At 43.7% G+C, this 52,317-nt stretch overlaps 2 protein-coding genes across 3 annotated transcripts in view; one reads left to right on the forward strand and one right to left on the reverse strand.

Moving 5' to 3' along the window:
- The first annotated feature begins 3,937 nt into the window (after positions 1 to 3,937).
- Positions 3,938 to 33,512, forward strand: CAPN9 (calpain 9). Of its 2 annotated transcripts, XM_071806327.1 has the most exons (21): positions 3,938 to 4,016; positions 4,095 to 4,323; positions 9,342 to 9,411; positions 9,873 to 9,991; positions 10,599 to 10,732; positions 11,322 to 11,490; positions 13,042 to 13,125; positions 13,379 to 13,464; positions 15,273 to 15,350; positions 19,457 to 19,617; positions 20,327 to 20,484; positions 21,130 to 21,338; positions 21,991 to 22,027; positions 23,444 to 23,524; positions 24,015 to 24,072; positions 24,618 to 24,682; positions 27,017 to 27,085; positions 28,491 to 28,569; positions 29,231 to 29,347; positions 30,331 to 30,389; positions 31,215 to 33,512. In XM_071806327.1, the coding sequence occupies exons 2-21, from the start codon at positions 4,111 to 4,113 to the stop codon at positions 31,239 to 31,241; spliced, it is 2,073 nt and encodes a 690-aa protein (XP_071662428.1). In that variant the 5' UTR covers positions 3,938 to 4,016; positions 4,095 to 4,110; the 3' UTR covers positions 31,242 to 33,512. The 2 variants fall into 2 exon arrangements, with proteins under 2 accessions (XP_071662428.1, XP_065690098.1); XM_065834026.2 differs by lacking the exon at positions 3,938 to 4,016 and having other exon boundaries at positions 4,088 to 4,323.
- A 13,014-nt stretch (positions 33,513 to 46,526) lies between these two features.
- C3H1orf198 (chromosome 3 C1orf198 homolog) overlaps positions 46,527 to 52,317 on the reverse strand; it is a 22,656-nt gene continuing 16,865 nt past the window's right edge. Inside the window, exons 3-4 of the mRNA XM_065834023.2 lie at positions 50,930 to 51,481; positions 46,527 to 49,004 (exon numbers count right to left, since the gene is read on the reverse strand). Of these exons, the coding sequence (XP_065690095.2) occupies positions 48,948 to 49,004; positions 50,930 to 51,481 (609 nt within the window). The 3' untranslated portion in view covers positions 46,527 to 48,947. The remainder of the gene's footprint in view (positions 49,005 to 50,929; positions 51,482 to 52,317) is intronic.

The following is a 52,317-nucleotide window of genomic DNA, read 5'->3' on the forward strand; positions in this document are numbered from 1 at the left end:
GAGCTTCACAGATGGTATCTCTGTCCACACAAAAACATCTACTCTTAAATCTTTGTAAATATAAAGAAGAGCTATAAAGGGAACAAGACAAAACCAGTGAGGTCTCTCAAACCAGTCCCTTAGAGAAGGTCAGATAACTGAATGCCAGCAGGCTGGCTTAGCCAGCAGGCAACAAGCACTGCAGAATGTGGGATCAGTCAGATCAAAGGCTATGGATAAACCCTCCAACATTAAACTGATGACAAGGCATGAGGTTTAATGACAACAGCATTATGAAAGATTTAATCAGGTTGCTGCCATTTGAATAACTGACTCTAAACCCTGAATGACCAAGGTCTACCTGATGTTGATGGGGAAGGAATTACGTAAGTGTGACTCAGAAAAGCACATGCCAGATACTGAACAGCGGGGGCTGAAAGTAAGAGCCATAGCATGATGCTAAGCAGGAGGTCAAGGAGAAGTGGAAATTGTAGTTTCCTACATCAGGCTTTTGGGTTCCCTTTGTGTCACCTTTTACTCCATGAACTACAGCTGGAAAGAGAGACTAAGAGTCTCCCTTAGATAAAAAGCCATTAAAACCACAGAAAACCCAATCAGACTTTCTCCTTTCTTGATGAAAACAAGAAGATCTGAGGAAGCCTGACCTGATAGCATTGATAATAGAAAAAGAAATGGCAGAAATTACTCTGCTTCTGTTCCTTTCATTGGTAAGCATGTCTGAGGCTCTGTTCTCAGCAGAGGATGCTCACCCTCTGCCAGAGCCACTGCTTCTTCAGTGCAGCACCCACCTGGACCCCTCTGTGGGTGTCACAGGATGAGCAGCATGGCTAGACAGGAGGGCGATGCCTGCAAGCAGCCACAGTTGTGCTGGTTTTCACACTCTCTGCATGCTTTGGAGACATGGCTGCAGGTAACAGATAAAACTCCTGGTGTTTCAGAAACAGGCAGTTAATGGTAGTGCCTGGAGGAAAGCAGCATTCAGCTCTAACCTGTGTTGCCAGCCTGTGCATCACTTGTGCTGCCACACTGTCACCTTGAAATCTTGCCTGATCATGCAGCTTGTAAAGAGATATCTGCAGACCACAGGGGCCTAATGGTTTCCAGAGGTGGCCTGCTGGGAATTAATTTCATTTCATCTGACATCCATCTTTCGGCCAGAGCTGCCTTCACAACCTGTCAGGCACTCATTTAGCAGAGCAAGGACAGACCTGCCTTGTCATAGTTGCTGTGAGAGGCTGGTGGGCTGGAAACCTGCTGTCCCTGAGACACTGTAATTGTGAGCATTTTATTGCTCAAGGCTGCCTTGTATCGCTTTAATGTCACAATATGTCTATTGGAACAGCGTACCAAATGAAAATGTACAGACCCTGGTGTCACAGCCTCTTATCATCTGTGTTCAACTGCTGTTCAGGGAGTATTAAAATCTGCTTTTACTCAGTGGACCAGCACCCCTGAGGAGCAAAGCTTTTCTAGGTCAGTGGTTCAAAACCTGCCTGCTGCTGTCCTGAGCTAGTAGAACCACGTTGTTCGCATCTGTCCATAATGGAGCATCACAGGACCTGTGTTTCACTTTCCTGCCACCTGTAACAGTGCCTGAGAATCTGTAGACAGCATCAAGTGGGAGAAATAACAAGAGTCATCTTAGGGGAGAAATGCACTTCTCACTGCTTTCAAAAGGGAATTTCATGGTAAAAGAGCGAAACTTCTTGAAGTCTCTTTCTTTGTAAAATACTTGAGTGGGGTAGCTACCTAAGTGATCCATATGTCTGCATGCTTCTGCCTTTACAAAACAGAGGGGCTCAGGCATGAGCACATGATTCCCAACATGTGACCAGCAAAGTTTTGCATTTCACAGAGAACTTAAACATTTTATTAACAGTTTCCGCTCATTCCTCTTTTTTCACCTTCCCTCCCTAGGCATCATCTCTCCTGACCACTTTCAGCCACATGGCTCAGATCTGAGAGAAGTGAAATTTCCCTGCAGTGTTGTGACATGAAGCAGCAGGTTGAGGAGAGGAAAGGGCTGTCCCTGCCTTCTGGGAGAAAGGCTGCAACATGAAAGCATCCGTTTTTACACAGCAGCATATTTGCATAGGAGAGAAACTGCATTAATTCCCCTACAAGCAGGGCAAGTAGCCAGGAGAGCACAGCCCACAGGTTTTTATACACAACCGAACTCCTCTGATAAGCGGGAACTCCCTGAAGCGACATATGGTTACTCTCCTTGGGCCATAGCAGGTGTGGAGGCCACGTGTCCAGGATGCTGAACATCTCCTTTCCCAGGTAGCACATTAGTCTGGTGTGGGAAAACATGCATTGGCCTGCGCAGAGATGTTTTGGATAAAGTGCATTTCTGATTTTGCCACTGGCTGAATGAGAGATATTGGGTACTTTACATCCCTGGGCTTGTGTCGGAACTTTAATACTCTTTGCCTGCCTTAGCTCCTTGGCTGTGATCCATCTCACTTGATTGTACACATAGCTGGGCATCTATGCTGAGCTAGTCCAGGAGGGTCTGTCTGCAGGCAAAAGAAAGACACAGTCATCTCTAGAGCAGTCTTATGGATGAGAACATGATAAATCACTTTCTGGAGGTGCCAATCTTCTGTACTAACTGTGGAAAAAGATGAGGTGAGTAGCTTGGATTCTGTTCCGCAGATCTACATTTTGGTCAAATTACGGCCACATTTGGAGCTCCAGGCCTGCCTCTTCTCACACTTTTGGACAGCATCCATACATTTGGACAATGGAAACTCAGTCTCAGTGGGGAGCCAGCAGACATCAACAATGGATGCAATTATCGGGAATAAACATGGGAATACGTGCTCCGAAAAAGAAAGCTTTCCTTACAGCGCTGCTGTGAAAAATAACAGAACAGAAAGAAACTAATTCTGTTTCACCTAACTGCTGTCCATAAATCACCTCTTGGCAGCAAGCTCGACTGGTCCACCAAAGGGCCAATTAAAACAAAGGGAGGCTGAGCGCTCTTCATACTCAGGGTTGTGTTTTGTATAATAGGAACTGCAATTTGTTCCAAGAAGGTGGCATCTCTTGCCTTTCCAAGCAGAAAGGGATATCCATACCTGTCTGGCTCTGAACCTTGCCGTTATTCTTTCAGAGTATCCATGGCGCATTGACTGGCGTCCTCTCCAGCATGGTGTTTTACTCTCCATTGTGAGGCATGATGTATGTAAATGCTGGGTTGCAGAAGAAGCATAGTGACAGATGAACAATGTCATGAAATCCGGAAATCAGCATCAGGTATGTATGTATTTGTTCTTAAAATTCGGTATTCAGTATTGTAATGCACACAGAACTCCTTCAGTGTGTGGTACATTAAAGTCCCTCCTCAGGGTAACATATTTTGACACTTTCCCTAGGTTTGCCCTGCTGTTTGGTACATGTTCTGCCCTGAGCCCTCCCCACCAGCTACCTCCACCCCTCCTGCGCATACCCAGCCCTTGCCCCGTGGCCAGACCACCACCACAGAGTGGCCCAGCCCCATGCCACCTCTTGGCCCTGATGTCCCTCCTGCGCATCATCTGATGGGGACAACACCTGCTTGCCAAGACGGCCCTGCCACCAGTCATGCCAGCTGCTCTCCCGCCTATGGGGCTATGGCCTTTCCCCTGGGGCTCACCATCACTGCGTGACAGAGGGCTCTGGCTGGGTGTTCCCTGCCTCCAGGTCATCCCCAGCACGGTGGAAACCGCCTGCTGGCCCATCCCTGCTGGGGAGCCGTGCCCAGCCCCACGCACACCCTCACCGCCGGGTGGCTCTGCCCTGGGGGAGGACAGGGCACCACCTGGCTGCTCCCACTTCCAGCGTAGCCAGGGCCAGCCACTCTCCTTCCCTGTTTGCTTTCAGGGTGTTTGTCTCTGCCACTGTTCAGAGCAGCTGGACTCACCCTGCAGTTCGAGGAGGTGCAGCAGAGGAGGGCTGGAGGACACCATCGCCTTCCCCACAGCACGCTCCTTGCTCCTTTCCTCCCCCTTTTCCTTTGCAAGGCACTAGAGGTATTTTTGCCCCCTCTCCTTTGCCTTCTTATTCCCCTCCCTTCTGCCACCCACCTCTCTCCTGGGATCTCTCTCTAGCAGGTGGGAGGGAGCCATGCCCCACCTGTACCAAGACTCGAAGCCGAGGGCACCGGCGCTGCCCGGGGCTGCCCGGGCCACCCAGGGCTCGGGGATGTCCTACGAGGAGCTGAAGCGGGAGTGTCTGCACAAGGGGGTTCTCTTTGAGGACCCCGATTTCCCTGCCTGCAGCTCCTCTCTCTTCTTTGGTGAGAAGCCACCTATTCCCTTCATCTGGAAGAGGCCCGGGGTGAGTATGTGTTGCGTTCTCTCGTTTCATCCTGCCAAAAGTCAGATGCTGCTGCGATTTGGGATTGCACCAAACTCATGGCATGTTCAGAGAGGCGAAGTGCGGGAGGAAACCCTTCCCACCTCCAGGGCAGTGCGAGGTTGGGATGTCGTCTACAAAGGGCTCAAGCTATGGGACGAGAGGGCTGGAAGGCTGCACCCCATTTTTCAGTTGTAGCTCATTGTATAGCCACACTTTATGCATGTATATTTAGGTACATGCATAAACAACTTGCAATCAGCCTTCTCTCTTATATTATTGCCAAACAAAAGCAATTTTAAGATGAAAATAAGAGGACATGCAAGGATTTAAGAGTAAAATACATTATAATTATGTTCTAACTACAGAAAAGTCAAGTGTTGTTAGTGTAGGAAATTAATAATTAAGGTTAAACTTTAAAAATTTAAATCTTTTAACTTCTGGAGTATGAGCCTCTTATACTTGCATACTCACTTCCATCATGAAGGTCCAAGAGATTATGAATACATGCCATGGTTACTGAGCCATTCAGTAGTAGCCAAGGGCTTGATGAGTATCTCTTAATTCATCTTGCATAACAATCATTAATAATACAGTGAGAGCCTGAAGCTTCACTAGTCACATACCCTCAGATCACAAATGCAACATTACCCCAGGCTCCTTCTCCCCATATAACTCTGTAACTAATAGCCACAGAAAATTTGTGTCTGCATTTCATTGCTTTGCTAATGACTGACATTTATTCTCTTTTGCTTCATAGTCTGAAAGCTTCTCCCTTAGTAGAAAACTTTCCTTTGGCAACTCTGATACCAAAGGGAGAAAAATAACAAAATAAGCTTAAAGAAGTGTTTAAATTTTGGCTTAACTTAATCCACAGTGACAGGCATTCAAATGCCTCAGCATCTGATAGTTAACATAGTGCCACTACAGAGCATTAAAGCTATTACTCCTGGACAATTTTCAGCTATGAAAAAACAGGAGATCCCTACACATAGTAAGTGCAGCCTCTGCAGGCACTGCTGTCTTGCCTTGCCTACCTGTGCCCCACAAGCCAGGTGGACTGTGGGGCTGTCCCCCAGCACAGGATGGAGCCATGGGGCTGAGATGCTTTTGGAGTAGTGACTCTGGAGCGGTGACTCTGGAGTGCCGTGGGGCATCAAAAATACGAGTTCTGACACCAATCAGAAATAACAGCTTTTGGCCAGCCATTAGGTGCTAGTTTGTATTTTTTTTCCATTTGGAGCTTCACAGTAGTTAGACTTCACTGTAAAAACATGACCAGTACCAGCTGAGAGCTTCTGTATCTTTGCGCACGGTACCAAGGGACAACAGAAAGTGGTGTCTCTGTTGGAGTTGTCACAATTTTCATCAGGATCTTTGTATGCTGAGCTGGAAACATTTCCAGGATGAGCAAGTTACATGAAACAGGATCTGCCTTTATGCTCCAATTCCCACCACGCAAAACGGTGAACTTCTGTGAGCTGCACAGTGAGAAATAAAGCTGAGAGGATGTGTAAGGACAGGGTTTTAGTTATGCTCTTCTCTGGCTCCTCAGCGTTTAAGCTAATCAGTTTCATCTCTGGTATCTACTAGGAACAGCAGCAAAATAGGGACATCGTTACACCATTTTAAGTTAACACATTTTACTCTGCAAGTGGGATATAGGCTTGGAGCAGGTTCGTTGCTCAGCTGGTGAAGTTGTGGTGCCGGAGAGGGTGAGCACAAGAGCACGGCTCCTCTGCAGGGTATCAGTGTTCAAACTGCTTTTCACAGTGGCTGGTTTTCACTGCCTCTCCTACCAGTGTTTTAGAGTACCTTGGATGAAGCGCAGCACAATACATGCAGGTAGTTGCAGAGACAAATAATGTTTGTCTTCAGATTCACACCCTGTTAGAGTTTAATCTTTAGTAATGAAAGTAGCAAAGGCTCTCTTATTATTTTGACATGCATATACGTGCATGTATACATATTTGTACACAGCGTGAATAAGACCCTCAGCTAGCCCTGATCTTTAAATCTCCCACTGTAATCAGTGAGCTACATGGATCTGCACCAGAAGAATATCTGGCTTTCTACAGAAATCTTAAGTATTGTAAGATTCAAAAAGATATTTAGTGATTTTGTGTAGCAATCTCTTTACATTACAAATTGAACCTTTGCAACTGTACCTTTTCAAAATTTTAGAATAATCTGAAGAATAAAAGACATTCTCATTATATTTCCCCTTTTTCCTTCCCTTCCCTCTATTCTTTCTTAATTTATATTTAAATTCAGCTGTCAGGATAAATTTAACAGCTCAGTGTGTAGGCAAGTTAGACATATAATTTGAAGAATGAAGAAAAAAAAAGGTGTTTTATCTATACCAAATGAGTCAGTAGTCTACAGGAGGAAGTAAGACAGAAATTCTCAAATTCTCCTAATATGAACAGCCACTGGCAACTGGTGTGACAGGTACTGTACGCTGGAACTAGGCAGTGAAATGCGATCACAGAGATAAGGCCACCTAAACAGCCTCACCCTCAGCCTTTCTTAGGTCTCCATGTACCCCCTTTACCAATGCAAGACAGAGTTGCAGGGGATGCAATTTGTTTTCCTTTGAGTCTAAAGAAACACAGGTTTGATGTAGCATCAGGTGAGCCATGGGTCAACTTGTTTCATCTCAGTGAGGATTGCATGTCCCTACTTACAGGCAATGTCCTTGTGCAGGAGAATTCTTCAATTACTATATGCTGTGAATGCGAGATCCATCCATGGTTTTGCCAAAAGCCCTGATACACCATGCCTGGGGGCAACAAAACTCGTGAGGGATCTGGAGCACAAGTCTGATGAGAGCTGTTTAGCCTGGAGAAAAGGAGGCTGAGGGGAGACCTTATCGCTGTCTATAACTATCTGGAAGTAGGTTGTAGCGTGGAGGGTGTTGGTCTCCCCTCTCAAGTAGCAAGTGACAGGACAAGAGGAAATGACCTCAAGTTGCACCAGGGGAGGTTTAGATTGGATATTAGGAAAAAATTCTTAATGGAAAGGGTTGTCAGGCATTGGAACAGGCTGCCCAGGGAAGTGGTGGAGTCATCAGTCCTGGAGGTGTTTAAAAGACTTATAGATGAGGTTTTTAGGGACATGGTGTAGTGCCAGCGTTAGGTTATAATTGGACTCAATGATCTTGAGGATCTCTTCCAACCAAAATGATTCTATGATTCTGTGATTCTATGATTACACCATCCAGCCTGAAAATCCCTTTAAAATTAATATTATTTTTACAACATCCACTCAAAAACTGTAGAGTGCCATTTTCTTTTGTGTAGGAGAGAATGTGGCACAAGTCCAGTCAAAATCCTTTCAAGTCTGTCTTATTGATTTTTTAAATTATGTTTTGTTTGCTTTAGACATAGGAGATGGGAGAAAATATTTTTCCACATCACTTATAGAGCTGTGTAGCAAGCAATGAGCCATGAATCTAATGTTCAGACCCATGTCAGTGGAAAGGTTTTTCATCTCATCCCTTGCTAACGCAGAGTTTCTTGGTAACAGTTAAATACAGCTTTTGCCACGAGAATTATGTTCCCTGAGAGCAGTGATGCTGAAACAAGGCGTGTTATTAAAGATCAGCTATTTTATCAACTGATGTTATCTTTATGTCTAAAGACAATGAGCTGCATTTTTTATTGCTCACACCCAGTCCCCACGAGACTGGGTGTATTTAACAAGCAGGCGGGCCAGGTAAGGAGGAGCTGCTGTTTGATTTCCCTTTGCTCCACGCACTGGGGACACAAGGTGCTGTGGTACCTCCTCCCCGGGGCACCTGTGGCTGAGGCATGACCTGGCTGCCACGTCCTCCCCAGCAAAGGCAAACAAAAAGCATGCAAATCAGTTTCCTCCTGAATATTGCCTCTGCAGGGTGAGCTTCACAGGAGCAAGTGTGGGTTCAGCGAGGACCATGTCCTGCCTCCAGTGGTGGCCGACAGCAGATGCTTCAGAAGCAGGAAGCTCAACAAAACTGCCATTATCCTGCCCTGATGGTCTCACAAAATATACGGATACGAACCAAAAGCAACACAGTTTCCTTCTAGGCAAATAGAGGCCTTAAATAATTGGATGTGTTCATCTTTTTCTCCCCTTTTTAATTTTTTTTTTTTTTTTTTTTGCAAGTTTTTGCTGCTTATGTAGGGTCTGCTTCATGCAATAAGATATCACGGCAGACTGATTAACTACAGGCATATTCCTCTACTAATATATTAGATACCCTTTTCCTACCTTTTCTATTCACTTCAATAAATTGCATTCAATTTACAATTCAAGGGAAAGAAGTGAAAAGAAGGGAAAACCTACCACATTTATCGGTTTACCACTGTCATTCTTCTGTCCAGCTGTGGTGCTAGTAATTGAACTAAAACAATTAAATGAATGCTTGAGAATTGCTTTAATGCCTCTGTGAGCACCCAGTCCTCTGACATCTGAGCACACAAGGGTGGGTAGTCCTAGCTCCTCCTGAAAACTAACTCAGTAAAACAAACAAGGCTGCAGTCTACCTTTATTGTTTGCTTACTTGAGCAGGAAATAGTCTCATGGTTGTCAGACACTGTATGTTCCAGGTATTACCTACAGACAAATAAAGGACTTAATAGTGCATTTAAAGGTAAATTGCCCATTCTATTTTTTTTCCAGCCATTGGGAAAAAGAAAACAAATGAACAACTTTAGCCAGGGTTGTCTCCTAATATAATTGAGATTCTGGAAGAGGATGTGCTAGGATATTTTAAAAATTGCCTACAGATGAATAAAGAATGCCAGACTCTAATTAGCAGCCAACTAATTATGAAAAAATGAGCATAGTTGATTTTTTAATTGCTCTACATTATAACTAATTAGCAAAGATTCCCCACCTAGTTTTCGATAATACAGTTCATGTGGCACACGCCTTGCTGCATGTCTGGGCTCAGAGTGAATGTGATACTTTCCTGGCACGTTCTTAGTAATTTCTGTGTCTCTCTCCCACTTTCCCAGGACATTGTCAAAGACCCCAAGTTTATCCTTGGAGGAGCCACAAGAACTGACATTTGCCAGGGGGACCTTGGTGAGTGATTCCCCCTGGGTGGACCCACTCATGCCTACACCGCACACGGAGCAGCAGGAACATCCCTACGTGCCAGGAGATGTTGTCCCTGCTGAACTGGCGGGAGCAGTGAAGCTGAAGGTGGTGCCCATGCTCGCCTTGCCCACAGCCACCTCTTTGGTAGCACCCTCCCATCCATGCCAGGGATCATCCTGGTGCAGTGGGATTCAAGATCAGGGCAGCATCCCCACACGAGGGTACTGTGAACCCAGGGAGCCTTTTGTCCACCAGCACCTCCAAATTGCAGCACAGTGTGCCCTTGTCAGGCAGGGGACACCCTTCCTGGAGACACATGGGCTGTCTTTTGGATTTCAAGAGGGGTGGCAGCTAACTGCCGTAATATCTCTTCTGGCCTCTACACCAGCTTCTTCTCCTCTTGAAGGGAAGAAAATTAGGTTTTTTATCTCCTTCTCAATCCACAGGTGACTGTTGGCTATTAGCAGCCATAGCTTCTCTCACACTGAATGAAAAAACACTAGCAAGAGTGGTGCCACTGGATCAAAATTTTGGGCCAGATTATGCTGGAATATTTCACTTCCAGGTAAGATGCACTCCTGACACATCATGAACACGTTTCTGAGAAGTTGGTCATTACATGTCAGGGTCTATTTTGCAGTGGGCTTGCTGGTTATTGCAGAGGAGACACTGAAAAAACAGCTTACACTGTTGTTCATGTTTTGAGGAAAAACCTAGAGGGCTATGTCAGCTTCCCACGGGCACACACATAGCCACTTCTGTTCTGTGAAGACATATAAGGCTTTAGAAATCATTTCACATTTTCCTGAGCACAAAAGTCCCACTTAGGCTGTAAGGCCTTAAAGGAGCTAGACCAGAATCTGTAATCCATGTATGTCTTAAAGGTGTCTTGAACCACATGGTGACCAATTCTGTAGCTATGTGAGTGACATTATCCAGACAAGGAGCTACAGTACAGCTCTACATTTTTAATCTTAGTCTTTTCTTAAGATATACTATGCTTCCTTCAGAGCAGCTTCTCATGGTACAGTGGGAAAGAATGATTTACACATGACTTCTAATCAAGCCTGTGATAGTCACTAACTTACAATTAGAAGTGCTGGGACAACAGAGTCCTACCTTCAGGAAATGACATGCTGTCAGCAAATTCATGCCACATCCTTTCTAAATAGTTTTGGCAGCACAACGAATGGCTGGATGTTGTGATTGATGACCGATTACCCACCTTCAATGGCCGGCTGGTTTTCCTGCACTCAGCTGAACGCAATGAATTCTGGAGTGCTTTACTAGAGAAAGCCTATGCCAAGTAAGTCTCATTGCACATACATGATTTGCTATTTGTACATACATTATTCACAATGTGTACATGCATTATTCACAACTCAAGTGAGCAGCTTCTATCCAGTATTTTTTGTTGTTTGTGGTGGGGTTTTTTGCATTTGCTGCTGCCCTGATCTAAAGACGTTATGTCCAGCTTCCAGCACATTGTTAGATACAACCCTAGCTGATAGCAACAGAGTTGGATCAAAGCCTGAATCCTGCCATTTGTGTCTCTGCTGAGACCTCAATTGATGATTCTGGCTAACTGTGTATTTTAATATAATTCAGCAGGTAGCAAGCTACTGACAGGCAGTGATATTCAGTCCTTGCCAACCTGACAACTGGCACTAAAGAAAGAAAAGCCCCAGGCTTTGAGGATACGGAGAAATTAATAAATTAAAAATGCAATTAAAAAGGAAAGCAGAATGATCCCAATATATCCTGGGTACATTCTCGGATACTTCTTTTGAGTTCAGTTCCATTGCTGCAATTTCACACATGTGTGAGAAAGTTATCGAACATGGGTATCTTCAAAGTTTTGAAAGGATGTCTCACAGTCAGCATGTGTTTTCCAGGCTGAACGGCAGCTACGAGGCTCTGAAAGGAGGCAGTACAATAGAAGCCATGGAGGATTTCACAGGGGGCGTAGGAGAAATGTATGAGGTCAAAAAGGCTCCTGACAATTTCTATGAAATCCTAGAGAAAGCTCTGAAAAGGTGCTCAATGGTGGGCTGCTCTATTGATGTAAGTAAGAAACCGGGTCTGAATTTTTCCATTTAGTTTTGTGGTTTCTGTGTTAAAAAAACCTACTTTTTAAGACTGGTTAAATGAATGACAAGTAGATGGATATGCACTTAACTCTGCAAATAACAGCTGTGAACTAATAGATATGTGAAATCAATGTAGTCCTTAGTACACTTGCTTAAAATAAGAAGATTCACCACTTGCAGCAGGTGATGGCCACTGTATTTAAGGCAAAAATGACACAAGTATGAGCACACAGTGAGAGTGAATTGATTTCCTGGCCTATTTGATCACTTAACATTAAAATTTATCATAGTTTTTGAGGACTTACTGGTTCCAGAGACTATAAAATTGATTTTTTTTCAGCACAGAATTCTGTAACACCATCTGTGGGGACCTGAGGGACTCAAAACAATTTTCAGAATCGGCGTGTTTGTAAACAAGGGCTGGGGCTCAGAGTATGTCAGGTTTATCCCTCCAGAGACTGAAACCTCCACCTTTCCCAGAGAAAATGTTGCCAGTGGGTAGCACCTGCACAGGTTACTTACACTGCTCTGCCAGTGTGTCTGACCCAGGGTGAAAGGAGCTGCCCATGTACCCTTGGCTTTCTGGTGAAAAAATGCTTGAGCTGCTCAAAAGAAAGAGTGAAAGCACTGTTGCTGTTCCTTATTCACTGTGCTCAGTGGGAAAGGTGGTTCAGGAACAAAAGTGTGCCAGGTTTCTCCAGCAGCATGAGCAGCTGGGGAAAAAGGTTTCAGAGCAAATGAAAAATCCCACCAAGAACAGAATGTTTCATTTCCCTTTCAGGCAGTTTGTAACAAAAGCAAAAGAATTGCCCAGGCTGGGGTAGAAGGTGGGAGGCTTTTGTGTGTCCTCTACTCAAGAGACTGATTGTTGAACATTTGGCCAGGCTGAAGGAGACCTGTTGTCTGAAACCCACTGCCTACCTGAGCAGGGCTTTTCCACAAGCTCTCTCTTTTACTCAAGACTGTGCCCTCAACTTTGGGTTCAGTGTTTTCTGATTTGAGCTTCCCATTCTCTCCTGATGAAGCTTTGCTGCTTGCAAAGACTAATTAAGTATTTATTAAACTAGAGAGACAATGTGATACTCAGCTGACTGATGGGACCCTTCACTGCTATCACTGCTTCATCAATGTCTTCTAACAAGAAATGAAACCATATCAACATCTGATCTCAGTCTGAGAGTACCTTTTCCCATTTGAATGGCACCCATTTCACATTTGAATAGCAGTTTAGATTGAGATCCTGTAAATGTAAATGATGATAATACAAAATCACAGGAGCAAAGAAGTTATTTCAGCCTGGAAACACCTTATTTTCCCTCTGAGTGAACAATGCTAAAAGAAAAAATCCTTTCCTCGAAGGGCACAACTGCATCATCACTGTCTGCATCAGGCAGAAATACAAGTTCCCTGTTCATAATACTGGTTACCCACTGACCTCCCACGTGATGCTTGGAAAGGACCAGGTGGCACCACTTGTGATCTCTCTCTGAAGAGAGAGATTAACATCTTTTTTCCCATATTTCAGACCAGCAGTGCTGCCGAGTCAGAAGCCAGAACCCCCTTTGGCCTTGTAAAGGGCCATGCTTACTCCGTGACTGGCATTGATGAGGTATGTTTAGCAGCACAGGCAAGAAGAGACCAGGGGAAAAGATAAGGGAGGGTCCCCCAACCTCAGGTGATGTGGGGAGTTATCCTGGGGAAGTTACCCAAATTCCCACCCATCCTTCCCTCCCATATCTCCTGTCGCAGTCCGTACCTTTTGCCCAGCTGTTACAGCAGCTTGCCCAGCCTTTGCAACCTGGAGAAGAACTGCTTCCCAGTTACTGACACTTGGTATTTCCTCTATTTTGCTTCTTCCCCAGGTGCGCTATCGAGGACAAAAAGTGCAGCTCATAAGGATAAGGAATCCTTGGGGACAGGTCGAGTGGAATGGCCCTTGGAGTGACAAGTGTGTGTTCTGTCCTATACATGCTGGCCTTGCAAAGGCCAAATCCCAGCTGCTGCTCCACAGCTTCCTGAAGCCCCACCTATTCTGCAGAACACTAAATCAAGGGTTTACACATGCGTAACAGTGTTAGTGCCATACTAGACCTCACCCTTGGTATTTTCAAAGCTACTCAATTAAGGGGGCACTGTCAAGATTATTTAGCCCCCAAAATCTAGCATTAGCAAAAATCATTCATTAATAAAAATGGACTAAGTTAATTTTAAGACACTCCCAATTGGAAAAATTATCAATTTGGTGGTTTTTAAATTTTTCTGCAAGCCTCTTGCTGTAGTACTTGTAAAACAGCACCCATTCTTTGTCCTACTTCAGATAAGCTCAAAACAAATATTGTATTACCCCATGTAGCTTATGAGTGTCTAGTTGCATTTACTCTTCTGGGTTTCTAAACATATCAGGAACGGGCAGTAACCTTGCAGGTTATATATGACTGTTAGATGAGACCCTCTTCATATTGTATACACCAAAGTTGTGGAAGGACACAAAAACACATCAGGATTGGTTTGAAAAGCAGTCTGGTTTTACTACCAAAGGAAGGTAAATGCAGTGCAAAAAATACAAAAAGAAAAAAATGTATAGTAAAAAACAACACTATGTTTCCCCCCAACCTACACGTTTAAATACGTAATTTTGCATATATGCATGGCTTCATTTTTTGTTTCACGTTCTTCTACTAAGCTTTTCTTATTCACACAGATATAGAGCCATAACATGGCTGGACCTTTACAATTGCTGAGACACACAGTCATCTGTAGGACCACTTTGAATATCCCTGTCCTTAACATGACATAGGAATAAACGAAATATTTCCATGTCACCTGGGATCCTTTGTTATCTTGAAAAAGAAAAATGTGGATAATTGGCATTTATAATGAGTGATTAAATCTAAAAAAAAATGGAGAGGTTAAGGTTAGGACAGGCATCTGGCAATTCAGGCTGCTTATTGAAAAGGCTGTCTTTGCAAATCAGAGCTCTGGTGGTGCTCTTGGGAGGTTCTCTGGAGTTCAAGATACAGAGGGACTTGCAGGTCAATACAGGAATCTGTATTAACATTTTGTGGTGGTTCCTGGAATTAAAAACCTCAACACAAGGTGTCTGCTAGTCCATGTTTATTGTGTCAGATTGGAAATGCAGTAGAGCATTTCCAGTTTTACCAAAAAGCTTTAGCAGGTTTTTGTTTGGTTATCACCTACTACAGCTGGAACTGTTAGGGTAGAATGCAAAGAAGGCAAAGACTTTACCTGGAACCCCAGTTTCTTCAGCAAATCTCTCTGTACAGGCCAAGGAGCCTGTTTGGTTCCCATTGACGCAATTTTGGAGGGCTGTCTGTCCCTAAATTACTGACAAACCTAAAAGAGGAGATGGTGCTACAGAAGAAAAACAGATTTAAGGAGGGATGTGATCTACCGAAATCTTGAGGCTTACTGGTAGGCCTATTATACCCAGCCTCAACACAAGGCAGCAATCCCAGCTCTGAGTGCAGGGAATATGTCACACAGACATGCTGTGGAGAAGCTTTGGGATCTTGGGCCCTGTCCTGCTTCCAGCTACATTAGTTGGGTCTCTCCTACCACGTGGAGTGACAGCAGGGTTCAGGAAACATCCTAAAGACATTTGTGTTTGTGTGTGCTGCTCAGATAAAACACATCTGGAATAAGAACAGCCTGCTGCTGTGTCCAACCAGTCATTCTGAGCCAGGGAAAATTAATTGCCACATACTCGTAGTAAAGCTTGTCTTTGTTCTCTTGCAGCTCTCCGGAATGGCGTTTGGTCAGCCCATCGGAGCAGAAACGCCTATCTCAGGCAGCACTGGATGATGGAGAGTTCTGGTAAGCTGCAGGATATTGCAGTGTGTGTCTCTACTCAGAAATCAAGATGCAAGTGGCCAAAATGAATGATAAAAGAGAAATCTCTGAGTGAGGAAATGTTCGGTTTCCTCCTGGGACAGTGCAGGCAAAACACTCACTTGGTTTTCTGTGGGTTTTTTTGTGTGTACACACGTCTATTTTAATAACAAAAACATTTTTAAAAGTCAGCTTAGTTAATGACATTAGCATATTTCAAATACTGTGTGTCTGCCATGAATGTAACACCCTTTAAATCCTCACCATGAGCAAAGGCAGGCTTAGCAGAAGGGAGCATTGTATTGCACTCTATCACCCATGAAATGCCTTCAGGGTTGATGCTAGGAATACACTGGAAGGGAAGGGAGCCCTGAGAAGCAATACTATGTGTTACAGAAAGTAAAAGAACACCAAGATATGTGTGAAATGATGGAAAGGTTTAAGAAAAGATCAAATTAAAAAAAAAAAAGTGGTGGAGATTGCTTTTGAAGTGTGAAGTGTTCTTCCTGCCAAATTCATGATCTCAGACAGAGCAGATGGCTGACTTGTACCTTTCCCCCCCATATCAATCCTGCTATGTGCTACTGACAATGTGTGTGGTCACATTTTCTAGGGCCAGATGCTCACATCTTTTGCACAGAGGTGAATGTAGAGTAGTATACTGTGGGGTTATTCCAGATTTTTCCTGCAAGTTAAACCAAAATTCACCTTTAGGCCTGAAAAGTGATTTGAAGTAGACAATGCAGCACGTTAGGTCACCTAAACATTTTGTCCCAAATTTTGATACCTCTGGGGGGATGTAGGTCCAGTGGCTGATCCAGTACTTTGGTATTTTTACACAGGATATTTTGAGTTATTTTGCTATTGACATTGCAAATGCATTTGGCATTTCCAGTTTTTCCAAAAAGCTTTTGTAGTTTGGGGATTTTTGTCTCTTTTTGACCTGATGACATCTGGAGCTTATGGGGTGAATGAAAAGGAGGCAAAGTCTTGACCTGGAACCCAAATTACTCAAGCAAGTCTCTCAGTGCAGAGCATGACTTAAAACCTGACTGTGTAATGAAGATACAAGTGTGCAAGTAGTCATTAAATGAGGCATGATATTAATGAAAAAGTCATCTGTCCAGCAGACCTAAGCTGATAGCTAAGTAAGTCCTCAGAAGGCAAATAAAAATGTATGAGGTTGAGCATATCCAGACAAATGTTGGCCTTCCTCATCCAGCATCTCAGCCATTCAGAGCAGAAAGAAAAGCCACTGGGTCTGAAATTTTTGCTGAAGGACTTAAGTGGACAAAAATCATACGCAGAAGATACGAAATGCTTCCAAAACCAGACAGGCAAGTTTGATACCAGCTAAACCCAGTCCATTTGATTTACTTTTCTTAATGCTTTTTGGCTAGTGTGCATTTCCCTAAGGAGTGTTTGCCCCTTTGCCCCCTCTAAGCCACACCTTGACCGTTTCCCCATCAGGCTTCATATACAGACTTTGCATGAGCAATGAATGTGATGTATCCCTGAAGACATTAACATGATCAGATGAGGGAAGAGCTGAACATAGCTGTTACCCTCCAGGTTTCAGTTTGCTCCTACTGTGGCCCTTGCTGATCTATTTTACCTGAGGAGATGGAGGCTGAGCTGTATTCCTGCTTCTGCAGCTGAGGACTTTCAACTGGTCTCTTCACCACTGCTGGTAGTGATTTGGCTTGCCTCCCTGGAAAGCTGGGGTAATCTTTATGAGGTGCTTTGAAACCTGCTGCTAGAAATAGTGAGTAGTGAAGTAGCTAGGTCCTCAAGAGTTCAAAATGTGTTCTCTGTGACACACATTATCTTCAGGCTTAGCAAATAACATAAGGTGCAATGGGGCTTTTCTCCTGTTCACCATAACTGGTTTCTACTGAAGTAGAATTAATAGTAAGTTTTACAGTCAGTCAGCTCTTTGTACATAGTTTTTAAATGCGTCTGGAAGCTGAAAAGGAGCCTAGAAAACCTCCTATGGTCTCATGAACAACTTCTGTAACTGTGCTGCAGGTTTTGGACCCAGCTTGTTCCATGTGCTGACTGCAAAAAGAGCAATGGTCATTTCTCCAAACCAGGCTCATTTCTATCAAATGAAGGAGAAGAAGAGCAAAAATAAATGTATCTGTTTATTCTCATGTATTGTGTTAAGTTTCATCCTAGGTGGAACTGGAAAGCTAGGGGAAAGGGTAGTGCAGGGAGGGAAATTAGGGCAAAAACTATGGAACAGTTAAAGCAAAGTAAGTGTCATGTCACCCTAGTCCCTTTCCTCCTAAAATCAGAGGGTCAGACTCTTCTCTTGCCTTCACCAGTACAAATCCAGGACAGCCCTAGGGCAGTCAGAACAGATGTTGGTTCTTAGGAGCCAAATCTGATCTGTAAAGTGCAACTTCTTCATCTGCATTGCAGCACATTTCCAAAGAGCCCAAAATTGCATAGTGTGGCCAGGAAACTGAGCCACTTAAAGACAGATTTTGCTATGCTGCTTCTGCTCCCATGTACTGAACATCAAAGTGAGAATTAGCAGTGCCTAGGGCTAACAGTATGTGGGAAGAGCCAACAAAGAGGAGGACAGAGCTCAGGAAAGCAAACGCTGCTGTTTCCTCACACACTAAAGCCAAGTTGTAAAATGGCCCATAGAAAGTGTAAATTAACACCACCACAGATATCTGTTTCTTATGCAGCCGAAAAATGGAGCTAGCCGTCTCCAGTGAGCTACAGGCTAGTCCTAGAGGGCTAGCTGGGTCCTGTCTGCCGCTGACACAGATAAATGTGTGGTCTCAGCTTTTACTCTCCTGACACTCCATTTTGTTGTGGCATGTCAGCCACTGGAGGAAAAAGATTCATGTTAGAGAGGAGTTCAGTTCATGTTAGAGAGGAGATAGTCATTCAGAGCAGAGGACACATCTGAATGCTAAATTGCCTTCAGGAAGGTCTAACACCTCTGCCACTTTACAGATGGAGGTTCAGCCTACTGAGGCTACCCTGAGTTTTAGGGCATTTGAACCTCCTGTCCTTGCAGTGCCCACTATCCAAGCTCCTGCCAAAAATCTTCCCTGCTCTGTTCCCTTTGCCCAGGGCTGCACACCTTGGCCAGATGGGTGCCTGGCTCTGGCTGTCCCTTCTCTTGGCTGTTTCTTCAGTCCTGAACACCAGGTTCCTTGGCCAGCAGGTCTGTTGGTATCTTTTTGCCCTTTTACTTGCTAGATAATATCACATGGTTTATCTGCCTCTCAGCATGCTGAGCAGGCTGTGTTGAACAAGCCCAGCCCAGCAAAAAAAAAAAAAAAAACACCCCTGTATTGTGGCATTTGCTTCCTTCTTCCCATCGCCATAAATATGTGTTCCCCTTGGGCATAAAATAGATATAGTTCAATCTACATGACAGAGTAGCAGGCAGCTGTGTTCATACCACCTTCAAGGGCAGATTGGAGCTGTTACTGAAGTCCAAACACATGTTTGTCCCTCATGTTTGGTGTATGTTTTTGCTAGGACAAGGTCCCAAGCACCCATAAAGGAAAGGAGGGTGAACAGCTTGAGCCCAGGCACCTTAGCAGAAGGCCAAAATATGACTTTAACTGCAGTGCGGACAGGCTAGACACACCATGGCTTGACTAATCTGTTACCATGTTTCCCCTGTAGTACTGTCATGCTAGTGTTGACCAGACAGCCGGTTTGTAGGCAGATTTGGCTCCTGCACAGATGACTGCCATCCTTTGGCTTTCCAGCAACACAGAGGTGAAACACCTCTTTCCACAGTAGGTTGTGTGCCAGCGTTACTTCTTCACACCTTATACTCAAATGCAACTAAATAAAATCAATGGAGTCATTGAGTAAAAAGCGTAAAAAATCTCAGAATTAGACCCAGATGATAGGGTTGCCTGTGGTTTATACCACAGTGAGCAAGAGCTGGTTTCTCCCCTGGTGTACATCGGCATATCTCCATGGTCACTGAAACTATGGAGATCCACACAAGCTGGAGATCTGGTCCTGGGACACTGGCAAGTAAGCACTTCTGCAGGGCATCTGTCACTGAAGTGAATGACTGACTGTTCCTTCCCATGTCTTTTACTCAGGATGAAATTTGAAGACTTCAAAGTGCATTTTGACAAGGTTGAGATCTGCAACCTGACTCCAGATGCCCTGGAAGACAGCACTGCCCACAAGTGGGAGGTGACCATCCACCAAGGAAGCTGGGTACGGGGATCCACTGCAGGAGGATGCAGGAATTTTCTAGGTAAATACATACTGCTTTGAAAATGAGAAGCAGGCACCGAAGTCCTTACCCACCCTCTCCTGTTACCCTATAGCCAGAATTGTGGGTGAAGGCCAGGCCAGCTAAGTCTTAGCTAGCAGGAACCAACCAAAGGGACAAAAGTTCATACGGTTCCACTTGAGATTTGGCAGTAAAAGAGGTGCTTTCTTTGCTCTCAAGTTCATTGGATCTGATTTACCTCTAATTTACAGTTGCACGAGCAGGACTAGCTCAAAAAAAAGTCACCTAAACTGCAGCAGTAAGGGTAAAATGAGACAAAAGGCCAGCTCAGCCAGCGTGTTTACGTGGCTCTGAAGTAGCACATGGATCTGAACTGTGTTACTCCAGACTGGCACCAGCACTATGGGATCATTGTAGCTAGGTACTTTTAACAAAATCCCATCTGACAACTTTATTTAAACCATAGTAACTTAATAAAATATCAGGCCTAAAATCTTTCCTATACCTAGTTCCATGAAGGACTTTGGGATTTGGCTTATTTTCTGCAGAGCTTAGTGGAAAGAAGCATGACCATGACAGCTAATGGAAAAACTGAATTTGAGCAAAACCTCAGCTTAAATGTCTTTTTTGTCCTTTTTTTTTCTTTCTTTTTTTTTTTTTTTTAAGTAGTTGTAGTGGTGGTATTATTATCCTGAGGCAAGAAACTCTCTGGTGTTCTTTACATTGGCAGAGACTTTCTGGACAAATCCACAAATCAAGCTGCGTTTGACAGAGAAAGACGATGGGCAAGATGACTGCACATTCATAGCAGCACTGATGCAGAAGGATCGCCGTAAACTCAAGAAGTTTGGTGCTGAAATGCTAACCATCGGCTACTCTATTTATGAGGTACTCTATTGCTTTTATAGCATGCAGCAACCACACTACCAGTAACAGCATCTTTCTCTGGTTTTGTACCCCTGCCAGTCATCACATATTTTTAAGGCCCATCCTTTTAAAATAATTTTCTCAGTTACACCAAGGCCCATCGAGAATTTTGACTTGGTTGGGTTGGAGTCCTCTCAGAGGAGGATTTAGGAGTCCCTGTGTGGCCATGGGTTCCCAGGACAGACTCCTCGGCCCCATGATTCTATCATCCTCTGCCTGGCTCCCGGGGATGGGATGTTGATCCTTTCGACCCTCTTGGGGCTCATCACACACAGAGGTGCCTGTCCATGAGTGATGCTGGGGGTGTCAAATCTGTTGTCACCACTCTGTGACACCCTATCTGGGATGGTGATATTTAATGGCAGGGAATGTTTAAGTGGGAAGGCAATGTTCCAGTGTACTCTTAGATTGCCTTCTGGGTGAGAAAGATTGCCATCAAGTGGGAGCTAGGTTGCTGCAAGCATCCAGGTAAAGGGATGAGATTCAGGGTCACAGCCAGGGGACAAACTTATGCCAAGCAAGGTTTGACTGCATGACTGGGAAAGGGGCAAGCATGGCCCCAGCACACCACAGCCAGTGCAGCACTGCTTTCATTTCCACCCTTAGAGCCCCAGCAGAGATGGACACCTCGGCAAAGACTTCTTCAGGTACCACCCCTCCAAGGCCAGGAGCAAAACCTACATTAATTTAAGGGAAGTATCCAACCGATTCAAGCTGCCACCAGGTGATTACGTTCTTATTCCGACCACATTTGAGCCGCACCAAGAGGCAGATTTCTGCCTGAGGATTTTCTCTGAGAAGAAGGCCATCACTGAGTAAGTCAGCAGTCAGTCCCAGGCCCTTCACCGCTCACCCACATGTGGGGTCAGTGGCTCCCTGGGAGGATCCGGCTGTGGGATCTCCAGCCCTATGGCAGAGCCCTAGCATAGGAATTGCCTAGTTTTTCTGGTTTGGGTTGGTTTTTTTTTCGGCATTTGACCATTTTCGCTAAACCTGACTATTTTTGGAGAGGAGTTTAGGATGTAGGGAAATAGGGCTTACCATGGGGAATCCTCTGGAAGCTTGGCAAAGAAGAGTTGCCAGCTGCCTGATAATGTCCAGTTGTCACCTGTGACTGCATCAGTGTTTGTTTCCTCTCAAAGTTTGTCCAAATGACCATTTTATATTTTAAAAGGGATATTGAGGAAAAAGTGTGCTCACAATGAATAAAGACTGAGATTAATTCTATAGCAGATAGCATGCACAGCTGTGCCCTCCCTGAGTCCTGATTAAAGTCTGTTTTAAGGGCTTATGCCAAAATTTAAACAGTGCAAAAATCGGATTGTCCGATGAATTTTACCTAAACTTAACCTGTTCAGTAAAAAATGCAGTTTTATCATTCACCTCTGGAAAATGTAATGAGCAAGTTTCCACCCCAAGCAGATGTTGAATATCTTCAGATACCAAATGAGGTTTTGTTTTCTCCAGGGATCTAGATGAAAACGTTGCCATTGATCTCCCTGAGGTAAGTCTACAGAGTTAAAACAGCAAGAGAATAGCTCAGCAGAAGCCGGTACATGCTGCTTTTGCTGTCTTTGGCTAAAACACATTCATTTCACAGGAATGTTACACAATTGCCAGCTTTGTGTATGTGACTGTAATAGTCAGTTCTGCTGAATATGGTAAAAGAGCTGTAACAATCAAAATCATAATCGTTATGCTTCTGCATCCACTTCAAGGCAGTTGGCATCAGCCAGCAGTGGAGGCAGGTATCAGCTTCCACGGGTGTGCTGAAAGATCACCTGTTAACATCAAGGAGGCACATGGCCATTCACATCTTCTAAAATTCTATTTGTTATGAAAAAATAAAAGGCAAGAGAATGTCCACATACCTACATTCATTTTTCCTACAAATATCCTTATTTTACTTATCAATATTTGCAGGATTTGGGAGAGAATGCTTGATACAAACATGTGCCTACTGAAACAATTACATTACTTTTGTTTCGGAATGGCCTGGTCTGCCTGCTGAGCGCTATTTGCAGCTGAGTCTGAGTCAGCTCCTGTTTAAGTGTATCCCTGCAAATAAGCTGTTGATTGCGGTGTGCCTTCCCATGGAAACAAGCTAAGCCAAGATCTCTTGTGTCCCTCTTTAGTAAACTCTCCTACAGGGACCAGCTAACAAGTGTGGGATCCCATTTCTGGGATCTGAGGGCCATGATCAGTAGCAAAGTATATCTGTCCACCTGCCCCAGTACCACTAAGGGGCTGCATCCAAACCTGAGCAGAAGGAAGTGAGGCAGCCATGTTTTACCTTCTGCCGGTAGAGAAAACAAACACGACTCTTTGCTTCCTATGCCATTGCCTTTTTTTTTCCCCATTTTTTTGTCACAAGAACTCCTCCCTCTTTACATGGTCACCCCAACTATGGCAGTGTCTCTACAGTGCAGCATCTCTGTGCTCAACAGTGTAGACTGAAGCCTGGAATTCACACCCCTGCAGCTGGCTGAAAGTGCTTCCAAGGCTCAGGATGGCTCTGGGTAATGTGACAAAGTGCAGCTGACTCTGGTTCTTGCTCTCAAGAGGGGCAAGAGGTCCCTGGATGATGCTGCTAGGAATTGCTCAGTGGAGCTGTGGTTGTTCAAGGACTGGGGAAGCAGAGTGGTGCAGGGGAGGTGTTTTCCAGGATGAGTGCTCTTGGTTTTGAGATAGCCAAGGCAATGTCACACTACGCCATCGCCCAGGTGAGGAAATGAGGGGTGAAAATCCCCTTGGGCAGCTATTATAGATGGTTGGTAGGCCGCCAGTCTAGCAATGTTCAGGAGCATGTGTACCCTTATTTTAAGATGTACTATGGCCCTCTGATGCACAGAGGGGCTGTGTGCAGGAGAAATGTCATGTTTTACAATTCTTATAATAACTTGTGTGGTTGATGTTGCAGCCTCCAAACCCAACACCAAGCCCACAGGAAACTGAAGAAGAAAAGCAGTTCCGGGCACTGTTTGAGCAGATTGCAGGAAAGGTGAGTTCAAAACCTTTGTGGGTCATAGCAAGATGTAGAAAGAGAGGAGACACTTCTACTCCCACACAGGGCCGGGTGAAATGAAAATGTTTGGTTTGGGGAGGGGTATACATAGATGTAGTGTGTTGTTTGGGCACCAGATGTCACCATGCATAATGTCTAGATGGAGAAAGGTGCAGTCCCTGGTGAGCAAGCAGGAGAACCAAAGATCTGAGAGAGCCTACCTAGTTCAGTGTCCAGCTGCAGTTTATTTTTCTTTGAATCAATGGTTCCTGCTTGAGATCTCCTTCAGACAACCTTACGCACAGCAGGGCTCTTCTATTTTGCCAGCCCTTTAGTTTTTAGCCTTTTCTGGGTTTTGTATGGTTCTCTTTTTCTGAGTTGCAATGAAGTACAGATGGGTGATGTTAGTGTTTTCTGAGGTTTTTGGTATGTCTGTTTACAGAAACAGCTGAGTAACAGATGCTGCCCTTTTTTTTTTTTTCTTTAGGACATGGAGGTCTCTGCAGAAGAACTTGAATATGTTCTCAATGCTGTATTAAAAAAAAGTAAGTGCTGAGAGCCTTTAAGTTAAGAACTGTAAAGAACTTCATAAAAGCTGCCATTAAATTCACTCACAGATAGAAAAATAAAGGCTATATTACGACTCCTGCCTGGTGTCCTCCAGCCAACCGAGGCAGAAGCAGGAAACCATCTCTAACCACGAGCTTGCCCTGCCTCCAGCATGAGGCCCACTCTCCATTGCACTGCTGCTCTGCTGTGGAGTAATGAGCACTGGGCTGGGACTTGACCTGGGCATAGTCCATGACACTGCTACAGACCCGTTGTACAACGGGAGACCTGTCACTCTTCATACCTCATATCCTGATTTATGAAACAAGGACAGTATTTCCTGCCATGTCTTCAGTAAATACCTCCTCTGTCTGGGCTACAGCTTCTCTATAGTGAGGACAGTCTTAATGTTCCGGTGCACAGGTCCTCCCACAATGATGACTAAGAGCCAACTATCTCTGCTTATGAAATCCTATTTTCAGCTTATAAAAGGTAGACTTGCCTAATGACTTTTTTTTTCTTATTATTGTCCTTTTTCCAGCTAAGAACATAAAATTCAAGAACTTAAGTATAATTTCATGCCGAAATATAATTTCTCTTATGGATGTATCCTTTCAAATAAATGCTTGTGGGGCTAAATGAATACTGAGTAAAATTGTCCATAGCATTGCCTATCATGGATAACAGAGAAGGATGTGGTAATGACATGGCAGAACACTACCCAAAGAAATGAAAAGAAATTACATGAAAGTTGTGAATTATGTGAATCTAGACATTTAGGGTTAGGAGCTTCAAGACAGATGATTTTCTACTGCAGACTTAGAGGAAGATGCTTTATTGCTGAGCACTTGTAAAAGTAAATCTCAAATTTACTCTCAAAGGGCCTAGAAAAGGTAACTTAAGAAAATTCTGTTGTCTGTAGGGTTAAATACATCAGAGTTGTGCATGCAAGCAATGGGTCAGAAATTAAGGATCAGCAGAGTGCTGAAAATTACTGGTATCAAAGCTGTGGGGTTTTTTCACAAACAGACAAAAATCTGGAAAATCTGGTCCTTCAGCTAGATCCTGGAACTCCAGGAAGCAGACTTGTGGGCGAGAGTTGCCTGTCCAAATTTAGGCATTTTTGGTGTAGGTGTCTACATCTAAGCTAGCTTTCCAGACTTCCTTTGTAGACAGCAAAAGGATGGTGTAATTATGCTGGTTCTGGATGTGCTTAACTGTGAGGGGTGCTAAATGACTGCTCAGACATTAGATGAGATGAATCACAGCACTGGTACTTCCCCACCAAATTGGTCATTTGCAATGTTGTGGTGCCTGTTCAGTTTGCTTAGCCCGGCTTCTCCTCAGGTAGAATTGTTTTTTGCAGCATCCTTCCCTGACAGACAATTTTGTTACACGTGAGACAAAACAGATACAGTCCTGATAAGGCAGGTATCTAATATTTCATCTATGTCTTGCTTGTTCAGCCAAGAAGTTCCTATCTTTTGCTTTTATTACTTCAGTCCATGACAGAGGTAACATCCTCTCAAATATTTCAGAAAACCAAAAGAGACAAAAATTTATCCTGCTAAAGCTATGTCCACAATGTTAAAATTCAGTGTAGATCAGTCAACTCATTGCATCTGCAATGAGAAACAGAGGACCAGCCCTGAATTTCCTCTCTTAAAAACCAAGCTTCAGTATGGAGCTGGTCCATGTTCACATCTCATCCTTACATGGTATTGGGACAGAGCCAGGGTCTGCACTCAACCCAGGAGCATGGCACCAGTCCTACGTTTACTATTTAGGATGTAACTAAATAGTTTCCATGATTTGCAATGCTTCCAAGTAAATCTACATAGTGTTGAATAAATGGGAAGACATCTCTTCATCTGCTTTGGAGGCACAAGCAATGCAGACATAATCATCCTACTCTGATCATGGTATTTGGAGCACAATGGAGGAGAAAATGATACGAATGCAAACTCGAGTCAACACTGGCCAAGTCCTCTCCATATCATATGCCACCAGTTTCCTGGCTACAGTGACCATGTGCCAGTGTGGAGGGAGAAGAGAGTTCTACATGACCTCAGGAAGAAGAACCTGGTTGAGTAAAAAGACCAACTTTTTACAGGAGTGGTAATGTCCTTGAGATCTGTGGGTGCCCTCAATAATGTCACCAGTGTAGATGCTTAAATAACAGCAGGCATTAGCTAGACCCTGCTTGGCATATTTTGACCTTTGTGAATCCTTGCTGAGCTAGTGTCCATCTGAGCAAGGGCTTTGTCCTGACAAGTAAGATGGAAAAGGGAAGGGGAATGGATGGAAAGGGCCCATTCCTTATTTAGCATTTTGGAGCAAGTGCCCCATCCTTCCAAGCGAGCTGTGCTTGAGCAACATTTGTAATTCAGTAAAATAAGTATAAAGACCCTCACACTTCAGGCAGAGGGAAGGCCAGGCACATCTAATGACTGCCTCTCAGAACTGCTACACAGACATTTTTTTCAGACCATAAGGACCAGATTTTGCCAGCCTCACCACACAACTACCATTAATTTTGGTTGAGCCATTGCAACAGAGCCTGGTCTCTATAGCACATTGGTTAACTTAGTCCTTCAAGTAGCAATTTGTTTTAATCAGGTAACTTAATTGTCTGAATCATTTATATCCCATTCACATCCAAAGCTGTTCTTGCCTCAGAACAATTTGTCTTTCTCCTGCGGAGCCTGCATTGCTCAGCTGTGTTTTTATACCACATAATGTTCCTCAAGTGTCACAGCCACAGCCACGACTGTAGCTGCTGGAGCTACCTCCACCTCCTCAGAAATCCCAGTATCAGTTTCAGCAGCACCATTGACTTCCCAGGCAATATGTTTTCTGCTTAAAGGAACAGTGCACATAAATTCAGACAGAATTTGGACCTTTGTGTAACAAATCCTTTTCCTTAATTCAGATTACCAGACCAGTGGCAACGGGAAACTGGAATTTAATGAGTTCACAGTATTCTGGGAAAAAATGAAGAAATGGATAGTAGGTGACATTATTAGTTGTATTTGTTTCTCCATTTTGTTAGCTATTTCCTGCATATTTTATTATGTATGCACAGACAAAAATGGAGACAGGAGTGTTTACAAGCCACAAAGTTAAACTCAAACCAAATGTTTTAAAAGTACGGGGGCTTGTTTTGGATGGTCAGAGACACTCTCAGTTTTCCATGATGCTAAACCATAATGGTTTTCTGGAACTAACAGAGATTTTTTTGGTAAGCAAATCAACTATGTTTGGGATAAAGAATGCAATGGGCACTAATAAGCAAGCCAATCAAAACGAAACTTAAGGAGTTTCCATTACTGCTCTTGTACAGAAGAAAGTGATGATTCATGACTAATAGGAAACAATAATTTCCTAAGTCACTGCATTTCCCTTATTGATCTCTCAGGAGTCAACTGTACTGAAGTCTGGAAAAGTGTTGATTCTAATTTTAAACATATTTCCCTGCCACTGTGCATGAATGGCAGTAAGAATAAGCAGGCTTGCAGAATCAGGCCACAGGCTGAACATTCAAATAAAGACATCATAATTGTTTCCTCATGATCATTAATAGTTTTTTTCTGAATTCATGCTTCACCCAAGCATTCAAAGTATGCAGTTCTCTGCCTCTTGTCTAGCCCATCAGAAATAGCAAACACTTTTTCTGGGTACTAATGCCACATCTCTTTTAACAAAAGGTGCATTGTTTTTTAACAAGAGGGCTTGAGAAATCCTTGTATCCTGTAGGGAGATTCGCACGTATATTTGCTGGAAAATTTTAAGCTGAATGTGACAACAGCTCTAAATAACTCATATTCCAAGGGAGAGACGTATTTGTTGTCTCATTAAAAGGATGGAATTTAATTCCAACTTAGCAATTATTTAATATATAAGTCAAAATTGAAACCATTTATACCAGTTCTCTTAGTTGTACCATGAGTGTGGCTGTTTAGATCTTTTATAGCTAGAAGCAAATGAGTGACGATCTTAACTTCATGTTAAACAAATTGTCTCTAGCCTTCAGAATTATCGAGAAAAACACAAAAAGAGATTAAAAGAGTGCCTCAGTTAAGAGGCAAAAGGCAAAGATCAACACATCTTTCCTAGATAAAATAACTTTTAAAAAAATCATGGAAGATTTTATGAAGACCAACCCACTATTTTTGAATGTTTGGGTTTGGCAGAACTTGTTTTAGTTTCACAACAATCTATTCATATGACAGAGAACTGGGACCCAGATTTGCTTCTCAGTTACAAAATCAGACTGGATCTAGACTAAAATTTTGTCAGCTTGCTTAAACACTTACGCCACGCAGTTAGAGATAATGCCTTACCTTGCTATGCCATATCTGTGCTCCCTTTCATATGCAAATACAGAACTCTCAATGTATTCCTTTCATAACAGAATATCTTTCTTCAATTTGACTTTGATAAATCGGGCTCTATGTCCTCCTATGAGCTTCGCAACGCTCTTAAAGCCGCAGGTAAGACAAGTATCGCATTTTTATCTGGGAAGCCTGTCAGGCAGAGCAGCTGTGGGTGAAGAGACCTGCAACCTGCAGGTGACCCTGAATGGGGAGGAGGACTAAACCCCAGAGAGGACCAGGACACCTAGAGGGGACACTGAGTGGACTCATTTTGCCCCAGGTCCCCCCAACCCTGCAGGGCAATCAGTCAGAGCAATCTTTACATTTCTGCTGAGCTCTGTTAAACTCAGCAGCCCTGCACATGTGCAGGGTTAGACCCTGAAGCAAACCACTTCAGAGCCCATCTCCACTTAAGGTCAGAGGAGCTGTGAGTAAGCTGTTTGTTATGAAAGCAGTCAGTGTATTTCAGCACAAATTATTTTCACTAAAGTAGCTAGTTTTGCAGAAATCCCTCCAAATTTCGAGTAGATGGAATGGTCCCTCATGCATCAAAAAGTGCATGGACCAGAAACTACAGTGAATGCAAAATTTCTTGTTCAGCATTTGTTATTCCTTGCAAGTTTGAAGAACTTTGTGGTCAGATCACTTTCTGGATGGATGTGTGCCATAGAGCATCCTCCCATTAACTGCTTTTCAAGATTAGCTAGTAGAGATTTGCAGATTTCTCCCTGGCCTAAAAGGCTGCTCACTTTTCCTTTGTGCATGTGTCTTTGGGAAGGATACCAACTCAACAACTATCTGCTGCAACTGATTGTCCTCCGATACTCTGATGAACAGTTGCAGATTGAATTTGATGATTTTCTGAACTGCTTAATTCGCTTAGAGAACGCAAGTCGTGAGTACCTTCTTCCTCTGGAATTTCTTCCCTTTTGAAAAAAAAATGTTCCATTTTTGGCTGCCATCGAGTGTATTGCATAGTATCTGAGATCAAGTGTGTACATGGCTACCAGAAAGGAGCTGTGTTTAGCATTTGCTTTTAGGATGACTCTTCTCCTGTAAAGTTAAAAATGTTCTGCTGCTAATGGAAAATTTCCCCATGTGAATAGAGCCTGCTTCAGAAACTCTGCAGCAACACAGAAGGCATGTGAAGAATGCTGGCAATGTCCATGTTATAGCTTTTCTTGTGGCTCACCCATGAGCTTAAGTTGGGATCACAGAAGTTCAAGGTTCAAATATAGCTTGTGCCTCATGCAAAGAGATTATTAGCATGCTTTTAGGCAGGTATCTCCTGTACCTTTTATGTAACTTGTCCATTTTTGGCTGAAGATATGGTTCCCTGTTCATGGAGGCACTCTAAGTCTCAGTTCATCCATGCACAGGTTCTTTCTCATGCCTGAACAGAAGCAGTAGAGAGAAGTAAAATAGCTGGATAAATGCTGAAGTGATCATTAGTGTTGCTCCAAACTTGAACTAAATTCAACTTACTGTGTGAGAAGAAAATCAACTTTCTTGAGTGATATTTTTCGTTTTGTTCTTCTTTTTACTTTCTGGTTTGACCTCTAGCAATAGAAGTATTGACCTATTGAGAGAGAAAAAATAAATAAGAAGTCAAAAGAAATGCAGATTGCTTGGCTTCCTTTCAGAGTAATATCCTGAAGTGAGACTTGCACAAAGCCTTTAAGTCAGCAAGACTTTTCCTCTTGCAAGGACTTTATTTTGTCAGAGCAGTTACAACCACTAAGCAATCCCGAGTGATTCGCCTTTGTCCCAGGCCCTCCCTCTCCTTGGCACAGCCACCCATCATAGTGGGATGAGAAGCTCTTGTGTGAATATGAATGAGGTTTATTTACAGTGCCGGTGTCGTGTTTTTCATTTCAGGAGTATTCCAAGCATTGAGTGTGAAAAGCAAGGACTTCATCAACCTGAATATAGGCGAGGTATGAGCACAGCTTCATAAACACTGATAAAATGATGGGGCTTCTCCAGAGCTTTGTCCTCTTCTATGAACCCAAGTATTTCTGCCTGACACTTCAGGTGACATCCATGTTCATGAGATTGCAGGGGGCATCTGCCATGAGTTTCAGCAGGACTGGAATTTTACAGCAAATGCACTGATTACATCTCCTCCATGCTATTTCCTTCCCTCCTTGCCCTGTGGCATATTGACAGCTTCCCATCACCCTTTCTAAATTCTCTGCCTTTTCCTTGCTTGGGTACTGGCTCTCGATGGGGGAAAGGGAGGGAAGCAGATAAGGACAGAGGGTATTTCACTCTCTTTGAATGGCCCAGAAGCTCACATCAGCCTCTCCTGTGCATGTCCATCATCTGCTTCTCACACTGTCAACACGGGCTTCTTATTTTCTTGTGCTCTCCTTGCCTCCCTGTTGCACACATGGGCTGTTTCTCATTTTACACTAACCCAAAACTTCCTGGGGTAAGGCACAATGAATCCTTCAGCAAAACAAACATGGCAGCCCGTGTGGACTGCTGGGATGCAAACGAAATCACTGCCATTATTGGCCCCTAGTGCTTGGAGACCCCTGCTTCTGTCCCTCCAAACACAGAAGTAAATGCTGGCTGAGGTGTCTCCTTAGTGACAGGACATAAGCCTGGTGAGCAAAGGTCTTTTTCCCTGCATGGAATCAATTCAGAGCAAGGCACTGCTTTTGAACATCATCTCTTTTTTCATTTGGGGGAAGGGAAGGGGAGGGGGAAGGGCCTGAAATGATTTATTGTAAAGTTGATCTTTCTTCCGATATTAGTTCATCAACCTGGCAATGAACATTTGAAGAAACCTGACATGTATACTGGGATTTCCTTGTGACATCGCTGCTGAGACTTCTTCAACAGCTGAGGTCCTCTTCACATGTAAACTTTACCAGGATCTGTCGTGCAGAGGAGGACACATGCTGTTCACCTTTTCTGGTCTCTAGCCCTGTTATGTTGATGAGTACAATAGTCAGACTACATTTTGTTTCTATTTCTGGTAAAGCCTGATACTGGATTTGTTACTGTGAGAGGCATTTGGATGGGGCACACATGCCTCAAGCAGGTTGAAATGTGTGTCCCTGAGTGACCACAGGCTTTTATGAAATAGGATTGTATTTAGTTTCAGCACAGCACAGACTACAAGGATTAAAAGTCTTTATTACTGCTTGGCTACAGATTACTCTAAGGTGCTTTTGAAAATACAAGACTGAATAAAACTTCATTCAGTTTAGAATTTATTCCCAGGGATGCTGTGTGGCTACATAACAAGTCTCCTGCCATAGCCACATGAATTGCAGTCTGGTAAACTAGGGAATGTGTGGATGAAAATTCATCCCTGAATATTTAGGACAGAGGTCCCTCGTCCAGGCTTCCTTAGAAGGGTGCTTAAGATAACATCTGACATTCATCAGACATTTAAATTAGAGAAAAATTGTTGCATCTCACCTTCCCTTAGTCATTCCTATGCTACCAACAAAATTTCTTTGCTACACACTTCGTTCTGTGGCCAAAGAATGTCTCACAAGCCAGTCTCTGCGGAGTTGCACACAACTTGTCTTTATCTTCAGAGAAGCACTCAGACTCCAAGACAGTGAGCTCTTGTGTAGGGCTGTTTTTCCCCAGGCAGTCTGAGATTATGTCCCACACCAACTCTGCTCCAGAAGAGCACTATAATAATTTTAGATGAATTAAATGTAACCATTGGTAAGGCCCTGATCGCTAGAAACATTGCTATTTTGCATCTGTAACTTACATAGTATTATTCATGTGATATGGGCAGCCAGTGCTGACTTAAAAAATAACAGTGATAGTAACCAGGGACTTAAGAGGTCTTCATAGGATTTCTTTCCATGATTATCTTCATAACTTATGTCCATTTTATAATGCATCAACTGTCTGGATTTGTTTTCTAAAACCTTGCAGCCAAACAGATGGTCCTAGAATAGCCTTGCATTCCCTACTGTCCAGGATCACTGATACAGCCGGGGTTTTGTTTGCTCGAGATTCAGATCTAATGAGCAATTCTGGAAGGAAAATTACGCTGCAGTAAAGGTGAAGTTCAAATGATGAAAAAACATGGGAAACATGATGTTTAAAATACCTACTTTATTTTTTTTCTAACTGTTATAGTCTTGTAGCTACGTAGAAAATACTCCGGAGCTAACTGGCAGCTGAGCAAAAGCTAATGGTTGCAGTATTTGATTAACCGAGGTACTCAACCCCATGAGGTGTATTGATTTTCAGATGTGCTGATTGTATGCCCCTTTGAGAGCACTGGAGGCAGCTGTCTAAATTTATGAAGGTTTGTATTAAAATCTAGACTGCCCCATAAATATTCGGCCACATACTTGAAACAAAAAATCACAGATCCTTAATTGATTTGTTGTGCGAGCTTTGATGTGGTTACGAATTTGTCATAATATATTTTCTTTCTGTAGCAATGCTCACAAGTTATGCAGAAGAGATGCCTCAATGCCTGGCATCTCCAGTGTAGCTTTCTGTTCCTCTGCATGGAGCTGGGAATATCTTGGGAGAATCAGGTTTGATATAAGAAAGTGATACATATTGGGGTGGGACCAATGGGCACAGATAAAAATCTCTTCTGCATTATAGAAAATCCACGCATTTTGGGAAAAAAAAAAAAAACACCACCACCTTGATATGTTTTTTGCCCACTCAGAGCAGTCACCTGCTGACATTATCACAAGGAATTTGAGAGCTAACATCTCTTCATAATTCAAGCCTCTTTCCTGGCCAGCCAGTCCATTGCAGAGAGCCAAGTCCAACCTTGGGGTCTGCAAAACACCCATTGCCACAGCAGAAACACATTTAAGGACAGTCAAGCACCAGAAATTGTGTACATATGACCCGGCTGGCCCATGGCCACCCAGAGTCTGTTGCAGCACAGTCCCTGTCTCACTACTGTGGTTATAAGGACTTTATGGGTGCCTGTGCTGAAAGCCTTGCTAAAATCTGGTGAAAAACAGCAACTGCTGCTAATTGTCTTATGTACTGGACCGTTTTCTTTGTGCATTACTTCAAAAGGGAAAAGTAACCTTAGAATTAAGTGCATGTGGAGATAGAGGATTATAATTCCCCTAAGGTTTTTTGGGGTCTGCCATTACACTGTTCGTGTGGGCGAGTGAGAGACATTTAACTTCACAGCCCAACTGAATATGATAGTCCTTCTCAGCACTGCACTCACCTGGTGTTTGAGGAGGAGGGCAACTCAGTGCCTAGAAGCAGAGGTTTGGGCTTGCCGGTCTTTTATTTTAATCAAGGATTTTGAATTTAAAGCTAGACCTTGCTGCCTTCTCTGACATGAGTTGCAGGTATGTTTGGCTCTCTACCATTACAGGAGCTACTGCAAATCACAGTGCTCTGAAAGCCACATAAGTGGTGCATTCCTTAATGTGGTACACACAGATCTTGTTGGCAAGAACTGGCTTATGCTGGGAGCCCTGCCTGTCTGCTAATAGCAACATTAATGGGGAACATGAGGGCATTTTTCATAATTATACTACTGGGGGGTGGGGGGGGAAATCAGGGCTAAAAGTCACTTAGCTACAGGGTTGCAATTTGAGTGTGCTCATCCACTCCCTCACAGAACCAAAAATCCCTCTCTAAAGCCTGCTGCTAAAGCCTCAGGCCAGATGTTAGCAGGGGCTGGCTGCTGTCCCGGCACTGGTTGTCTCTCCTCTGCTCCCATATGCCCGCTCAGCAGCCTTGGCTCCCCAAGATTTTGGGCAGTGCACGTCATATTTTTGTGTTTAAAAGAATTATATAATGGCACAAGCCTTTTGAAAGAGATTTATTTGGAGTTGGTCCCGAGCTCAGCCACCTCCACCACCCTAACCACCCTGATGGTAGATTTGTCAATGACATCTTCTTGTTGTGAATGTTTCCTGCTCGATCTGTTGCTGAGGCCAGAAGGGGTATAGTTAGTGAACACCACCATAAAGAACTGCCATGAAAACAAAAAGAAGCTGAAAAATAGTGAAATTGCATTCTGCCATTTCTCTGTGCAGAGACAGAAACTGCCAATAAACATTTTGGGCACAACTGCGAGCAGAAGTATCCCATGCTTCTCCAAAAAGCTCCCAGGAAGCAGCTCAGCAATGCTGAATCTTCAGCAGCAATACCTGCCTCAGAAAATCACTTTTTTTCACAGGCCTGTTTAAACCCCCACTAGGTTTTTTTGGTGGCCCCCAAACACTTCATATGTCAGCACAGGGAGGGGCATGAAGCATTACGTGGTGGAGAGGGGAGGAAATAAAGAAAGTGAAGTTTGGCCCTCCCGCTGCTAGCAAAGCCTCCATGCTGTGTTGCTTTGGCATCAGACAGAAGAGATGCTAGAGGTGACGTGGCGGTCCACCCCATTTATAACAGTTGTGGTTACTTCCCATCATGAAAATTAAATATTTGTGAACAGATACCAACTTATCTAAATAATTCTTATTTTGACTCCATCATCTGCCCATTTCTCTCATGCCTCTCCCCTGAAATATTTTAGTCTTTTTGCTTTTTCACTCGTGGCAGCATATGTTTTGGAAGGATATCAGAGTGCTGAGGGCAGTTTATAGTGTTCCCAGTAAGGCTGGAACTTCAACATTTTTAAAATGAATTACAAATACTTGCTGATTGAGGTAAACACACAAGCTGTCAGCAGTTGCCAACAACTATTCTTGCACGTCAGCCACTTATAAGGGTGTGTTATAAACTCTTTTCATAAAAACTCTAATTAATTTTCATCCCTTTCCTTTGCACAGCCCTTCAAGGGAAGTTAGCTCCACTGAGCAAGGTTTGGCCCCCTGGGTAGCCTGGATACTTCTTTGAGCCTCATCCACAGAGGCAGAGGAGTCAAACAGAGCAAGGACAGCAGCAGACACTGGTCACGTGCCTGTTCTTCTTCTGGCCCAAAGAATATACAGCCATAACTCTTCATCATCATTTTTGTTTACTTTTATTTAAAATGCCCTGAACCACAGTAAGATGGTGTATTTAACCTGTCTCCCCCAAATCCAGAGTCAGGAATGGTGAATATTTTAATTTTCAGGTGCTTCAGGAGACCATCCAAAATTACTTTTTTTTTTTTTTCTGTCCTGGTCTTTCAAGGAGGAAAAAGCATCTGTCCACTCAGATCCAACAAGCTGTGTGTGCCTTGCTGCTGCACAGGACCAAATTCCCATGCAGCTTTGGAGCAGCCTGCTGGGCTGGCCAAGGGTGGGGAGGGAGACCCCCAGTGAGCGCCCTGTGCCTGCCCTGCCTGGCAGGCAGCACCCCTGGGGACACAGCCCTGCCCCTGCTCTGGCAAGCAGGGCACTGCCACCATTTTGTGACAATTTTATCCAGTTGCTAAGCAGCTGGGACCCAGGGACACAAATACAGTGAAAACAAACTTCTCCGAAGGAAAACATCTGTGCTGCTCTGGGAGGGCACTCACTGCTTGGTACCCCCATCCCAGGGCCCAGCGAGGGTAGTTGCTGGAGGGGATCACATTTACTTTTGCCCAGTCTCCTCCAGTTGTCAGACACTTGGCCTTTCTGTACCAGTTTAATATCCAAACGAGAGATTGTCAGCCATCCAGGCATTAATTCATGGGACCTTCAGAAAAATACATCCTTTCTGTGCAGCATGCAAGAGTGGGATGTGCCATACAACAGCACGGCATTTTAGGACACAATACTGTGTAACGAAAACATGTTGTACAAGGGGGACACCAACACAAGTCTTCAGGGATGCAGCTACATTGCACCACAACCCACTTGGTCATCCAGCAGCAGGCTGCCAGGACAGGCATATCAGCATCTGCTCCAGATTGAAAAGAGATTATCTGGTGCCACAAAGAATGGATTTATCATGACTGATTGCATCCATTTCCTAGAGGACATGCCAAGTGACTGAAATAGAAATGGGGTCAGCAATTAATAGAATAGCTCTCCGTCACTGTCACCATATGTTGATATGACAATGGTTGGTTTACATATTTCCCTGAGAAATAGCTTACTGAAAGTTTTAGCAGGTTACAGGTCAAGGAGAGCGGAGAGAAAACTTGAGGGACCATTATACAAAAACTGCCATCCCCATAGATTTCTTCTCTGGCATGAAACCATGTGCAATTATTTCTTCTGCTTCAGAGAGTGTTTCTTCATGTCACTGGGGAAAGGAGAATGGATGAGTTGCAATCGGGTGCAGCCTCAGCTCAGCTTTCTGCACCACCAGGCTCATCTGAAGTGTGTCTGACTTTATTCCTAACAAAGATGTAATATACGCAATATTTTCTTGAATTGCAATAGGCAAACATTTGAGCACAAGAAACAGAGGTTGAGAAGTGTCTTTGTGAAGATGCCACAATGGCAGTGATCCAACCTGTGTCCTATGCTGGAGCTAGGAGCTCTGGGACATCTTTAGTACAGCCACCATGAGGGCTGTTTCAATTTCTAATCCTTTTAATAAGTCCAGCTTTCTCTGCTCACGGGTAATACCTCTCCAACAGAACCCATGCTGCTCTTTTACAGAGATGCTATTCCTTCATGAGGCAGGAAATGTCCAGTTTGTCAAAGTACTTTTCTGAGCCAACAAGAGCTGCAGTAGAAAAAAAATGATTGAAAACAGGTGCATGGTTGGCTGGCCAGCTGAAAAGAAGTCATGATGCTGTTTGCATAACCACTGGAGGGAAAGATGTGTGCTCAGTGTGAGGAAAAGAAAATGAGGGCAGGGTTGAGTGTGACACGGTGAGCCTGCAAGGAGCAGGTAAGCGATGGCTCCTTCAGCAGCTCACGCTGTGGGCCACAAACATTTCACTGCAAGTCTGATGTAACTGAGTGGCAATCCAGTTTGCCTGGACCACTGGTTAGCAAATGTGCTGCTCCCTTCTGCCAGTATGATGAAAGCATATGAGCCGTTAAGAGCCGCAATGGTCATGGTTTTAAACCTTGGGAAAAAGAAGCAAAGGCTCCATCCCTGCCTCCAAGCATGTGAGGAGAAGAGACCTGTTTGTTAGAGGAGGTGAGGGTCCTACAGAGCCCACTGACAGTCAGGAATGATGGATGGGGTAAGCCCTTCTGGGAAAATGAAGCCATTTTTATGCAATTTCTGGGGATGAGAGACTTGTCTTCATTATTTTAGCCTATAAAGACTTCCAGTAAAACCATTTAGCCTGATTAGTCAAACACCTATGGATAGTGTTAGAAAAAAACTTTGCCAATTGTGTGTATATTTTGGATTCAAGCAGACATCATGCTCTTCCAGGCATATCCTAGAGGGCAGCCACCTAACTTCCACATTGCATAAAACCAGAAAACCTCTCATGGCCTCGAAGCCCATTGGAAGAACTGCATGCAAAGAGCAGCTTTGCTGCTGGGACGTAGCCAGGTTGCATCCCAGACTTCCCAGTGAGTATGATGTGAGGGGCTGGACCCCTCTGCTGTGGGTTGTGTAGGGCACAGCACAGGAGCAATGTGCCCGTGTAAGGCAAACATGGCCCTGTCCTTGTTTCCCTCCATAGACCACAGCAAATTTCTCCAGCAAGGTGCTGTTATCGTGCAACACAGGAAGCACCAGACAAGGTACTTCTGTCATTATTATGGCAGAAAGAAACAGCCCATGATTAGGGCTCACTGAAATGATGGACTGTGCCTTGTGCAGGGTGGAAATCACTCCACCGCTGCTCAAAATTTCACTAAGAATGGCACCTTCCTTGCTGGCAACCTTCACAGTTACATTGTCAAAATTCATCTTCTCCAGAAGCCTCTGAGGAAGTGAGAATTGACAGCGTTTTTACTGTAAGTTACAGCTTTTATGATTACAGAGAAAATCTAGAAAATGGCATTTGAGTAGGCCTTAAAGGTTCAGAAACCAGAATATAAATAAAGATCAACCCAAAGATGATATTTTTTGAAGTCTAAACCCTGTTGATAATTTTAGTGGCCCTAACTCATGGCTTGGAAATGCTTTGATATCTTGTTGCTTTTCCTAACATGAAATAACCCTACACTGGCTTTGTTTACAGGCTGGGATTTCCTTCCCTAATAAATGATTGAAAGCATTTGGACAATTAAGTCTCCAGAGTTGTTAATTTAGTAGTTTCTCTCATCACTAACAACAAGCTCTTGAAAAGCATTAACACCAAACTACCAGAAGAGTAGGAATTAGTGGCATAAAGACCTTGAAGACACAGCGTTAGTTTTCTAACACTGCATTTTTTAACTGAGTAGTATTCTTTTTCTCCCTGTAGTCTTTCTCTCTTGCATGCATGTCTCTCAGATGCACCAACAAGGGAGAGAGATATGGAATACCACTGCTTTGGATGCATATTAATATATATATATTGGTGCACATACTTTATACAAAATATGTAATATAAATAATAATTTATTTTAAAGCATACATGTAGGACAGCTTGCATACAAGGCTTCAGTAATAACCTCCAGTAGTGAGGTCAATGGTCCCCTAAACTGACTGACAGACAACTTTTGATTCACTGTTTGATACCAAGATCAGAGCATCCTGCTTTCACTACAAGTCTCAGAACAGGAATCTCAATGTACTTTCTGTTATCAAGAGAATATCCAAAGGATTCAAGCACCAAAAACCTATTTAGAGTAACTTCAACACTGGAACAAAATTATGTTTTGTAATAACAAAATTAGCGACAGTTCATACAATTCGAACAGTCAGCTGAGGAAGGGGTGTCCTCTTTGGCTCTTCACAGCAAAGACCTGTGGGTTGAGAGGAGTTTGTGAAGGGAAACACCCCTGTCACTAGATTTACCGAGGCTGAGAAGAGCCATGAGGGGCATGAGCACATGGTCTTTGCCATAATTACTTGTGACCACTTTCGTGAAGAAGTTTTCATATTCTATTTCTCTTTTCATTTTCTGTTTCATATGTAAAAAACGAATTCACAGGCCCCTGTGGCCTTTATCTAGCCGGTTTTCAAAAGATGACAACAAACATCAGCGTTACTGTCCTTTGGCTCCTATGTGCTCTACAGTCGCAGGACCAGCACCCTCGCAGGAAAAGCTGTAAGGGCATCTCGAGGAGAAGCGAATGATCTGAGGTTTACTGCCAGGCAGACTGGAGAAGAGGTATCCCACAGCAATGCCCTGGTCACCGCATCTCAGCTTTCTGTATCTCCCATCCCAGGTCATCCCTTCAGTGCCGGAGGTGGAGGAGGCACTTCAGGATGGAAGCCCAGCCCTCCCGCCAAAAGGGACAGCAAAGAGCCCGACTGTGCCCCGGTCTGCTCTGGAAACAACATGACAGATGGAGCTGGCCACGACCCTTGGAGTTTTGTTGAAAGGGGAAATGCCAGCACATTTTCAGCAGTTTGATTGCAGTTATCAAGACTGAACATTTCTAAGCCTCTATCTCTTGAATATTAAAATATGTGTATATATTTGCTTGCATCCTGTTGACATTTGATGTCCTCCAGGACCATGAATGCCCCTTCCCTACAACCGCCACTGATGCAGAGTCCTGTTGTCTCTTGCAATGGCCCAGCATGGAAAGAAAACAGGCATCACAGAAAAACGAATTAGCTGTAGGCAGGGGCTTTTGAACTGAGGACATTTTGCAGGTAGCTGGTTGCAAGTGCTGGGGCTGTTGAAGTCAAAAGCAATTTTAAATGTGGCAGAAAAAACTTGAAGCCTATGAATTTTTAAACAGTAGGGCTCTGGAGCAATCAAAAATCTTTCAGTGCACCTCTTCAGTAACAACTTGTTCATGTGCCACATGTTTTTCCTCTCTCTAATTAGGTTATAATTACCCTGTTTACAATGTTGTGTGTGGTGAATGCACTTGTGTGTCTTGCCCACTCTTCTCAAGTCAATGGGGCAGCTTGCATCTGGTTCTTGCCCACCTCAGGTAAGTCACTGCCCTCACCAGGGCTGGTTTGCAGCTGCTCACACTGTCACAGGTGGCTCAGCTGCCTGAGCAGAGCAGGGATTTGAGCTGTATCACCTGGATGCCAGAAGGATGCTGGAGCTGCTGGGTTCTGCCTTGCTTTTGCTGTCTTTTTGGTTTTTTCTTAACTGTGAAATACCTCAGTGTCATCTTCTGGCAGTGGGAAGTTCTAAAATGCATTATTTTACCCTTTTGTGGGGCAGGAACCTGGTTTGTGGGTGGCTACAGTGCTGGAGGCTGAGATGCTGCAAATGCTGGCAATCACCTCTCCCAGCCTTGGGGAAGCTGATGGCAAGTGTGGCTTCCTTTGAGCCTGTGTGTTTTGGTTGGGTGCTGGTCAAGCTGGGATGGATGTCCTAGGAGTACCTGGAGAGCCAGAGCTCCCATCCATGGTGGTCTGGGGACTGGTGGTGTTACAGAGACAGGGAGCAGCCGCAGAGGGGACAGTAGGGATGGGCGCTACTGGAAGTATGGCTGAGTGGCCACTCCAGAGTCCCTCTGTGAAGGATGTACTGGGGACACTGCTTCTGAAACACTGGGTGCAATGTGTCCTACAAAATCATTTATTTCAGCTGGAAGTTTAGGAATTTCTTCCCTAAGTATTTCTACTGCCTGGGCAAAAATGATGCCTAAAATCAGCTTCCTCAGATAAAAACATTTTTGTCATATTTGGTACATTCCTATCTGAACACTGAAAGACAGCTGTTTGGGCTGGGTTACAGAGACAAATCTGTTTGTAACTATACTGATCTGGCATTGTTAGTCCTGGAATTAATAGCTTTTTTTATCTGTCTACATCCTATGCTCATTTTTTCCATAGTCAGAGAGTGCCAGAGGAAGCATTATAAGGGCTACATAATTAAAACCAGAAGTGCCTCCCAGTGAACTTCGCAATAAATGCTAATGGCATTTCTAGCCAAAGTAATGCCCAGGGGGACTCATTGCAAATGAACTAATAAGGCCTCAGTGCTGTTGCTTTTATGGGTTTTAACTGCAACTGTACAGCTGAAAGGAGTCAGGATTTGGATTTTGTTCTTCATGTCAGTTTAAGTCCTCTGTAACTGCGGTCACTGACTACTGGTTAAAACCTGTGAGACCAGGTTCAGAAGCCACCCCTGACTCTGTTGTTTATCACCGTGTAACTTCTATTACCATCACAGCCCAGTTTCTCCATTTACTCTTCTGGCTCTACACTAGTGAAAGTTGTTTGACTTCATGGAGCAGTGCTGAAATGAGAAAAGAGCTGGGTGCTGGTGTGAGGAAAGGGCAGTGGGAGGCTGGTAACCTTGAGGTCCCCAATGCCCACCTCTGGGCTGACGCCAGCAGAGGGGCCAAGGGCTGGATGTGCACATCTCGAGGCTCTGCACCCGTTAGGGCAGAAGAAAAAAAAAAGAGGTTAAGAGAGACAAAAATAACATATTTAAAGAACGACCACAAAAATCCAGCGGTCTCATGATGGCTATGCTTTGCAAATACTTCTGTGCCTGATTTTCCAGGCGTGTGTGAGAAGTTTGCACAGGGAATTTTAAATGAAATGTTTTAGGGGACTTTGCTGTAACTGGTGAGGCCTCCCTGTGTCCTGGCCAGCTGAGTGCTTGCTGCAGGGCAGGGGCTGTGGCAGGAAGACAGAAAATCGGGGAGCAGATAACAGCTCAAGATGAAATGCTTTTCTGCTCTGACGGTCCTGAGGATCCCAGCAGTGGGCTGCAGGCAGGCTCTGGTGCCTGGCTTAAATGCTACTGACAGCTACATGCCTCGAATGGGAAGTGTCCCAGCACAGCACAGGGCCTTTTGCTAGTAAAATTCTGCAGTAACAAACCATGCTGCTGGGGAGCAAGCTGGCAGCCCAGGAGGGGAAACCTTCCTCTAAAAGGGAAAGCTCTGCTTGAGCAGGTTGGGCTAGAGGTGGGTGACCGAGAGCCCCACTTGCCAGCTCCTGGTTCCTCCTCCATCCGTCCACACCAACCCCTGCCTATGGCCCTGAGAACCCAAAATGGACAGCTGTTTGCCAGAAGTGACCTAGATTTGTGAATGCCTGGGCTGGGAGAGGTCTCAGGCACTGGAGCATGGATGTAGGCCCGAGTGACGTGGCTTGGTGCTTGAGCAAGATCCTGCCATGCTGGAAATGAGGGCAACAAACTCTGCTCCTGGCAGAGAGGTGCTGGACACATCTGTGATGAGGATCTGCATGGGGCTACAGGGTCAAAGTTGATTGATCCAAGGCACAATCAAGCTTCACTTGCTCCCAGCCAGGAGCTGTTTTGAGCCAGCTGGTGGAAAGACCATACTGGAGCATACTTCGCTCTTTGCTAAGCTTGTTCTTAGTCATCCATGCTCCTGTAATGTTACTGGTGAAATACTAGTGACAAGGACCTTCCCTGGGGCTGTTGTGGGATTTCGACAGAATCAGTTGAGTTGATACCAAAAGTAGCGGGTTGACTCGAAGCCTGGGTCAAAGTGAGTGGTAGAGATATGGTACAACTTGACCAAAGACTGGGCACTCAACATTTTTTGATCTGGGATGTTTTCCCCGTTCTGAAATCCTTTTAGCGGTTTCTGGAGGAAATGTAGCCAAGGGCCGCACGAAATTTAATATGCCGGGTGTGCCCCAGTGAAAGCAAGTACCTGGGTATGTTATTAAAATGTCTTGCAACTTTACATCTTCTCACTAAATAAGACACTGCATGACTTTCAGTGACAGCAAGACCATTCCCTCAGTGAGAAGAGAGACAGGACAAAACAGAAGGCAAGCAAGAAGCAGCACTCCAGTGTTGGCAGGGCAGTGGGCCAGGAAACTCTCATCTGTTGGGATTTTTGCTGTGACTTTGGCCAGACTCAGAGGCAGCTCAGCATGTCTCAAATTGCAGGTCACGGGGTTTGCTGAACGGCTCAGAGGTGGCTGCACAACCCTGGGGAGCAGCCACCAACAGCCCAGTCCCTCCAGCAGCTCCGGTCACTGCTTACACTGCTGTCAGCCTGGTGGGAGCTCCTAGGTGCTCTAAATCACTGGCAGCAGCTTGGTTTCTCCAGGATGGAGAAGTGAAAATAAGCTGTAATAACTGGCCACAGGCATTTGCAGTATTCTCTGCTCTGGAGGAACTGAGCTGCAGCCAAACAGGTGGAAGCCAAAGTTTTTGGTACAATGCATGGGCCAGAGCAGGCTTTCTCAAGTATAAGCTTATAGGCACACACCAGAAGTTTCCTTCTTGGAAGACGTAAGCTCTGAAAGAAATGTGGCAAGGAGAGCAGGATGTTCAGTCAACCCTTTAATAACAAACAGCTGTAATCAAGTCCGGGCTTCCTACAAGTCAAAATAAATTCTGCCACCAAGCTAACTGGAGCCAATGCTTCAGCTCACATAGCTGGGAAATGTCAGTGTGGAGAGGATCCACACAGTGAATTTTCTCCTCCCATTTGAACTTTGTTCCTTCTTCCATCACCTTTCTTTCTTCCTCCCATCTCTACTGCAATGCTGCATACCACTGCATCTTTTCCTAGCAGCTGGCATTTTACAGCAACAAAGCAATGCTTGTAAAATACTTTTTATCTAGCCACAAGTGGGAAATTTTCAAAGGCTGCCTTCACTCTGGTTATTGGACTTCAGAGAACAAGCCCAGGGGACAAATGGCCAGCTGAACTTCAGGAGCACCAGCACCCTTGCCACTTCTGGTAAGAAGGGAAGCTAAAGCTGAGGTTAGGCCCTTGTGCACCTCTAGTTGGTCACTGAAACCCTTGAACCATCCAAAAACTGCAGAAGACTCCCTCCCCCACCATTTTCTTGTGTGTTTTTTTAATTTGTTTTGTTTTGTTTTCATTCTCTCATTTATTTTGGAGACAAGCATTATGGGAAAACTCTGGTAAACTATTTTTCGAGGGCAGTTACATGTTTTTTGACTTGTTGGTGTTGCAGTAAAATCCTGACCTGCCAAGGGCATTTAGCCCTGTATCTTGGTTCTGTACAAGGCCCAAGTTTCGCAGCCACTAGGCAGCAGAGCTGATAAATGCTGTGATGTAAAGGTTGCCTAATGGAATCTTTTGCCCCAGAAGACATTCAGAGTAAAATCCAGAGTGATGCTTAATGGAAAAATGATAAGCTTCAAAGTGATGTGTTGAGCTGAAGGTGAGTAGAGACACGTCTGCCAGGCTTCAGCCAAGCCTGGCTCAGGGTTATCAGGCAGTTGTCCACCCCAGCAGCCTGCTGCCCTGAGGGAGGTACCTTCAGTGTGCTGAACACATGCACTTGTCCTGGCAAGAAAACCAGGCTGCTGCTGAGGAGCAGGATGAGCTGTGGCAACTTCCCTTGGCATCTTCACCTTGAACATCAGGGAGGAGAACAGAAAGGAGCAATGCTCCTGGGAAGAAGATCTCAGGGGACAAAGGGTCAGCTGAAGGAAAGGGATGAAGTTATGAGATTTGTTTTCTGAGCTCCAACAGGATGGCATAAACTTGGTCTAAGATCAGCACTCTTTGGGTGCAGTTCACTACCACTGGGGAACTGCCGGATTAAGGATGCAAACAAATCTTGTGATCATCTGCCACCGGACATTGACTCTAGAGGGTGCTGTCACAGCTCCCTCTATGAAGATGTAGATCCTCATTGTGAACTACTTGGTTAAAGTACATGCTGAGGTGTAAAGCCCTCTTGTGAAAAGGGGACAGTAAAAGACATTTTCAACAGAAACGTATACAGTGTCCTGTTGAGAAGTATCAGGTGTGCCTGGCTTACCTGCTCTGTAAAGGTTTTCACTGCCATTAACTCTTTTAACTCACAAATGTAAAGGTAGGACAGCCAAATTATGGGTTTGTTGTCACTGTAACAAGAACACGCTTATTCAAGTGGATCATGGGCAAACTCGGACAGCAAAGCTCCATCTGTTGGGGATGCTGCTGCTGAGCAATGAACAGGTCTCTGCCTGCCGGGTGCTGCTCCCATATCCACAGCCATGACCTCAAAGGCAGCTCCGTGCCACCTGAACCTGTGCAGCCATGGCTGAAGTCACCAGTAAATAAATTGATGGCTATCCTTTCACAGGCAGCTGCAGTGAGTTTTCTACACAGTCTGTACAAGTCTCCACTCAGTCATGGGAGCCACTGACTCCACATGCTGAGACAACACCCAGATGCTGTGGATTTGCCTTTATTAGAGAGGACATTTAAAAGCTAAGATGGAGCTTAAACAAGTCTGAAGCAAACTATGTGCAGGCCAGATCCTAAATATAGTTGGAATACCAACTGGCTGTCAAATGTCTCCAAACCAAATGCTTCTTCAAATGCCTTTTGTTGGTAGAAATTCAGCTCAAGTATAAAACAAATTTGAGTTGTTTTTCAAAATACATTTCTAGAATAAGTGATTGTGGGCGGGCAGAAGAAAAAACTATCCTTGTAGCTGCATGTTTGATTGTCTTATGCTTTGAGAACTTGCTGCATAAGACAAAAGGCAGAAAGTGAGACTGCCCAGCGGCCTCTGCTAGCATCTTCCTTTTCATGATGTGCTTTTAAAACCCACATGTAACCATCCACAGCCAGAAAAACAGCGTTTGTCATTGTCAGTTCTGGTCATTTGCACCAAGTACAGTGAGCCTACCAATGGGAAGCAGTGAATTAATTTCTTGTTTTGCTTCGCTTGTGTGCACAGCTTTTGCTCTGTTAAACTGCCTTTACCTCAACCCACAAGTTTTTGCGCTTTACCCTTCCAAGTCTCTCCCACATCCTACCTGGGGAAAGTGAGCAGCAGCTGCATGGTGTTTAGCTGCCCACTGGGGTTAAACCACGACATGCAGTTTTCAAATTGCTCCTGCAATATTGATCCAGATACTGATTTGGATTACCTGAAGACATTGGGAAGGCAGGTGGTGTTAGCTCTGAGTCTATTACAGTGAAGTATGAATAGATTTTAGTCTTTATAGAAGTCCCACATCCCCTCCTGTCTCCAGATGTTAGATAAAATGATAAAGCAAAGATACTTCCCCAATTAGCCTCACTTAAAAGCTTGCAAAACAGCTGCAGGGGTTGATGATTTTTTAAAATTTTCTGATCTGAGAAACTCAGTTTTTAAATTCTAGACCAGATCATACTTGGCTGCTTCTCAGGCAGATTCAAGATGCTCAAAACAACTCAAAAGGTACTGAGGAAAGCAGAGTATAAAGGACAATACACAAAGAAACACAAAACCCTTGAATGTTCTATTTAAAGTGACTTTATTAAAACATTGTTAATATAAAATGTGACCAAGTACAATTTTTTTTTTGTAAGAATGTTTAATAAAAACATATTAAAGAAAGGAGATTTGACTCTTGTCCAAGCACAGGAAAAACCTACCAGGATAAGAAAAAAGTTCTGCAGCATGTTCTACCAGCTGGTCCCAATGTGTGTGAGGGTTGAGTTAGCCGATGGAATAGCCAGGCAGCCCAGGTTTTTCCCTAAGAAGCTTTAATGTATTTAGCAGAGGTTTAAAGTAACACTCCTTAACAGTAGGAGACTTTGCTTTCAGATCTCCCCATATTAAAGCAAGATTAGCACACACACCTTCATGTTGGATTCAATAACTTTTCAGCAGCTGAATGTACAAAAAATAGATTCATTGGTAACTGTAAACCCCAGGGTTAACATTTGTCAGCTTTCAAAAGAAGGTGCAAGTCAATAATAATTATACACCTAAAGAATTTATGCTAAAGTTGTTCTAAGTATATTAATGCTGGATGCTCACAGCAAATGCTAAAAAAGGTCAGCTATGATAAAACCAGCAGTAAAGTCCAGGCTGGCAGAAACAACAAGTATTTTCTGAACTGCTGAATGCAGAGAAAATATCCACAATTACAGGAGTTTGTACATCTGAGGAAGGATGTAAAGAAGCTTTCAGAAGTCTATAAATAAGACTACACAATGACTTATACTGTATGGCAATCTTCCCCTTCAGCTAAGAAACCTTTTAAGGAAACACCAGAAAAACTGGAGGTTTTGGGCTTGGCGGTTCTACTCTTTTGCAGGGGAAGGAAGGGAAGGGGACAGCTTACAGCATTTTCCTTGATCAATACGTAACTTTTAATGCTCCATCAGCATCCTCTGCTTGTTCAGAGCGAGCAGCACACCAATTAGAGGTAAGGATTCTTCCAGGACATCTCAAAGTCTTCCTGTAACAGCTAGAAGAAAACCCTGCAGCATCCAATTCTGCACATTTAACTGCCCCTGGCACTGAACCAGATGTCAAGTGCTAATCCACGAGAAGCCTAGCACAATCACAGTCTAGGAGATGGTGACCTTCTTATAGCTTTGGCTGGGACCCATGAGGCCCATTAGAGCCCTGTGTTTTGCCTTCTACCCCAAACAAATGCTGTGGGACTATTGCTGAGGTAAAGGGAAAGGTGAAACCTTTGGCATTGGAGTAGACCAGTCACTGGTTGTGCGTAGGGGGAATTAAGGCTTCAAGGTGAGGTAAACACAGTGAGAGTCAGTGTGTAAATCATGCTGCATTTCAGAGACGACAGATTCAAACAACAGCTAGTCTTGTTCTCTACATTTTAAACACCAAACAAAGATCATTTGAAAGCAGAGCTGGAGGCAAGGCTGCCGAGGGCCACCTGGAGTTGCCTCTCTGCACCGCAGGAACAAAGGTAACCCCAGTGCTGAATGCTGAAGAGGATGCACTCACAAGGAGGAAAAAGCACCAAAGTTGATGAGTCCTTGAGACAATAAGCTGCTTAAAAATCAAAGAAGCCTTGTACTGCTGTGACCTCCCAGAAACACAGTGGTTTCCCAACACAAAGGTAACCTACACTCCAGCAATTGCCAGTGCTGTACTCCCAGCACTTCTGCTATGAAGAGTTACGCTCTAGCAAGGAGCAGTGACATCGTTAGGGCAGTGACATCGTTAGGCTCACGTTCCCTGAAGACAGATGTTCCCATTCATGAGGTGTCATCCCATTCCCCTCCATCCACCCCCAAGTCTTTAAACCAAAGACCAGAAACACCCATAATTTCCCCAGGTCATTTTCCTAACACTTGTGTTATTTTAGCAGATTTGTAGGGCACTAACACAGTCCTTCATTTTGGCAATGCCTTTGCCCTCTTCAAAAGAAAAGTGTTTTTCAAATAAGTGGTACAAAAGCTACTTTCAAACTAAATTAAATATAGAAATCAACGCAATTCTTCTGTATGCTTATTTTTCACGTTTTTGCTAGTCATCTGAAGTACAGAATTATTGGCTTATTTGGAACCATTGCATGTGCAACGCTACTTCTTATAAGTCATGCTAGCAGGCTTTTGATTGCAAACAGCAATCTGGTCCTGTAGGTTCCATTTTGAGGCTACGGAGACTCTCCTTTGTTTTTCTTTAACATGTATACGGTAACTTCCCCCATTCTCTCAACACAGTAGCTACCAAAAATTTTAACAGGTATTAAAAAAAATATCCAAATGAAACCACACTTCTATCACTGTTTAAAAACCAAAAATGCATATGGTATTACAAAAGTTTATACAAAGGCAACACTTAAAGAGTTTGAAAGTTACTTCTAGAAAAAGACACAAATGCTAGTAAATTAACATACAAGAAGATATTCCACTCCTTCCCCAAAATTGGTTTGATCTATTTTGAAGTATCTTTTACCAGTTGTCTAGAAAATCAAAGCCGGTCTTCAAGATAACATTGCTTGTACTAGTCTGCAAAGGAAAAAAAAACAAAAGAACTAAGAGGTGGTTGTTAATTCTGGTATTACAAACTCAGTACTTGACAGCCTATCTACAAAAGAGAGTCTAAAATGCTGTCTGACAATATTTCAAGTTCTTCACCTTGCTCTAGGATACCTAAGAACCTACACCAGAAAATGCTAGACATATAGAAAAATACTCACAATGACCAAAAAGGCAATTCCAGACAATAGCAACAACAAAAAATTCTTGTAGTGGTCTGCAGGCAAAATGTTATTTTTTTCCTCATGGAAAAACTCATAAAGATCAATTTTTAGACCAGAGTTGGAATTGCAGAGAATGACACAAGCACAGAATGTAAGCATCAGTAATTCAAGGGACTGCCTGTTGCAAGGACAGCCAGTTGTTTCCAGAAAATCAGATATTTTAAACTTTGTTGACAAGTTATTCACTAGGCTATCAAGAACATGCCGACTCCTGCAGTGCTGCACTTTCAGCCACGACATTTAAGGTGATTTTAGTGTTCAGGATGACTATTCAAGGGACACAGCTGAGTCCCTGTATTCTCTTCCTAGAACATGGCTCTCTCCCCCAGAACAGGGAAGATAATCCAGAAAGAGGAAACAGAGAAAATTCTGTCATCCTATCTATCTTCTCTGCTACTGTGTACACATTTTGACATGGGAGGATTGTTTCTCCACAGAGAGAAAAATAAGGCTTTTCAAACTATTCCACTTCGCTTGAAAACAATCACAGAAGAATTAGAACTGTAACAAACCACTAATTTGTAGAAAAACGTGATAAAGCCTTTAACTAAAGGACCACTGTAGTCACCATTTGTAGCAAAACAGGTCAAGAAGCATTATGTCTTAGCTTCAGAAAAAAATAGCTAAGCATAGGGCTCCAAATACTGAAGTGGCTCAAGTATGGTTCTCTCGTAAGTGCTACCACTTACTTCTCTTGCAAATATTTACCTCATTCTGCATCTTTCTGACCTTACATCACCTCATTTGGAATCTAAACAATAATTATTGGGAAAATATGGTAGAGAAAAAGGTACGCGACATGCTGAAGGTGTCCAGCAATATGTCCAGTGTATGCCAGTGATGCTACATATTTTATACAGAACTGCACAGCTCCGTTTGAAGATCCACTCCTCTACTTCACAGTTTTCCAGTTTCAGATCCCTTCCTTTTCTTTCCCTCACCTGCTGTTCCCTTTCTTTTCTCACAGATCAGCATCTGTTTTTTAAATAGTTTCAACTAGCTATCAAGCTGCTTAAGGTTATTTTTTGTTTTCGAGTTATTTGGTGGGGGTTTTTGTACTGAAAAAAAAGTAGAGAAGGCTAATTCTGGAAGCTCATTCTATTTCCACTTTGGACTTTAAGACAAAATACATTTGAAAGCAGCCCAGCTGCCTGGAAAGTGGCTGCTGGGCTACCACTTAAAACAGCTGAGAAACTAGTTTGCCATTCACCACTATGTTGCGCGTACCAATAAAGTATCTTAGACTCCATTTTATCTACTTTTCAAGTTAAAAAACTTTTTTTTTTTTTTTGCATCAAGTGTTTTGCTGTTTCAAGAACAAACAAAACAAAAAACAATAACAGCAAAATCCAGCTTCTTTTACTTGATTTAACAAGCTCTACCCCAAACTGTTAGGTAGCTTGCTGTTAGCCACTGGATGCCATGTCAGTTATTTCTGGTATTTTATTTACCTGACGCCCTTATCTTATGCACTCTACTACATTTAAAAATAGTTTATTGAAACAAACAATAACAGCTAACACATCCTTTAAATTTGCAGGATAAAAATCCAGCAAGCTTAGGTATGGCCTAACGCTTTATGGAGTCGCTAATCTTCCAGATCAACCTTGTCAGATTTCAATGTGCTATACAGTTTTAAAATCTAAGGACAGCGGATATAGCAATCCTTACCTGTCCAGGCATTTGTGTATCTGTAAGTATAGTACCATCAGTATCTTCCTTGTTTGTCCTAGAAGACGACAGGTCCTGTGGTGGGTCAGGAAAAAGGAAGTCATCTAGAGAACTAGGAGGGAGTTGAGTGGGTCGAGCTTTCTCCCATTCGAGAGATACAGAAGGTAGGCTGGGGGCGGCAGACTTCTCCGGCTTAGTTACGCTGGGCTTCTCGGCTCTTGCCATCTCCTTTGGAGCAGATTCTTGTCGGTAAAAAGAGGGAAGGGGTTTCTCTCCTTTCTCCATGGACTTGATCTGGCTGGGGGTCAGGGACTGGAACTCAGACTTGTCTCCTTCAAACTTCGAGCGCTCTGCATTTATCTTCCAGAAAGAGGACTCCTCTTCCTTTCTGGATGCTATCAACCCATCGGAGCCAGGGGTCTTATTGGCCTGAGAAGATTTAGGGACTTGGACTCCGAGTGCTGCTTTAACGGGCTGCCTCTGTTCATTTTGCAACTGAGCACCACCTTGTTCTTGTATGGACAGAGATGCAATGCTGAACTCCATCTGACTCTGTTCAGGGTTAAAGACAAACAGTATTTCAAAGCCCTTCACAAAGACACAGTTTTGAACTTCAGATCCTGATGCGTATAGATAACAACTCTGCCCATGGCTAGGCACTCCCAGACAGCAGATACCACAGCAAAGGTAACTTATTTTCTCCACACATGTCTATCTTTGCAGCTACATAAAAATAATATTTTTTAAAAGTCTGAACTGCAAGCAAACCTAAGAGCCCTAGACCTGCTGCAGATGAGTCAGACAAAGCAATCATGTTTGAGTTAGTGCCACACAAGAGAGCAGGGCATAGAGTGCACAGCACTAAAACACTAAAATAGCAGCACTGAAAGATCAAAACAGTTGTGGATGCATTTTAAAAAACACAGATGTTTCACACGAAAATACAAAGCAAAAAAGCTTTACAGTTTAGTTTAAAAGGCAATCTTCCATTATAGCCTTTGAAATAGCTGGACATGTCACAACTCCGTCTACTTCCAAGATAAAGGATTAGATGTAATGGGTATGCGTAGATAAGTGCTTTTTATAATTCTAATGCCTCTCTGAAGGAAGAGAAACAACTCCAGCAGGACCAGTTCTTCACTTATGCCACAGCCTTGTTTTGTTTTTATTTGCAGTGCAGACAGCTGTACTCATTTCTGAGAAGTAACACTGGGCCAAGGAAGCAAGTAACCACAGTTACAGCATGATACAGATCTTGCAAAGCCACCCAAAAGTGAACAGTGCTTAAAAATGTTCATTTAACTTACCACCACTTCAGTAATCTCGATTGTCAACTAGCTGGACACTCTTTAGGCTAATAAAAGTTAAGCCTTCTTTTTAACTGTGAG

The sequence above is a fragment of the Patagioenas fasciata genome, chromosome 3 (assembly GCF_037038585.1).
Source record: "Patagioenas fasciata isolate bPatFas1 chromosome 3, bPatFas1.hap1, whole genome shotgun sequence".
Lineage (NCBI taxonomy): Eukaryota > Metazoa > Chordata > Aves > Columbiformes > Columbidae > Patagioenas > Patagioenas fasciata.

Bases quoted from the DNA above. Each gene is read 5' to 3' on its own strand.
- CAPN9 (XM_071806327.1), top strand. From the start codon at position 4,111: ATGCCCCACCTGTACCAAGACTCGAAGCCGAGGGCACCGGCGCTGCCC. The intron at 23,525-24,014 runs GTGAGTTCAAAA...TTTTTTCTTTAG, and splicing joins TTGAGCAGATTGCAGGAAAG to GACATGGAGGTCTCTGCAGA. The intron at 27,086-28,490 runs GTAGGTGACATT...CTTTCATAACAG, and splicing joins AAAAAATGAAGAAATGGATA to AATATCTTTCTTCAATTTGA.